This window comes from Nuphar pumila, chromosome 7 (genome assembly GCF_984573655.1).
Source record: "Nuphar pumila chromosome 7, dmNupPumi1.hap1.1, whole genome shotgun sequence".
NCBI classification, from domain to species: domain Eukaryota; kingdom Viridiplantae; phylum Streptophyta; class Magnoliopsida; order Nymphaeales; family Nymphaeaceae; genus Nuphar; species Nuphar pumila.
In genome coordinates, this window is record NC_143255.1 from 113,957,466 (window position 1) to 114,029,554 (window position 72,089).

The 72,089-nt window shown below is 36.5% G+C and overlaps 3 protein-coding genes and 1 long non-coding RNA gene across 5 annotated transcripts in view; 2 read left to right on the forward strand and 2 right to left on the reverse strand.

Moving 5' to 3' along the window:
• Positions 1-74, forward strand: part of LOC149833007 (TraB family protein) — an 18,769-nt gene extending 18,695 nt beyond the window's left edge. For both annotated transcript variants that reach the window (XM_090014837.1, XM_090014838.1), the window contains exon 7: positions 1-74. This exon is cut by the window's left edge and continues 576 nt beyond it. The gene's annotated coding sequence lies outside the window, so the exon portion shown is untranslated.
• A 3,080-nt stretch (positions 75-3,154) lies between these two features.
• LOC149833008 (uncharacterized) lies at positions 3,155-3,577 on the forward strand. The gene is made up of 2 exons (XR_016433142.1): positions 3,155-3,393; positions 3,509-3,577. It is a non-coding gene; the product is annotated as an uncharacterized LOC149833008 (long non-coding RNA).
• A 2,490-nt stretch (positions 3,578-6,067) lies between these two features.
• LOC149833009 (Protein kinase superfamily protein) lies at positions 6,068-34,358 on the reverse strand. The gene is made up of 9 exons (XM_090014839.1): positions 34,203-34,358; positions 33,973-34,126; positions 32,247-32,337; positions 32,052-32,126; positions 31,900-31,988; positions 31,462-31,580; positions 31,079-31,219; positions 6,583-6,659; positions 6,068-6,250 (listed from the first exon to the last, which is right to left on the reverse strand). The coding sequence occupies exons 1-9, from the start codon at positions 34,303-34,305 to the stop codon at positions 6,104-6,106; spliced, it is 996 nt and encodes a 331-aa protein (XP_089870965.1). The 5' UTR covers positions 34,306-34,358; the 3' UTR covers positions 6,068-6,103.
• Positions 34,359-36,661: 2,303 nt separating this feature from the next.
• Positions 36,662-40,815, reverse strand: LOC149833010 (RING-H2 finger protein ATL67-like). The gene is made up of 3 exons (XM_090012677.1): positions 40,327-40,815; positions 38,749-38,846; positions 36,662-37,063 (listed from the first exon to the last, which is right to left on the reverse strand). Exons 1-3 carry the CDS (start codon positions 40,480-40,482, stop codon positions 36,814-36,816), a joined length of 504 nt encoding a protein of 167 aa, XP_089868803.1. The 5' UTR covers positions 40,483-40,815; the 3' UTR covers positions 36,662-36,813.
• Between the last annotated feature and the right edge of the window lie 31,274 nt (positions 40,816-72,089).

Genomic DNA, 72,089 nt, shown 5'->3' on the forward strand with positions numbered 1-72,089 from the left:
ATTAAAGCTTGTCAGCTGATTACACTTCAATGACACATTGTATTATCACATATCGATTGAATTTGATTGCTGGAGCAGTAAAGTTGCACTGTTTGAATCCTGTCTGGGGTACTTCCCCTGCTTGCCTATCAAATAATGACAGCAGCAGCAACAAGAACATTTTTTTCTTCACAGTTGTGAAAATTTTATCTTTCTACTAATTTTGTCTGTATCTCAATTAAAGTATGCGAATTCGTGTTGAAGAATAATAAACTCCAACCTAAGTGGATCTAATAATCTCGGCTTGGATCAGAAGGTCTATGATGAATCTGATCCTATTAGTGTGATACCCTTGTCTAATATAGGCTTATACAGAAGAGGGTTTGCTCATGGTCATCTTCTTAGGATTTGGACATCTTTCTTTTTTGATTTTTTTTTTGATAGCTAGGCCAAGGGAAAACCCCTCTATCACTGACCGCACATTGGCAGGCCTCCGGTTGGTAAAACTCTTGAGCTCCTCTCTGACCCACTGGGAGTACATGCATCTTTAACCTTGTGGCAAAAGATACCCCTCCATGGGGTTTCAAACTTGTATCGTCCTGTCAACCTGGTGATATCCACAAGTTACCCCTACCAGATGTTCTGAGCCCTTGTGGACGACTTCTTTTGAAACTTAGTATGAAGTCTTTTAAGAGAGTTATCCAGTTTGATGGAGCAGATGCCCCGATCCAGCAGGTATGAGAAAGATGTATCCGCAATGCCTCTGCTGTTCTGATATATGGCACTCCACCTGTGGCGTCTCCTGGACTGAGCAAACAGGTTCTTAAGACCTCATTTTCGTTGTCTTTTCAAAAAAATTATAGTCGCATGTTTTTTTGTTTGTTTTCGAGTTTGAATATGTAGTTTGTTTATTCATTAAAAAAGGCCTGAATTGAATTGGTTTTATTGTTTATTTATTAAAAAAAAATTAGACAGAGAAAGTTGGGGTTAGGCCATAGTGACAAAAGTTTAAAACGGCAAAATCTCGGTAGTCAAAAAACTCGGGAGATTTTGAAATTTTTTATAAATCTCGCATTTTTTGGCAAAATCTCGGCAATAAAAAATAAATGAAAATATATAAAAATAATATTTTTTATAGGAAAATATAAATAAAACACATTTAAAAATAAAAAACTTGTGATAAATATCTGCTAAAATGGTAAATATCACGATATTTGTGACCGATTGAAAATCTCTCAAGAAATTGCCTTTTTAAACTTTCAGGCAATTTCTCGCGATATTATCGAGAGATTTTTATATATCTTGCGATATTTGTTACAGAGGGTTAGGCAGACTCCTACCAGTTATATAACCATATACCATTGAAATTCGAACTTGCAATGTCCCAACACAAGGTGACGTGCACTAACTGCTCCTGCCAGACAAGCGGTGCCCCCCCTCCCCCCAAACAATTGAAAAAAACCCCGAATTAAATGCATATTTTTTACTAAAAAAGTATCCACTACCCTCTAAGTTCTAAACCCCTTAGTTAAAACTTCAAACTCATAGGGGAAGGTTGTTTTGACTTTTAACCTTTTAACCAAATATGACCTCATGGTCGTGTTCAGCATAATCAAAATAGTAAGAATTGACTCTTGCATTGTATTTTTAGCGTACAAGAATGATTTTTGAGAGCTGAAGACCCATTGCATAATCGGCCGTTGATTTTTTCAACTCTCAAAAAATCTGACATAAACGTAAAGAAAACATGTCTTGCAAGGACTAGGGGGGGGGGGGGGGGGGGGAATTGAAAGGACATGTTATTTCTAATCATAATCATGGCAATTCTCCTCCTCAATTGTCTGCATTTTATACACATTTTTACTCAAATACTTTTAGTCGATATGAGGTTTTCATGAAGTTGGCATTATATTAGTGATTCTTACTTTACCAGCATGCCTTAAAATAGCAGTATCCACAAATGCAGTGCTAGCAACTTATAGCCGAACCTATATAGGACATTTTCTTGTGATGTGCAGGTAGATGGAGCTTTTGCTACATTTAAACTGAAGCGACCAGTAGATTATCCGCGACTCACTTCAAACAAAAACTTTCTTTTCAATGGTTGATTACCACCTAATCTTTTATGTATACTTTTAGATGGCTCTGACTGGCAAGTATAACTGCAGTAGTGTATTGATAATTGAGTTAAACAGCTGAGCTATCAGATTATTAGTGTCAACTACTTTACCATCAGCTATTACTATATGAACTTATGAACTGAGTTGAGTGTTTTGGTTTTTAAAATATATATTATCGTGTAATCATCAATTATTGGACGTACACACATGTATAAGGGGAAAAAAAGTGGCATATGCAGCTTCATTGCATTTGCTCGATTCTTTTTTTTTATTTGGAGTAGCCAGTTGTTCATAACTTGTTTTTCCAAATTTGAGTGTTAGAACTCTGCCATATAAATTTCTGGAGAGGAGGAAACCCCCATCACTGTTATTACAATATTGTTATAATATATTAAAATTTTCATAACTTGGTAGCCAATAATATTGCCATTCATATATCTCAATATTTTAAATTTATGGGAGATAATCCATCTAACTAGAATTCGTGTATATAATTGTTATATAAAAAATCAAGGGTAAAAGCATGTGGAACATAGAGGTTTTTGAGGGCAGTGATCTCTTGTCTCTCATGAAGTGACATGAGATAAATGCAGTCACAAGCTTGAGAATATAACCAGGTGGCTTAAACCATTTGGCACAGTCTATCAACCAGTGAAGTGAATAGCATAAAGTTTAAGATGTCTTCTATTAAGATCAACGGTTCCCTTTTCTCCATTGAGAGATTCTCTACACTCCATCTATAAATAATCCAATCCATCAGCATCCCAGCCTTTGCAGGTGGCAAAGTATTGTTGGGAAATTTGTTTGCGATCGTAACTTTCTCTAATGTTCATTTTAATTATTATAGTTGCCATCTTCAGGTGAATTCTGCGTTTAATGGGAAGCCTAAGATGCTTTGAAGATCACTTCAGCATATGTGTTACCTGCTCAGATAGAAAATGCGCTTGAAAATCTGGGCCTTCCTGTAACGGTAAGTCCATATCATGTATCATCTTTTCCCATTTGTGAAATATTGTTAGCACTTTATGACGCTTGCTGACTGCAATACAGTCACGGCCAGAAGAGCTTACACTGAATGATTTCGTTGGGTTGCACAATCTTCTGTTCAAAGAGGAGAATTGACGGGACCTGTTTATGCATTTGTATTTTGATTGTGAATCATTCGTGATAACTGAAGAATGGGGGCACCAGATTTTGATGATCATTCAGCAAGAGATACACCTCCTTAATCAACGGATATTGCAATGCAAGCCATGATTACAGTGAAGCATCAAAGAGACGAGACCTGACTAAGGTGAAACATTGATATTCAGTGCAAGTATTTTTGTCTTTTTCTTTTTCTTTTTCTTTTTACCACCTTCAAAAGAAAAAGTAGTCGTTTTCTCCGACCAGATTCACATGATTTTCAGGATACACTTTGGAATGACTGTTGGAGCTATTTGCTGTATCCTGGACATATCTTTTGGAGATAACGAAAACTTTGAAGAGAAGAGTAGGTTAACCTGCCTTTTTGTTATGACTCTTGGGATGAAATAGAAATGTGGTTAGGAGCCATCCTACTGAGTTCAATGCCACAAATCTTGTCCTCAGGAAAATTGTGGTTTGAAAATTCTATTTTTTCTTGGAAATATCTTGGTAAAAGATCAGCATATACAAAATATATATGTAATTGTAAATTATAAATAGTATAAAATTTATTACAAAATCATTTTTATATCATGTTAATCACGATAAATAGTGATATTTCAAAATAGGAGATATTTTGAATATCACATTTTTAAAAATACCATGATTAAAGTTGTGATATTTCCAAACTATCGGTATATTTGTGACAGAGACTGAGTGAACCCACTTAATGTCTTATTATTATTATTACTTGGAGAAACCCCCTCAGGAACAGAGATCTAGTGACGCTGGCTCTGCCTGCCGAAATTACTATCGCTATCCTGGCAGCGTAAAAACTCGGAGGGCTTACCCCTCAACCCCAGGGAGTCACCACTTCGGCTTGCGCAAGGGGTGATGCCCATGGGATTTGAACCTAGACCGCCTGTCTAGTGGCCTAAGCCCCATCCCGCTACGCCAAACCCCTTGGGTCTCACTGAATGCCTTGTTGATGGCTGGAGACGAGGTCTGACAGAATATCAGTGGCAGCCTGCTAGGTGCAAATGGGCAATTTAACCATGAGTATCGGTTGGATATTCTTGGTGGTTTCCTGTATCAGGCAGGTACCTTACTTTGTCACAGCCATCAAGGCAAGCAGCACATCTTTTACGTGAGAATTTTTTGTTGTCATTTTCACACTTGTTTGTTCGCCTAATGCATTTGTGGATTCTTGGGTCTAAATTGGCAGATTGCTTATATTAGGTGTTGTGACCAGTGAGCGCGAGGAACAATGAATTGTTTTACAATGTAACTAAATGAACTAAAAAATTTGTACCTTTCAAGTGTTAAAGACTGTTAGATGGGCACCCTTATTTAGCTAGCCCATCCACAATATCATCACATTCATAGAAGTTGAGGGATGTGTGCGTGGTCTAGATGAGTGATGATCTGCTGGGTCTTCTGCATGCCATTACAGCAGAAAGGAGAGATGTTCCCAAGAAAAATGTGTGTCTGACTCGGACGCAAGCTACTTCAAGACATTTACACCATCATCCAGAAGTGTGCTGTACCACCAGTGTCAGACTTGTAGAACTTGACAGTGATTCAGAAAGAGAACAAGCTTAGCCGCTCTCTGAAGACTACCATCACACGCATTGCAGTATCTGACTTGTAAGATCAATTGCAAGTGATTTTGATGAACTGCAGGTAGCTCTCAACAGGGAATATTGGTCCCCACGATCTTCAATTCCATCCATCAACCATCACTTGCTCTAAAATAAAGACGTAAGAAAGATCCAGTTATTCTCCAATCTAAATAGTCTTCCAAATAATCCAAGAAATTCTTGTGAAGGCAGGTACTCAACAGCCGCATGCGCCAGAGTTTGGATAACAAGCCTAAAGTGGAACTGGTATGTAGACTATTCTATGTTGTCTGGCTGACATGAAACAGTCTGAAGTTGAATGTTCTCTAACCCAGTAGAAGCTTTGTTTTGCATAATCATTTTCTCGTTGACATGGAGCAAATTCGTCTCCACATCAAGAAATTCCAAGACTTTTTTTTCACCCATAGCAGCTGGTCGCCTGGTCATCTGAGGATACTTCACCTGAGTTAGTAGTTTAAAATTCTAGACACGACACAGGATCAAACACATGAGAAGTTTGCACTGTTCCATTCAATTAGTGTTCTGGGAGCACCAAATCTTCGCATTCCCACACAAACTGACCATCTCCCAAAAGTTCATTCCCAGACAGGTGCACAGATGAACCTAAAATTTTTGGTTTAACGATCACCTGATGGTCCTTCCACAAAATACATTGGAACATTATAGTTTATTGAGTCATTGACGCTATGTCCATTCATCTTGGGATGGATGGTCACTGCAGAGTTTCTGTAAACAGTGGTTGCTGCATAACCTCTGAAGTCTTTCACTGAAGAATGGCAAGGGTTTCTCCTTTCTTTATGCCTTTTCCCTTTCTGGTATTCAATATAGCAACTAGCACTAGCTTGAAGATGAGAAGGGCCTAGGAGTGTTGATCTTAAATACCGTCACAATTTTTTTTGTTTTAAATGTAACAGATTCTCATTCTAGCTTTATCCTTGTATCTTCTAAGTGGAAAACTGGAAATAATCATACCACCCATAAAACTTCACATCCCAAAAAAAAAAAATCATACATTCTCTCTCTCTTATATCATCATCATCATCCGTGTGTGTGTGTGTGTGTGTGTGTGTGTGTGTGTGACCTGAACATTTAAATGTAAAGGCCAACAGTGCAGATCATGGGTTCATCCAAGACAAACCCAGAAGTGTTCCCATCATCATTTTTCTGCTAAACAATACCATGAATGAAAGGACATGGAGGGCATTAGAAAAATCAGATACTCAGATAACAACACAAGATTTATGCTTTCAACATACGCAAGTAATTATCGATTATAGACATGGAGGATGATCGATACCCTGAACCAAAGAGATTGTAGTGGTTCAAGTAATGATACAACATATACAGATCCCTTCTCTCCGCATAGCCTGGCTGTCTTGGCATTACCTGCACAAGAACATTTACCATCCCCAAAAAAGACAAGTCACTGAAAGTGGATCATAAAACCTGACAAACCAATGCTTGTTTCCCAAGAAATGGTTGTCTAATTTTGGTCTTCAGCAGTAGTTGCTAAATGACCATTATATCGTGAAAATAAACTTAACTCACTCTTTGGGAACAAATGCAATGAGACACATGTACAGAATTTTTTTTTTTTGAAAGGCAAGCTGGGGTTAGGCAAAGCCCCCACCAGTTACACAACATACCATTGGGTTTTGAAATAGTTCCTACCAAACAAGCAGAGCCCCTGTTGATAAGCACATGTACAGAATTAGTACCTCAAAATAGGCGTTGTAGAAGGAACTCCCAAATCCTGCGCACCATGACATTCCAAATTCTGCCTCATTATGGCCGTCTACACAACAAACAAATAACACAAGTGAACGCGTCAGCACAGGTTTTGATTGAATACTGATGCAAAATTAGAGAGAAATATGTGATGCCAAAGAGATAGAGAAGATTGATATAACTAGTGTAACATCTTAGGCAAGTTACCCTTCGAAGGATGCCCTAGAACTGTTATCTGGAAACTGATACTCAGCTAAACTAGTCAAGGAATATTTCGAAGTGGCAATATGAGCAAAGAATAGCTCTCTCTTAGAAACAGGAAATCGATTACTAAATACCATGTGTTTCAGCGGCCTTACGATTGAGAATGGGAAATGTCTTGTATCACTGAAATCTTTAAATCTCCAGCATTAGTGGTTTGGATGGAAAAAAGGTAAGGAGAAATAAAACCTTGAATGCTTCAGATATGGTTTGTTGAAGAAATAAGTTTCTAGAAACTGAACAAGTATTGAAATTTTGTTATCTAAATGACATTAAATCAATTTTTTGAGAAAAAAGAACTATACACTGTAATGGAATTTTTGCAGGAGATGGATCAAGTCCATGATTTTTGACATTGAACTTTTGATCATTAACAGATGATCTCAACATGGTTTTGACCATCAGATATGATGCATTTGTTTCCATCACCAAGGATTATAGAATTCTAGATTATGTTCTACATGAGACATGCGTTGAGATTTTGTCTAAATACAGGTTTTACTCCCCCTTGCAGATAAGGTAGCTTCCTACTGTTGTCCTGCCTTTCAGATGATTCATTTCAAGGATATGAAAGATGGATTAGGAAAAGACAGTTCATAAAATAAAGCATTCATCCACAACTTAGGAAAAAAATACAGATAAGGGCCTTTACATCTGAAGCTGACTGTCCAGAGACCATCCAACAATTTCTTTGCTAGCTCAATAAGTAAGCAATGAAACCCTTTTCTTTTCTTTTCTTTTGCGAAAATAAGTAAAATTTTCTTCATCTTTTTAATTGTTACCAACTGTGTCATAAGTTTTAACTATCTGGCTCTCACTGGCCATCTGCAAGTGATTAACAGACTGCTCCTTGAGATAAACCATGAGTGATGACCTAGTGTGTCAGTTGAGTGAACATCTTGAAGAATAGGTCTGATCACAGACATTGAACATTCATTAGGAAAATATCAAATCTTATAATGGGTAAATACTGTTAGAATTTCATCTGCACCTGTATCAAGAGAGAAAACAGAGAAAGAGAGGGAGAGAGACGAGAAGAGAAAACCAAAAGGGGCCTCTGCGGCTGTCACGATTTCTGTATCTCAGAAATCGTGACCTAATGCATTGTATAAAGACACTTAAGTGTACATGGGTCGGGTCGTTTTTTATACAATATCCGAACCCAACCCAGAAAAAGAAATACATTTAAATTTTAATGAACTTGGGTCTGGTATAGGATCCAGACCCGAAACACTATACACCTTTTTCACCCCCCCTCAAGTTGATCATGGTTATGAACCATGCACAACTTGCCTTTTAGCGTCCAAAAACGATCCTTTGTTAATCCTTTCGTAAATAGGTCCGCAACTTGTTGTTCAGTATTGACGAACTCAGGCTCAATCTCTTTTTCTTCAACTTTCTGTCTCACAAAGTGTTGGTCAATCTCAATGTGTTTAGCACGACTGTGATGTACTGGATTGAATGACATGTTAATAGCACTTTGGTTGTCACATAGCAACGTAGTGTGGGAGATCTTTTCTCCTACTTCAGTCAGTAGATGTCTGATCCATGTGACTTCGGCAGTGGCAGAAGCCATAGATCTATATTCAGCCTCAGTACTTGATCTAACGATAGTTTTTTGTTTTCTACTGTTCCAAGAGACTAAATTTCTTCCAACGAAGACACAATATCCTGATGTAGATCTTCGTTCATCAGGATCCCCAGCCCAGTCTGCATCACAATATACAGTGAGTCCATGTTCATCTTTGCCATATGACTGTGGTGAGTATGTCAATCCATCCCCAATAGTCCCTTTCAGATATCTAAGGATCCTCTTGACAACTTCCATATGTCCAATACGTGGCGCATGCATAAATTGAGATACTTGATTGACTGAATAAACAATATCTGGTCTAGTGAAGGTCAGATATTGTAACATTCCTATTATGCTTTGATACCTAGTGGGATCATCACACAAGTCTCCACCATGGGCACTAAGTTTTTGATGCAGCACACTCGAAGTTCCCAGAGGTTTGCAGTCTTTCATACCTGCCTTGCGGAGAACATCTACGGTGTACTTGTGCTGTGTGAGTGTCAAGCCATGAGTTTGATTATCAACTTCTACACCAAGAAAATAGCGTAGAGTTCCAAGATCTTTCATTTTGAACCTCTGACCTAGTAAGTCTTTCACTTCTTGGATGTGAACCACAGAGTTTCCTGTGATAACAATATCATCAACATAAATTAATAACAGAGTGGTCACAGTCTGGCTTCTAAAAAAGAACAATGAGTGGTCCAGCATGAAACGTGAAAATCCATGTTTCTGAATCTCTAGTGAGAAGCTATCAAACCAAGAGCGAGATGCTTGTTTCAGACCATAGATAGCTCTCTTTAACCTGCACACATGGGTTTTAAAATTTTGTTCTTGATATCCAGGGGGGTGCTCCATATACACTTCCTCCTTCAAGTCCCCATGCAAGAAGGCATTCTTTACATCAAGCTGACTCAACTTCCACCCATGTTCAACACCCAGAGAGATAATAATCTGAATTGTTTCCATTCTTACAACCGAACTAAAAGTCTCATCATAGTCTTGCCCTGCTTCTTGAGTGGATCCTTTTGCTACGAGCCTTGCCTTGTATCGCTCAATAGTTCCATCTGGCTTGTACTTTATCTTGTAGACCCATTTACATCCAACAACATTTTTGTCAGGCGGTCTGGAAATGATTTCCCAAGTTCCACATTCATGCAAAGCTTGCATTTCATCATTCATAGCTTCTACCCACTTGGTAGAAGTGGCTGCCTGGTAGTACATAGTGGGTTCATCTTCTTTATTGAGAGCAGTTAAAAACAATTGAAGATCCAAGGAGAAGTTGTTATAGCTGACCCACCTGTCAATGGGATGTCGTATGCAGCTTGATTTTCTGATCTCAGGAGTGTGAGAAGGGGTCGGATTGCTGACTGAAGCATGATCTGAATGGCTTGATGTCATCGGTCTCTGTCTGGAATAGACAATGCCTTTGTATCTGTCAGGTATTTTTTCTGAATTCTGTGACCCCGACGTCTCAGTGTTTTCAGACATCTCTTCTTCTTGCTGCACGCAATCTGGTGAACATGCTTCGCTGGAGCTAGCAAAAAGTTCTGAACTCAACCAAGGATAGTAAACTTTAGTTGGTATATTGGTTGCATCAGCTTTGTCATCGAAATTTTGCTCATCAAAGACAACATTTCTTGAGATTCTGATACGTTTGTTGGTAGGATCATAGCACCTATATCCTTTATAGTCATCTGTGCATCCCACAAACCTACACTTCTGGGCCTTGTCTTGAAACTTGTTTCTCAGGGACCGATCAACATGTACATAGCAAACACATCCAAAAACACGCAGATCATGATAACTAGGATGAGCTCCAAAGAGACAGTGATAAGGAGACTTGTTTTCCAGAATGACCATTGGCAATCTATTTATCACATGCACGACAGAATGAAAGGCGTTTGTCCATAGGTTGGTGGGAAGATTGCTGTCATGAAGCATACTCATAACACTTTCAACGATATGTCTATGTTTTCGTTCAGCAATCCCATTTTGTTGAGGAGTGTAAGGGCAGGACACCCTTCTTCCTATTCCGTTATCTCGAAGAAAAGAAATAAAATCATGGGATGAAAATTCCCCACCTCCATCGCATTGGAAAAACTGAATGGACTCAGAAAATTGGTTTTTGATCAAGGAAAAGAAATTTTGAAACAAAGAGAAGACTTCTGACTTATTTTTTATGAAATATATCCAAGTGTATCGAGAATAGCTATCAACAAAGATTAGATAATATCTGCTTCTAGACCCAGAGAAAATTGGGGCGGGTCCCCACACATCAGAACAAATGATCTCAAAAGGTTTTGAAGCTCTCTTATTAATTGAATGGAAAGGCAATACATGACTCTTGCACAAAAGGCAACTGGAACATTCATGACTACTCTCATTCCCTTTAAGACTTTCTTTTGGAATGAGATTATTAGAAACAAGTTTCTCAATAAAATGACTCCCACAATGTCCTAACCTACTATGCCATAAGGATGGCTTATTGCATTCAGAGATACTAAAAACACTAGCAGAAGAGGAGGAACATGACTCTGATGAAGGCTTTGAAATCAGGTGAGAAGGGCGAACATCACGACATGGAGCTTCTTTAAAGACATATATGTTGCCTCGTCTCTTTCCTTCAGCGAATGTTTCCCTCGTGCGTAGGTCCTTGACCTGCACAGAGAAGGGAGTGAATTCAACTGAAGCATTATTATCATCAATAAGTTTAGAGACAGAGACAATATTTTTCTTAATGTCAGGGGCATGAAGAACGTCAGAAAGAGTAAGAGTGGAATGTGACATGGGGATAACAGTTTTTCCAACATGGGAAACAGGATGGTGGGATCCATCTCCAGTGACAATCTTACTTTTTCCAAAATAAGGAATAAGATTAGAAATTTTACCTGCATCGCCTGTTACATGAGTCGCTGCCCCGGAATCGACAAACCAACTGCCTTCATCAGTCTGCTTCAATTTTAACTCTGACAAGGCAGATATCAGCAAATCTTTAATCTTTCCATTGTCTCTGGTATTTGTGAACTTTCTCTTGATTTCTATGTGTGGACTCTTTCCTTTATTCTCTGGATTATGCCAACAATTCGCCTTGATATGTCCCTTTTTGTTACAAAGGAAGCAAGTAGGGATGGATCTTGTTCCCTGCGCATGAGTAAACGTGTTTGGAGTGGGAAGCAAACCACGCCCTCCGTGTCCACTTCGCCCTTGTCCTCCTCGTCCTCGTCCTCTACCATAGGTCACTCCTGTAGCAAAAACTTCTTGAGAATTTGAATGATTATGAGTTTCTTCAGAGAATCCCTTTAGAGTCATTTCATATTGGATCAATTTTGCTCGTAGCTCATCAAAGGTAGGAAGAACAGGGAGACACAATAGTGAAGTGACTATCATGTTGTAGTCAGATCCCAATCCACTTAGGGTTTGTTGCACCATGTCACTGTCACTAACGGCACACCTTATAACTGCAAGTTGATCTGTGATGGTCTTCATCTTGTTCAAATATTCCATGATGGTCATGAAATCTTTCCTTAACAATTGAAATTCTCTTTTTAAAAAAACTACTCTTGCTTGAGAAACCTGCGAATACGTCTGAACCAGTCGTTCCCAGAGTTGTAGAGTTGTACAATTGTCAGGAATGGCAAGAAGGATCTCTTGAGACAGGGTGGATGTGATGTATCCAACAACTGACTGGTCTTTTCTTTCCCAAATGAGGAATTCAGCATTTTTAACATACACGATTGAACTCGCCCCTTTGTCATCTTTTTCTTCTCTCAGGCTAAATTCTGGTGGAACTGAAGTGGTTCCATCCAGGTGACCTAAGAGGCCTTGACTCCTTATGAAAGGAATAGTCTGCCTCTTCCAGATCAAGAAATTTGAGGTATTCAACTTCTCAGAAACAAGTTGGTTGAGAAAACTTGAAGAAAGATTTGATTGAGGGTGGTAGGGATCCATAGAGAATAAGAATCAACAGATAGAGAATAAGAATCAACAGACAAAAAATTCAACCTTCTCCCAACACCTTTTTTTTTTTGCTTTCAGAGAATCGTGGACTGTTAAAATCAGAAAATGAAGAAACTTGGGCCTTTCTGTGCACCAAAAAGGGGCTTGCGCGAAAAGAAAATCACACGTTAAGAAACCCCTCCTTTGATTGTTTCAGCAAAGGGAAATCAAGAATGATAATGTGTAGCAGAGCACAAGAAATCAAAGGGAAGCACTATAACAGAGAGATTTTGGAAAAGACAGAATGAAAAGGGAATCAAACGATTAATAGGAACAAATTTAATATCTCACGTGAATCAGTTCACGAATTCACGTGAAGAGACGTTAACCCACGATCTGGGAGAAGACCGATGCTTCACGTGAACCAGTTCACGTGAAATGCAGTCAATCCACGATCTGGATTCACGTGAATAGAGGGCCCGTGAATCACAGATTCACAAAAATGTAACTCACGTGAGGTGTGAGTACACAGGAAGATTCAGAAAGGGGGAAAGAAAAGAGGCGAAGGAGAAAGAAGAACAAAAAGAAAATGTGAAGCGAAAAACCTTAAATTTTTTTATCGTTGTCACGAGCCAGAGTACCTCAAGAGAGAAAACAGAGAAAGAGAGGGAGAGAGACGAGAAGAGAAAACCAAAAGGGGCCTCGGCTGTCACGATTTTTGTATCTCAGAAATCGTGACCTAATGCATTATATAAAGGCACTTAAGTGTACATGGGTCGGGTCGGGTCGAGTCTTATACAATATCCGAACCCAACCCAAAAAAAGAAATACATTTAAATTTTACACTAATACATAAAAATGGAATGAACTCGGGTCTGGTATAGGATCCAAACCCAAAACACTATACACCTTTTTCAAATACAGTCCTTAGTTGTCAAAGGCGCTAGGCGTGAGCCCCTAAAAAAATTAGGCGGGGCCTAGGTGGTACCCCAAATAAAAAGAATTAAAAAAATACACAAAATATGTAAACAAACAGCTAAAATTAATAACAAACATGTATACAACATAAAATCAATCAATAATAAGCAATAGACAAAACATAACATGTCATCGAACACAGTAAAACAATTATATTAAATAATCTGCTTAAATTTATAATATATGTTTATGATATGTTAAAATATATAATTATATATATTTACACAAAACACACACACACACACACACATATATATATATATATGTGTGTGTATGTGTGCAACTGCGCATCAACATATGTGTCTGTTAAAATGTATTGAATCCTATTGATAAGATATTGTATAATATATATATATATATATAGTTCTCTATACATATGTGAATATATATATATATATATATATATTCTTTTTGTATGTAAACTGAAATACCCATCAGGGTGTTAAAATGTAAACAACACATATATAATAATAATAATATTATAACATTATTATTATATATTTTTGTATTTATACTTTTTTATTTTTTTGTAATTTTTCTTTTTGTTTTTGGTATCTAGTTCTATTAGAACTAGATACATCTAGTTTGGTCAAGTTCCGGTTGGAACTTGACCAACTTTCTAGCTGTTGGAACTAGTCCAACGGCTAGAATTCTAGCTGTTGGAAGTTCCAACAGCTAGAAAGGGAGAGCTCCTTATGAGCTCTCCTTAATACTCTTGAATAAATAGGGTTGCATCCCCTGTGTAAATTATTTTTCTAAATGCTTTTTAAGCATTTTGCTCTCATAAATAAAGTGTTGTTTATTTCTATGTTTTTCCATTTATACCCTTTTATGGGTCATGTCTAAAGTATCTTTTAGATACTTCCTTTTGAGTAGATTTAAGTGCATTCGTGGAGCCTACCATTTCATTACATGGTATCAAAGCTACGGAACTCTAAGATCTTGAAAAACTTCCATCTCGATTTCCGTGCCTCTTGTGTAAAGGTGTGTTATTACCTTGTTCTTACAAAAAGTGTTTCGTCGCTTGCAAAGGAGCGTTTCATCACTTGCCAAAAGAGTGTTTTATCACTCTTCTATCGACTACAAGAGGATCCATTTGGAGAAAAGGACTTGAGCAACAACATTGTATTGTATCCCTTTCTCCCTTTTTCTCTATTTTCCTTTTTTTTCTTCTCCTTACTATCTTCTTCACACCCTTGTAAATGATGGATGACCATGATAAGGTCACCATCATCATACCTATGAAGTTGAATGATACTAATTATGTGATGTGGACTTCAATTATGATGCACCACATACGGGGAAAAGGCTTATGGAGAATAGTGGATGGTTCTGATTCGAAACTTAAACTATCTCTTACCAAAAAAGAGAGTGATAAGGAAGTCCCTTTAACAGAAGAGGAGAAGACTAAGGCTCTAGCCTCTTATGAAAAGAAATGGAAAGAGTGGAGGATGGGGCATGCAAAGATAATGTCATGGCTTATTAATAGCGTAGACATTAAAAAATGTTCTAGCCTCGCTAAATTTGAACATGCCGATAAGGCATGGGAATACCTCAAAAATATGTATTCTCTTAAAGATATTGCCCATGTGTGCAATCTTCAAGAAAAAGTTTGGACATTAACTCAAAATAACAAAATTATTCATGAATATTATAATTAGTTGTCCAAACTTTGGGAAGAGTTGGCCATTCTAGAGCCAAAATGGCATTGCGCCGAAGATATCGAGCTTCGTCAAAAACAACTCGATATGGAACACTTTTACTAATTTGTAAATGGATTAAGGCCGAAATTTGAATCCACCAAATTGGCTCTACTTCATCGTGGTAAAATCCCTACTATTGTGGATACTATGGAGGAAAATCGTCTTAGAAAGAGTACTCCAAAAGTTGATGATGATTCAGTTCTAGTTGTGTCTAGACCAGAGAATCATACTCGCACTTATAGGCCGCCTCATTTTGGGAGACAGAGTGATGAGTTTGACAAAAGAAAAGTTATTTGTCACCACTGTAATGAACCGAGGCACTATAGGCCTCAATGTCCGAAGCTAAAAAGGAGAGACGAAAAGAGGGTTGCATCTGTTGAAACCGAGCCAAAAGATCAAGATGCACCTGTTTCCATAGCTCAACTGATAGAGATTTTTCAACCTCTTCTCAAAGGGGTATCATCTTCGATTGAAGCATCAACTGGAGCGGCAATTGCATCTGTATCCGGTCCAGGTAACTTCCCTTGGCTCTTAAATTCTGGTGCTTCATTTCATATGACCCCAAATGCAAAATGTTTATCCGAATGTCTTAAAAATAACTCAAGTATATCAAAAGTCTTTACAACAGATGGAACATCTCTTGAAATAAAAGGAATAGGATGTTTTGAAAGTTTTCAAAAATCAAAAACTTTTTGTATTCCAGAAGTTAGATATATTCCAAAATTAAATTTGAATCTTTTATCTGTTTCACAAATTTCTGATTATGGATATAATATATCATTCTCTTCTGATGGTTGCTGGATACAAGATCACCAGTCAGGGAAGTTGATTGGGGAAGGCCATAAAGGAGGACTATATTACATGGACTTTTTGGAACTACCAAAGAATGTATTTTGTTTAAATGTTCAGAAATTAGAAACAGAATTATGGCACAAAAGACTTGGCCATCCTCATATGTCAAAAATTCAATACTTCCCAAGTTTGGAAAAATTTTGTAAATCTGAAAATTTTGTTTGTAAAGACTGTATTCTTGGTGAAATGAAAAGATTACCTTTTTCTAGTAGAACCTGTGTCTCTATAAAATCTCTTGAGTTAATACATTCGGACATTTGGGGACCCGCACCAGTTATCTCTAAAGGTGGTTATGCGTATTATGTCATCTTTGTTGATAACTTTTCTAGACACTTGGATTTATTTTCTTAAACATATATCTGAAGTTTTTGCTCACTTTCAAATACTTCATAAAATGTCACAAACAAATTTCAAAGTAATATTTCCATTTTTCGCACCGATTCAGAGGGAGAATTTATGTCTGGAGAATTTAAAAACTATCTTAATCTATATAGAATTACTCATCAACGATCATGCCTACACACCCCTCAACAAAATGGTCTTGCGGAACACAAGCATCGCCACATTATGGAAACCACTCGGACTTTGCTAATTGCAAGTCAAGTTCCACAAAATGGTCTTGGAGGTGCAAGAAGTAGCAGAAGGTTTCTCTTTCCCCCACTGAAGTTGAATATATAGCCATGGCAACCACCACAATGGAAGTTGTTTGGCTCAGGCGACTGCTCGCTGATATGGGAGCTGAAGCAACACAGGCCTCACGAATGTGTTGTGATAACAAGAGTGTAATCTACATCGCACGCAATCGGACTTTCCATGAGCGCACCAAACACATTGAGATGGATTGTCACTATGTCAGAGAGGAGTACTTGCATGGAACCATTGATCTGTCATATGTGACGTCAAAATACCAATTAACAAACTTCTTCACCAAGCCTCTCGTGGCTCCCAGATTTCACTTCCTCTTAAACAAACTTTCACTCATTGTACCATAAGTTTGAAAGGGAGTGTTAAAATGTAAACAACACATATATAATAATAATAATAATATATTATTATTATATATTTTTGTATTTATACTTTTTTATTTTTTTGTAATTTTTCTTTTTGTTTTTGGTATCTAGTTTTATTAGAACTAGATACATCTAGTTTTGTCAAGTTCCGATTGGAACTTGACCAACTTTCTAACTGTTGGAACTAGTCCAACGGCTAGAATTCTAGCTGTTGGAACTAGTCCAAAGGCTAGAATTCTAGTTGTTGGAAGTTCCAACAGCTAGAAAGGGAGAGTTCCTTATGAGCTCTCCTTAATACTCTTGTATAAATAGGGGTGCATCCCCCGTGTAAATTATTCCTCTAAATGCTTTTTAAGCATTTTGCTCTCATAAATAAAGTGTTATTTATTTTTATGCTTTTCCATTTATACCCTTTTATGGGTCTTGTCTAAAGTATCTTTTAGATACTTCCTTTTGAGTAGATTCAAGTGCATTCGTGGAGCCTACCATTTCATTATACAGGGGTATTTCAATCATTTCCTCTGAAGTAATAGATGCAGTCCAGTAGGGACCGCATTGTTTTACTTTTTTATTTTTATTTATTTTTGCTATCAGTCAAAAGACTGTTGGGGCAATCCAACATCCAGCTGGACTGCCTCCCATGACCCCTCTTTTGTAAGCCCTTCCTATCTTTTGTGCTTATAAATAGGGGATTTCTCCATTGTAAAGGCAATGCTCTTCTAAAGCATTCTCACTCACTTTATGAGTATATTATGAATAAAATGTTATTTATTTTATTATCTCTTTTGTGTTTTTATGCATGGTATTGCCCTTAGTAGCTGATTGAAGTGCCTATGTTGGCACCTTATATTATCCCATGGTGGACTTGTGCATGTGCACGTTGTCTTTATGTTATCGTAAGTCCTTTGTGACTTGCTTTTATTTTTTCGCTTTTATTTTTTCGCATATTTCTTGACATGGTATCAGAGCAAGGTATCATTGATCTTGGTATCTTGTTCGAGTTTGTGCTTCGAAAGAAAATTTTGGATTAATATATATGGCTTGGACTCAAAGCTCTCGGATTTTGGTATGTATCTCTTGTTTAATTAAAAAAAAGGTATTTATAATATATATTTTCTTTCTTTTCTTTTCAAAATTAGTTTAAAATATTATGGTTATTTCTTGAGTATGTAAAATGTGTTTTTTGAATCAATTAGAATTATAGTTTTGTGAAATGCCTTTTAATGAAATATTATTTTAATGGCTCTTGTGTTTGCTTCTTTTGATATTAACCCATAAGTAGTCTATTCTTGAGCTCCTTATGGTAAGTTTTCCATGTTATTACTTTTAATACAAAAATATATAATTTTATGATCTCGTGTACGTATATATCTATGTCACAAGGATTTGGCCAGCTGGGTGCCGCACCCGCGTCGAATGCACGTGCGGGTGCAGAACCCGGTGCGGTCAAACCGACCCTAGATGCGGTTGATGCACCTAGGGTCATAAATGTCCAATTTTTGGACTTTAAAAAAATGCCGGATGAAATGGGCTGGGAGGGGGATTAAGGCAAAAACTTTTTTCCCTCTCCTCCCGACACTGCGACGCTCTTCTCCATCTCCCGACCCCGAAGTTGCGCCTCTCCGTCTCCAACCCAAATTCTTGTTAACATATATATATATATATATACCAAAATACCCATCAAGGGCATTTCGATCTTTTCACTGTAATAGGCGTCAGCCCATTAGGGTATGACAACCTGTTTTTTCTTTTTGGTTTTGTAGTTGTTATTTTTGCTTTTTTTTTACTTTTTGGAGCAGCTCCAAAGTGACTGTTGGAGCTGCTCCCAACGGTCATAAATTAAATATGACCGTTGGGAGCAGCCCAACAGCCACTTTGGGTTGCTTCCTTTAAAGCTCTTGTATTATAAATAGGCCACATGAGGCCTTGTATTTCTTAACTCATTTTATGAGTGTCTCTATGCAATAACAAATTTATTTGACCCTTGTGTGGGTGGTTTGATGATTCAATCAAGTATTTGACCCTTGTATTCCACATGAGGCCTTGTTTTTTATTTCATTAGTGTTACTGTTGTTAAAACTTAAAAATTATATATATAATTATATATATACCCTCCCGCACACCCACAACTATGTGACATAGATATATATATATTTTTATTTTAGGTTTCGTGGACACCATTATGATTATTGGTGACTTGATGCAAATGTCAAAGGATGTTCTTTGAATTCTATTTGGTGCTTTGATTGAGATACTCATTAGGAATTTTTAAATTCGTGTATGTTTTATATCTTGAATCATCATGATTTTAAGTTCATTAGTCATGCCATGGCTGTTTTGTATGATCTCATGAGATTGCTCTATCGGCATATCTTGATATTTATGTGTTGTGGACATATGTCTATGGATATTTTATGTACCATTAATAATTATTTGTCATCTCAAAATTGTTTTTGGTATTTTATGTTGAAAAAATAGACTTTTTGGATATTATTTTATGGTCTCAAATTAAATTGAAATTAGAGTTTTATCTTAAAAATCTCTTTGTTAAGTGAGCTATTGTTTTATTGGCTCTTGCATAAGCATGATAACTCAAAATATATTTTGGGTATGCTAGTATCTTATGTAAAATTATGGTGTTCATAAGCATATCTTATGTGTTCCTACATAATTTTTGTGGCTTTAAAGTTATTAGATTATTGCATATAAATGATTTTTGATCTTTTTGTAAGTATCCATGATTAATTGTACTTGTGTATACATTTGCTTTTTCGTATAGATCTTTAAAATCTCTATATATGTTTTTGTCATCTTTAATGTTGTATGTCATTGTCGTTTTATAGTAGACTTACTTATAGTGACCATGCATTTAATTGCATATGATTGTATCATTGAATATCTTGTTATGCACAAGATTGCACTATACTCATTCTAAAGTTTTCATGTCCTTTATTGGATTTTGATTTGAAACTGTCTTTTTAAATCGGTTCTTTTTTTATGAACTCACCTAATTTGAAAATTGATTTTCGTGAGTATGTACTGCCTCTAATGTCATTTGGATTGTCCATCACTGAATTTTATATAATGCATCATATGTTTTTAGCCTTGTTATTGGGTCAGGGTTAGTCGTTGAGGTGAGTTATGTGTGCACCTAATGTCATCTTATCAATCTAGATTCTCAAGTTTACAAGTGATGTGCTGTCATTTGCTTTGGGTTTAATTGATGGTTGATTGGCTTATGAACTCATTATTGTTGAAAAATTTGAGTTAGCCGTTGGGGTGAGTTGTGATCTTATGTCATATTGTCAGTATAGGCAGATGATTGGCCTTAGTTTCTATGAGTGTGTTTTTAACACTCATTTGTTTATATGGTCATTGGATGTTTGATATCATGTGATGGTAGTTATATTTTTGAAACCATGGAGTTGCGAAATATTGTTAAAATTATATTAGTTTGTTTCTCATTATAAGCTCTCTTACCTCTTGTGTTCCATGTCTCGTATCTAAGTATCATTATATGTAGACAAGGGATGTTTATACTTTTGTGTATACTTAGCTCATAAGTGGCATTGAGATAATACTCTTGTTCTAGTAGTTGATACCAGAGTTGCCAGTTGAGGAAGCGGGAGCGGGAAGCGATACGGGAAGCAGGAGCGGGAAGCGATACGGGAAGCGGGAAGCGAGGCACTTTTAAAAATGTAGGAAGCGGGGAAGCGTGGGACCACTTGGAAGAAAATTACGAACCGTCTCGGAAGCGACCTAGGAAGCGAACCAGAAGCGAGGGGGAAGCGAAAAAATGAAATAAATGGAGAAGCGAGGGGAAAGCATGGGGGAAGCGCGCTTCCCATAAAAGGGAAGTGCGCTTCCCAAAAAAGGGAGACGCTTCCCCACGCATTTCGAAAGCGCGACATTTCGCACTTCCGAAGCTCGTATTGGGGAAGCGCGCTTCCCCAATACCCTAGGCGCTTACGGTAACTCAGGTTGATACACTCTTTTTTAGTGTCATTATATATAGACACGAGATGTTTATTCACACCTTCGTATGTATTCTTAGCACATAAGTGGCATTAAGATATTGTTCTTATTCTAGTAGCTGATAGAACCTTTTTTAGTGTCATTATATGTAGACAAGAGATGTTTGTTCACACCTTCGTGTGTGTTTTTAGCTCATTATTGGCATTGTGATTATACTCTTGATCTAGTTGTTGATACACTTGATTTTTTAATGTCATTATATATAGATAAGAGTTGTTCCATGGTTGGCATTGTGATTATGCGCTTATTCTAGTCGTTGATACACTTGTTTTGAGTGTCGTTGTATATAGACAAGAGATGTTTATACACACCTTTGTGTGTCTTTGGCCCTTTAGTGTCATTATGTCTATGCTCTTGTTATAGTCGCTGATACATTTGATTTTTGAGGTTTGGAGGTCTAGTGAGGTGATTGTTCGTGGTGGTCGAACTATTGTAGAGATTTGCAAAATATCATTTCTTGATATTTGTGAGATTTTTAAATTTCTTCATATCTTTCCTCTTGTGTTTTTCGTTATAAGCTCTCTTACCTCTTGTATTTCCTCCTCTTATGCCTCATATCTAAGTATCATTATATGTAGACAAGAGATGTTTGTTCACACATTTGTGTGTGTTCTTAGCCCATAAGTGGCATTGAGATATTGCTCTTGTTCTACTAGTTGATACACCCTTTTTTAATGTCATTATATGTAGACAAGATATGTTTGTTCACACTTTTGTATATGTTTTTAGCCCATTGTTGGCATTGTAATTATACACTTGATCTAGTCACTGATACACTTAATTTTTTAATGTCATTATATTTAGACAAGAGTTGTTCCATCGTTGGCATTGTGATTATGCTTTTACTCTAGTCGTTGATACAGTTATTTTAAGTATCATTATACATAGACAAGAGATGTTTATACACATCTTCGTATGTCTTTGGCCCTTTAGTAAAATTATGTCTATGCTCTTATTCTACTCGCTGATACACTTGATTTTTTAGGTTTGAATTGAAGGTCTAGTGAGGTGATTGCCTGTGGTGGTCAAACTATTATTGAGATTTGCAAAATATCATTTCTTGATATTTGTGTAATTTTTAAATCTCTTCATATCTTTCGCAAATTGGTGTTGATTTTCATATATCATTCTTTTTGTTGTGTGGGATTTTTAAAATCTCTCTATAGAATTTCTACTTTTTCTACTTGTATGAAAAAATATTTATTCATAAAATTGTATGCATCTTATGTGCATTTCATTAATAATATATATATATATATATATATATGTTGAGACTAAGAGGTTTTTAGTTAAAAGTTTTTCTAAACTAGAGGTTATTTGAATTTTAATGTTAATGAGGGACTTGAGTGTAATTTCTTTCTTTGGACTCTCTCTATTTAATATAGAGATTAGCCCTAATCTAAGGTATCGAGTTCTCTCATTTCTATACAATCGTCTCTCTCTCTCTCTCTGTTTCTGTGTTTGTTTTCAGATCTTCTACATGGTATCAGAGTGGTAGATCTTGAGAGCATGATCAATCTACACCAACGAAACAAAAAAAACCAATAAAACAGAAAGGGTTGGAAACAGGTGTGTTGCTCTTCTTCTTTTTTATCTGATGACAGATCTGTGACACAATGATTGTGTGTCATTAAGATCTGGATATGACAAGTTTTTTTTTGGTTGCTCGAAAAAAAAAAACGAAATTTTCTGGCTGTCGTGATTTATATGGGAGCAGCTCTCGTGATTTCAATGCTTCTGTGTGCGCATGTTATCGTGGATCGTGAATCTGGGTGCCGAGGGCTCCTTAAAATATATTTGGGTGTTTGATTTCAGACGTGATTCCCTGCTGTGTCATGAAATTTTTTTTTCAGCCGTAACATGCTGTCGTTGGTCGTGAATCTGGGTGTCGAGTTCTTCTCAGATCTTATTTGGTTGTTCATTTTCAAAATATGAATATCAGCAGTCGTGATTCCTGTTGTGTCGTGAATTTTTTTTTTCAGTCGTAACATGAGTGTTGTGAAAACAGAATGTTAATATCACTTTTTGTTCGTGGAAGCAGCGTGAATTTTTTTTTCAGTCGTAACATGAGTGTTGTGAAAAACAGAATGTTAATATCAATTTTTTGTTCGTGGAAGCAGCAAGTGTGATTCCCTGTTGTGTGGAAACATATGTTGTTTGTGTGAAGCCTTTAATTAGTACAGTTGTTGGTCGTAGTATTGGCTGATGTGTGATTGTACCACACACTATTGTCTGGGTCACTTGTCGCCTGTCAAGATTTCATTTCTGGTGTGGCAGCCTGTGTAGTCGTGGACTTGCCTGACGTGTGATTATAACACACGCTGCTCACGTGAGTAAGTCTAATTTTTTTTTGCAGCTGAAATAAGATTCAATATTCAGTATGGGTGAAACTTCGAAATGTGATTCCAAAATTGAACATATTGGGGAGTATAAGGCTTTTGCAAATCCCTTCTCGTATGGTTTCTCTGTAAGGTTGAATGAAACTAACTATGCCAGGTGGTCCAGAACTTTTATGATGTCGGTATCTGGACATCGTAGGAAACATATTTTGTTGGAAGATGAACCTAATGAAAAGGTTGGAAAATACGTTACTTGGGACGAAGATAATGACATAGTTATGTCACGGATCATGAATAGTGTCGAACCCCATATTGCAGATGGTTTAATTTACTATCATCCAGCCAAACAGATGTGGGATAATCTTCGAGATACGTACTCACAAGAGACTAATGTGAGTCGTATCATGCAAGTCGAACAGGAGATATATAATTTGCAACAGGGAGATCAGACCTTGGCTCAGTACTATGCCTCCGTCAAAGCTGCGTTTGAAAGACTCAATGCTCACAGGCCTCTTTGTTGTTCGAAGCAAAAGGATCATCAAGAACAGACTATGGTTGCTCGGTTTCTTACAGGTTTATCTTCAGAATTCTCTGTTGCAAAAGTCCAAATGTTGACTGGATCATATGTCCCTACTCTTGCTGATGCATACAATCGTCTGAGTAGACTTGCGATTTCTCTTCCACAATCTCAGCCTGTAACCCAGTCATCTGCTCTAGTTGTCTCGTCTGGTTATGGGCATGTTAATATTCAGAATATCAAAGGACGAGGTCGTGGGCGTGGTATAGGAGGCAGAGGAAAACTTCGATGTACATTCTGTGAAAAATCTGGACATTTAAAAGATCGTTGCTGGGATAAGCATGGTCGGCCAACCTCTTCTTCATCCAAGTCATATGCTCCAAAAGCAAATGTTACTACACTAGAGGCAACAAATGTACATGATAATATCTCTACAAGTGACAGTATCACCCTCAGTCGAGCAGAATATAATGAGATGATAGCTCTTCGACCTTCGAGTTCCACCCCGCCTGTAGCCGGTGTTGCCTACTCAACAGGGAATCATCTTCATCTAAATGATAGTAAGTGGATTATTGACTGTGGTACATCCAGACACTTGTGTGGAAATTCGCTTGTCTTTTCAGATCTAAAGGATATTATTGTTCATCGAGGAGTCTCATTAGCCGATGGAAGTTCCTCACTGGTTGTCGGTCAGGGAAATATTTCTATATCCTCCACCTTACAGTTGAAAAATGTTCTTCATGCTCCTAATTTTCCTCAAAGTTTACTCTTTGTTAGTTGCTTTACAAAAGAACTAAACTGTAGAGTAATATTTGATCCGATGGGTTGTCTCTTTCAGGATTTGCTGACGAGGAAGAAGATTGGTGGAGGCTATGAAGAAAATGGAGTCTACTACCTACATCATCCAGTGGGTAATGTTTATGCTGCAGTGGAACATTCCAGTCATGTTCAGTGGGATCATCGTCTTGGTCATCCTTCATTGTCAAAGCTTTGTGTTGTCTTCCCTCAAATTCCTTCAACTACATCCTTTTAGTGTGAAGCATGTCAGTTGGGCAAGCATCATCGAAGTTCGTTCCCTTCGAGTCAGAGTCAGTCTAGTTATAAAGTTTTTGAACTTCTTCATTCAGATGTATGGGGTCCTAATAAGATTCCTACTAGGACTCAGTGTCGATATTATCTTGTTATTGTTGATGATTTCTCTAAGTTGTCATGGGTGTTTTTAATAAAAGAACGATCTGAAGTTCCAAGTATTATTAAATCCCTAATTCTTGAAATAAAAACACAGTTTGAATCTGTTGTCAAGATTGTTCGCACTGATAATGCTCTTGATTTTAAATCGAAAGTTCTGTTACAATTTTACCAAGATCATGGCATTCAACCCCAAACTACTTGTGCTTATTCATCTCAACAAAATGGGGTGGCTGAGCGAAAACACTGGCACCTGCTTGATGTTGCTCGGACCTTTATATTGGGGTGATGTGATTACCACTGCTTGTTATCTGATCAACCGCATGCCTTCATCTTCTGTGGGTGATCAAATTCCATTACATATCCTAAAACCTAATGCCCCACTCTTCTCTTTCTCGCCAAAAATATTTGGATGTGTTTGTTTTGTACACAAACTTGGCCCTGACCGTGATAAATTAGCTACTCAAGCTACAAAATGCATATTTATAGGTTATCCCAAAAATCAAAAGGGATATCGATGTTATGATCCTATTTCTCGCCGAGAGTATGTCAGTGTGGATGTATCTTTCTTGGAATCCACTCCATATTACTCTAGTACCGGTTCCCCGCTGCAGGTTGATCCAGCTGAGTCTTTTTCATTACCTATACCTCATTTTCCTTTGGAATTTGTGCCCTCATTACCTAACCAAACTTCATCCTCTTTAAGATTTAATAATCCTCCATTGGTATATGTGCGTAGAGCTCCACCTCCGCAAGTGCCTTCATCTTCTTCTTCCCCTGAGGTAAGTACTACTGACAATAGTGATCTTTATGATGATGATAACAGGCCTATTGCTCTATGCAAGGGGACACGACAATGTACCTTATATCACATATCTCATTTTGTCTCCGATGCCAGAATTGGAAATCAGATAAAAACTTTTATTTCAGCCTTATCTGCTGAAACTATTCCTCTGAACTATCAACAGGCAGAGCTTGATAACCGCCGGAAGCTGGCTATGCAAGAAGAAATTGATGCTTTATTATCTCAGGATACATGTGATCTAGTTGATTCCCCAGCAGATGCTGACATTGTTGGATGCAAATGGGTATATACAATATCTGATGGTTCTATTGAAAGGTACAAGGCCAGATTAGTAGCAAAAGGGTATACTCAGACATATGGTATTGATTTCTTTGAAACCTTTTCTTCTGTTGCACGGATGGTTGAAACAAAGTCCTCGTGCATGGTTTCAAAAGTTGTTTGAAGTGATGTCACGCTTTGGCTTTAATAGGTCAGCGGTAGATCCTACACTATTTATCAAGAAAACTAACTAGCATAGTTGTTATGGTGGTATATGTGGATGACATCATTCTTACAGGAGACAATGTGAAAGATATTGAAGTCACAAAGGCTCATCTTCAAAAACACTTTGTTACAAAAGACCTTGGTTCACTTAGATATTTCCTGGGTATAGAAGTTGCTAGGAGCCATGAAGGGATGGTTTTGTCTCATCGGAAGTATGTTCTTGACTTATTAAAGGAAACGGGAATGTTGGGAGCTAAACCAGCAAATATTCCCATGGACCATAAAGTTCAGTTGTTTGAAGAAGGGTCAAAACCGGTTGATAGCAAAAGCTATCGCTCCCTAGTAGGGAAGCTACTGTATGTAACTGTGACCAGGCCAGATATTGCTTTAGCAGTAAGCAAAGTCAGTCAGTTTATGGACAAACCAACTGAGGTACACTGGAATGCAGCTATAATGATTCTCAGATATCTAAAATCTTCTCCTGGAAAGGGGTTATTGTTCAGGAAAGGTGAAACTCTGGAGATAGTGGCCTATTCTGATGCTGACTATGCAGGATTTGTAGTGGATAGAAAATCTACCACAGGATTTTGTGTGTTTCTGGGAGACAACTTGATTTCTTGGAGAAAAAACAAAATGTGGTTTCTAGGTCGAGTGCAGAATCAGAATATCGGGCTATGGCCCAAACAGCTGTTGAATTGATGTGGGTTCATATTGTTCTTCATGATCTTCAGGTGAAGGTTTCCTCTCCTATGACCATGATGTGTGATAACAAGGCTGCCACATATATAGCGAACAATCCTGTCTTTCAAGAGAGAACAAAGCACATTGAGGTTGATTGCCACTATGTAAGAGATATGGTTCAAGCAGGTCATATCACTACCAAATATCTAAAGTCGGAAGACCAAGTTGCAGATATGTTTACAAAGCCTCTTGCTAGACCAAATTTCTCAAAATGTTGTGACAAGCTCAGCATGATTGATATCTATGCTCCAGCTTGAGGGGGAGTATTGAGACTAAGAGGTTTTTAGTTAAAAGTTTTTCTAAAGTAGAGGTCATTTGAATTTTAATGTTAATGAGGGACTTGAGTGTAATTTCTTTCTTTGGACTCTCTCTATTTAATATAGAGATTAGCCCTAATCTAAGGTATCGAGTTCTCTCATTTCTATATAGTTCTCTCTCTCTCTCTCTCTCTCTCTCTCTCTCTCTCTCTCTGCCTCAGTTTCTGTGTTTGTTTTCAGATCTTCTACAATATATATATATATATATATATATATATATATATATATATATATATATTAAGATTGATGTTCGGTCCTTTGTGCTCAACCCCATTCTAGGTTGTGTGAATGAACCCTAATGGGTTGTAATTTGTGAGATTGCTTTCTTTCATTGTTATGAGCATTAAATATGCTTTAATTACATGTGGGATATATATGTGTTTCATATTGATTGTATTGTTCACATTGTTGTATGCATAAATTTATTTAACTCATCTTTTCTTAAGGACTCTTTTTTAATGCATGTTATTGTGTTTGCTTAGTATAATTGATGAGTTGTTAATTCATTTAAAGTGCTTTTCTAAAACCTTTTGGGATATTATTTATGCATGATTGGTTATCTCTTTTTGATAATTTGTTTTTAGTGATCAAATTCTCTTATGATCAATATTTACATTTTCTTAAAAACTATGTTGATTTTGGGTTTATGATTGTCCAAATTTGATTTGATAAAAACTTCTTTTTGAGGTATGTTCCTCTTATTTTTCTTAATGATTGTCTAATGTTTCTAAAATCATTGTTACTTTGTTTGAAAATTTTTACTTGAGTGTTATTCTTGCTCAAAATATATATATTTGTTTTAAAACTTTTTAACTACTTCGTTGAGATATCTTCTCTTGTGTGGTTGGAACCTTTGTTTTGCTCTTCTTCTGCAGGTTCTTAAAGATGCCATAGGATGAGAAATAAATTCTATTTTGGACAAATCATAAAGATGGGGATAGCTGATGCAGGCTTCTTGGTGAAGATTTTCATTGAAGACTTGGATCCTTCCTGTTGTCTCTTTTAGTATTTTCAAACTTTCGGTATATCACACCGTAAGTTTGAGGGGGAGTGTTAAAATGTATTGGAACCTATTGCTAAGATATTGGAATAATATATGTGAATAATGAATATATATATATATATATATATATTCTTTTTTGTATATATGATGGGTATTTCAACCCTCTGATGTAATAGGCACAGTCTAGTAGGGACTGCATTGTTGTTGTTTTGCTAACAGTCAAATGACTGTTGGGGCAGCCCTCTTTTGTAAGCCCCTCCTCTCTTTTGTGCTTATAAATAGGGGATTTCCTCTTTGTAAAGGTAATGCTCTTATAAAGCATTCAAACTCACTTTTTGAGTATATTATGAATAAAATGTTAGTTATTTTATTCTCGCTTTTGTGTTTTTATGCATGGTATTGCCCTTAGTGGCTGATTGTAGTACCTATGTTGGCACTTTGTATTATCACATGGTGGTCTTGTGCATGTGCATGTTGTGTTTGTGTTATCGTAAGCCCTTTGTGGCATTTGCTTTTGTTTTTCCACATATTTCTTGACATTGGACTGTGGGTGAATGTGAAGACATATCATATATGAAGTACACAGTCACAAAGATGTATAACTCGGAAATATAACTCACAAAGACACAAACATAACTCAGAAACATCAACCATAAACAGATTATATATAATTTACAGTACATACACAGATATATTTATATATAAATGCGATATATAATATATAATATGCTGAAATACAGTATTAATAATATTGTATTTTAGCATAATATAATATATATATATATGCTGAAATACAGTACTGTCTTTCAGCATATAATACTGTATTATATATGCTGAAATATAGTATAATTAACAGGAAGAAAAAGAAACAAAAAGAAAGAAGGAAAAAATAAAAATGAAAGGAAAAGAAAAAAAATTGTGAACCGAGAAAGAAAGAGAGTAAGAACTAAGAACGAGAGAAGGAGAGAGAGAGCAGAGTGAGAAGGAGATAGGCAGTGAGAACGAGAGAGAGACATTGAGAGAGAGAGAGAGAAACGAAACACTGAGAGAGAGAGACATTGAGAGAGAGAGAGAGAAACGAAACACTGAGAGAGAGAGAGGAGGGCGTACCCGGTACTTCTACTACTTCTTCTTCTTCGTCTTCTTGCCAAAACCCGAGAGAGAGGAGAGACCAAGAGAGTGAAAAGGGGAAAAGGGGAAAAGGGGGCGAATTAGGGCCCCCTTTCCCCCTTTTATATGGGGTTTAAAGTCAACATAACAAAACAAAAAAAAGGACCAACCTACGTTTAAGCTTAGGCGCTAAAATAGGGCTCCACCGCCCAGACCTGACAACTAAGATACAGTCCCATATTCATCATTTTTTATAGTTACTTCCACATGAATTTGTAAAATGATTCTCCATGAAAAAAATCATCACCACTAGCAATCGAAAATTGATCCACAAGCAATTAATGTACTTGTAGGTTCAATTGTAAGACTGATGATTGAAATAATTTTCTTGGATGTACTTGACATGACTAGGCACATTTAGTAGGTTTTATCATTCCAAAAAAGATGGTGTAGTACACTCCCATTCTTTTGTGGTTTGAAAGATGGCATCCTGGAACTTCTCTAGAATGCCATTGCACTCTATTTTCTTTGTGGGTCATATCAATAACCGAGCATATTATCCTCTCCTTAGAAAAGGAAATCCCCTTTGAAATTTTCCCCCCACATTTTTCTCCCATTTCATACTATTCATCCGGCCATCCTCTACACCAACGTTTGGAAAAACAGAGAAAAAATAAGAGATAGCATGAGTGTGTTCCATGTTCCCTCCAAACTCCTATATGTTTCATCATATGCATTTTTTTCTATAAAAATAACAGTATGTTATGCTTTATCTGCACATATTAACACACAAAAAGAAAAAGAAAAAAAAGAGGAGCGAGATACCTTTTTGTGCTCTATTATTTGACTCAATTTATTAACACTTTTTATTTCCTTTAAAGTGGAGGTTGTGGTGGTGGCGACAGCAACAAAATTGAAGACAAAAAGGCAACATATGTTATTAATGTATTCTTTTACAAAAGCACATAAAAAAGAACCAAGGCAAGATAGATGCATTGACTTGAGGATCACATCAACCTTTTCCTTTTTTAGAATGGTCAATCTCAGGGTTTACCATTTTCTAAGTGGAATAGCTTGGTAAAAGATTTAAAACAGAAGAAAGCAGGTTCCACAACAAGAAAGAGCAAACGGCTTAAACCAGGGAAAATCAAGTTCACACAGCAACAAAATTGATGACAAAAAGGCAACATATGTTATTAATGTATTCTTTTACATAATCATGTAAAAAAGAACCAAGGCAAGATAGATGCATTGACTTGAGGATCACATCAACCTTTTTCCATTTTGAGAATGGTCAATTTCAGGGTCCACCATTTTTTAAGTGGCATAGCTTGGTAAAAGATTTAAAACAGAAGAAAGCAGGTTCCACAACAAGAAAGAGCAAATGGCTTAAACCAGGCAAAATCAAGTTGCACATGAGGGCATTTTGCTGAGGGAAACTGCAAATACCAAAAGTCAGCACCACCAATTTATTAATAAGAGCCCAAAACACATCTGGTATCACAATACAATAAAGATGCTTATTGCTGTTGACCGCAATAATTCGCATAGGAGGCTTGGAAATTAATTGCATAATTTCATCAAGTATAATGATTGTTAAAGACAATAACTGGCGAGGAAAAAATCATCACTTACAGTAGCAAGCTGGATCCAGTATAACAGGATCACCATTCTTGTCAGAGCTGACATTTCCACTCCACAGATCTCCATGAAGCAAACATGGCTCAATTACAGCATTTTCAAACAGTTTGTGCATACTCTTTATCAGCCTTTTCCCTGCCATATTGCAAGAGAGTAAATCCACTCCTCACATAGGTTGTCTTTTTTGTAGAAAAAAATTCAAATAAAAAATACATAAACTAGTTTTAAAAGGCATGGATTGCACCATGTAGAAAAAATGAGTTCCAAAAGACAGTGCCCTAACAGAATTGATGTATTTCTTTCACAATTTGACTAGAATGTATGTATGCTTGTTTGCAAAGAACTAATGCTACTCAATTATCTCCAATGATAAGCACCTTTCTCATAGATGGTGGAATCCCCATATTGTTGTTGGGCTAAGTTTAACTGGTAGTCCAACCTATGCTCAGCAAAAAATTGGACCCAATCTGAGGACCAAGTGTTTATCTGAGGTGTACTGCAGCAAAAACAAATGAATGCATATATAATACTTTCAGGATAACAAATAAAAAATTCCCATTAGATGCCAAAGACCACAGGAGTGAATAAAAGTACTTTTGTAAGATTTACATCTAGATTTCCTGCATATAAGTAAGAATTTTTCATCTGAACCTTGTGCATAAAATAAAGAATTACAGTCAAGGAATACTATTTTATAAATATATAGGAATGTAAGCATCTGTTTATCTTCTAGAAGGCCCCACGAGAATAGCCAATAACTTGAACTGAACCACCTTTAATATCAACATTAATAGTGTAGCAGATTGGAATTGCACCTGCCAATGGTATTGTTAACAGGAAATCCAAAACCCTTATCAGGCTTGCCAGCTTTATGCATTTCAGCAAGCTTCCTTCCTAGCATTGCCTGAGCACTGAAAAAGGTTAAAATGGATACATATCAGTCGTCCAAGGATCAAAAGAATATTACCTGATTTCCTCTAGATGAGCCAAATTCAATAAATTCCATAATGATGTAGGATCCCCCTTGTGGTAGTGATCCAACCTCCATAACATCAAAAGAAAATACAGTTATTAATACACCGCCTGCAGGCAACTATTAAAATAATAGGATTCCGGAAATAGAAATATATGTAATGTAAAAATTGATTATAGAATTCCCCACCTTAAAAGGACGAGGCACACGAATAGAGTCGGTGTCGTACATTGCACTAAGACCTAAAGCCTCCCCTTCAAACATTGATGGTCCAATGCTCCTGGTATACATACACAGTAGCAGCAATTTCTGTTAGATACAACTTATGAGAAAATCCACATCGACATGTGTCTACATGTGCTATTCTTCATTGTTAAACATCAACAAACTTTTCATCGAAATATCAATGGAAGCTTAGTTGAAAAAAGGGGAACAAAAGAAGAAAAAGATACAGCAATACAGTAAAGTAAACGAAGATAATTCTTCTTATGAGCAGGTCTTTGAATAGAGATTTATGCACAAAGGCCAAATTTGAAAAGAAAAAGAGAAGAAAGAAGACAATCTATTCATGGTGAAGCTAGAGTAACTAATACAGGTAAGAATTCATAGAGTGTTATGCTATACACAAATCTACAAAAGTCAAAAGTGAATTTCATGGTGGAGAACCCTTTAATACAGATGACCAAAGTAGGAGTATCAGAAACAAAAAAAATTTAATAACAAGAGGAAGAAAAGCTTAATAACAAAAGGCAGTCGTTAAGCACTTTAGAGTGATAGATCCAATGAAGGACATTTCTGTGTCGCTATTGGTACTTAAGAATATGCAGATGAAAGGGAATATATCTGGCATAGCTGAATACGTCCAAAAGAGGACATCAATACAAGCTCTGCCTACTAAAAAAGGCTACAGAATGTATGCAGAATTCATTAATCTATACCTTCTAGTCTATGACTTGAACCCCAACTAACGCTCTCAGGTGTCCAAACCATCAATATCCAAGAATCTACAAGAATAGCCAAAACTGTAACCAACTGAACAAGATTATTCCCTCTCAAACTAGACTATAGGTTCCATAAACGCACGTCACAAAATATTTTGGTTCTTGCAAGTGTATTTCGTAAAAAGTTCGGGTCCTTTCAGACCCGCAAAAGAAGAGGGGAGGGTGCACGCAGGGGTGAAGGCCTGATGTTTCTTAGACAAGGCAACAAAAGATTCACTTGTGAACGGGCATAAACGACTATAGTCCATACGACGTCCAACAACTCCAATCTTGCAAAAACATGAAGTTTGCCTAATTCTGCTGACTGACAGAACTACCAATTAATGAAGTTGGACTAGCAGAGGGCAGGATCCCCAACCCCTCGGTGCTCTTTTTGGAGGATATGCTTGCTACACAAAACATAAATAAAACAAACAACTCATGACTTTGAAGAGAATAACGGGAATGGAAAAACCAAATTCACAAAGTTGAACTCAGGAGGCATCATGAAAAGGGAGAATATACAACCAAGATGATAAGGGAGCAAGTTCAATGTTACATTGTACTCCACAGTGCAATATCTCAACGTATCCCAGTTTTCTGGATAAGTGTGTGCATCCAATGAACACTTAAGGATCAAATTAGCATCCCATCATCCACCCCAAATGCTGAATTTGCATATTTTCTTAACAATCACCTGATCCACCTATTCCTCTCCATGCCCATATCCAAACCTACAACTATTAAGCACCAACCACCCAAACCCTCTTAAAAATGATGAAGAAAACCATGCAGATCGGCCCAAGCCTTGAATATGATGATGACCCTCAAAAATAATACCTTAATAATTACTCAAAAACGCCAAAGAAGTACTTCAACTCCTCAGAACCAAACAACCATCTACACGCAAATATGTAACCATGTCAAGAACTCACCTGTTGGTCTTGACAAAGAAGGACCCAGCGTCGGTATCGTATCGATTAGCAAGATTGATGCACCCGCCACCCACAGAACTGATCTTCGTGATCTTCGTTGCTTTCCCTTCTGTAAGGATCCATTCTCGAATTGGGTCGTTGCTGGAACCCACCGCTGCCATCTCAATCCGTCATAGCATCAATCTGGAAAAGATGGTTCATGAAGATGATGAATGAAGGAGGAAGCTTACTTGCTACTGGTTTGCAGACAACGGTGGTTGGTCTCGTCCGAACGGAGAGAGGAGGGAGAGAGAAGCACGATGAGGAAGAAGAGAGCAGCCCCGCGTGTCCCATCCTCTTGTGTCCTCACCGCCTCTCGCCTTAACGTTTTATCCCCCCACCCCCAACAAAATGGTGACCGTTTGTAAATGTCGGTGCATATTCCATACTACCCATGTCCTAAAAGCCACCTAACCCGGACGATAAATTTATATGTTTGATAAGTTCGGTTTGTTTGTGCCTTCCCTAAGTCTAAATGGTTTGGTATGCACGTTAGATATTACAGTAAATTGTATATTCTTTTTTAGGCCCAAAACAAGAAAGAAAATAAATTGTAAAGTTTATGTTTGGAATGAAAGAAATGTAGGATCGGAAAAGTTCTTTTTTTTTTCAGATAACCATGAAAAGCCACCTTGTTTTTTTAGTTTATTAGTACAAAATCCTTGGTCTCACTTGCCCACCATAGAGTACGCCCAGCTTCAGCCTCCCGATAAAATACACACTTTGTCAGTTTTTAACTCACGGCTTTCCATCAACTTGGTGACATTCACGAGTCGTCCTTAACATATAAACGCTCTAGGGAATTAAAGATAAGGCTTGACAATGATTGAGAATCAATTAATATTTGGTTTACACCAATGTTGTCAGTATCGGTAGCGGCCCTGAATCGTTTGGCCATCGATTCAGTTGTATCGGCCCTTACCGATATTCAAGTGAATCGTTCTGTATCAGCCAAAAAGTAATAAAAAAATATTGTGTCAATCATAACATGACCGTGTTAAAACTATTAAAATATTAATTTTTAGTATTTTTTATATTTATTTAAAAATAGCCTATTCAAGAGTGAAGCATATCGATTTTCTGCCGATACTACTGATAACATTGGTTTATACAATGCAATGGAGAGCACTTGGAAAATGACATCTTGGTATGGATGCATGTTAATAAAGTCAGTCATGAAGTCCTTTTTTTTGCCTAGTTATCAAATTGGCCCTCCAATTTCTTCATCTTGTTAAGTTCAAATAGACACCCTCGTTTTGTACAAGTAGGAGGTTCACTTTCTTTCTTTCTTCTTTTTTTCTCTCAAAATCAAACTATGAGCTGCTCCCAGAGGGATTCGAACCCATGACCCAGCAGATAAGAAGTGCAACTCTAACAAGTTCAGCAATCCTATTAGATCCTCGATACTAGTATTTATATTTTGATGTATTTGAGCAGTGAGGCATCGCAATCAAGTGGTAATGGAACACTTTGAAGTTTGAACTTTGAACAGCATCGACTTTGAGTGGTTATCGCAGAGATAATCGACTTTTATCGGGGGAAAAGAAAAACGACGTTGCTTTGGCTACCTTGACATCGAAACGGAGCTGCAGAATAAGCATCGCCACTGGGGTCACATTTCTTGATATTTGTGAATACTTGGACTATTTAGGAACTCTCTTTGAAGCCATTGATTTATAGCTGCTAGCCTGCTACTATCAACTGTCTCACACTTCAATAATTTGGTTGAGTGGGCGTTCTTATGAATGCTTTAATCAACTCACAAGCGACACGGCCTTCGATAATCAACTGTTGGTACATCTCAAGCCTCCCATACACGTGATTCCCGAATGGTGGTGAATTAGCCATAGATCAGACTAACCTTAAAGAGAGTTTCATAACTTAAAGCAGTCCCTCATCATAAATTGTTGTCTCCTTGATCATGTATCATGTCTCATTATGGTTAGGTAATATTGTCTCAAAAATTGTCCATGGTCTATTCATGCCCATGTCCATAACTGAGTTTAAAAGCTTTTCTATTTTCCTGCTGCTTCAATCATATCCCTTTTTATGCTGTATGTGCAGAAAACAACCTCATTTTGGATTGGCTTTTCTATAGATAACCAAGATCATATTTTGTTCCTGAACAAGATCATCTGAAGTCTTTTACTTCATGTCTTCAACTTACCAATACAACATCTTCAACTTCATTCTTAATTTGTTGGGTTGCAAGCATTGGAGGAGTCTATGCCATCACAGAGAACATATCAAGTCTTTATAGCTATATTTTAAACTTGTCTTGATAACCATATGATGATAAGTTCTGTAAAATTGCACTGTTTTAAAAGTCCAGAAATTTTAGCAGTGATTACATGTCATCCCAGAAACTTCCAAGGTCTTCCTCTTCCAAAAGTGTGACAAAACGGGATTTTTCTATGGAGTTCTCTTTAGAATAAATCAGCATTTCTGTATTTTCATAAATTGTTTAAATTTTCAGTTTCCAGATTAACAAAACCAAAACTTGCAAAGCTCTACAAAATGTACAGAATTCATGTTTAAATTGACAAATGCAAAGGTGAACGACTTTTAGTTCTTTCATCCACATTCACAATCCCAAACACCGAATTGAAACCAATCAACCCCAGGGACAAGAGACATGAGTAAAATGTACAGTAGAACTCATCGTTCCTTCATCAAAATAACCTCCATCTCCAGTAAAATGTATAATTCTTACATCATAATTGGAGCACGCCCAGCTCCCAGTAGTGCTATTACATTCCCTTCCTCTAGTCCTAAAACAATACCAGCACATTATTGCTAGTATCATTCATCCTGCTCCAAGCTCCTTGCAAGGGTAGTTGTGTGTGGACCCCCTGTTTGGATGGTCATATCCAATGTAGGACACGTTGATTGTTGCACATCATAAGCATCCTGCAGTGATAAACGGCAGATGGGGCAAGTTGACTGCTTCAGCAGCCATGCGTCTATGCAAACTACATGAAATGCATGGCTGCACTTTGGCATCACCCTCAAAATGTCTTTCTCTTGGTACTCTCCTAAACAGATTGAGCACCTGATGGAGGGAACCACAATATTTAAAATAAACAGATGCAAGATAAGTGTTCAAGTTCCGATGTCATTTTAATTCACTTTTCTAGTTGTTGTTTTTTTGTTTTGTTTATTTTTGGGTCATTTACAAAACAGTACCTAATCATTTTTCATAATTTAAATTCAGACCCCAAATTTTTTCTAATTCAAGAACGTACGTCATTGATTTTATGGTTAACCAAAACAGTACTTGCGGTTAGTTCCATACACGGCAGTTCCTTTTTCCACACATTCTTGATTTTACCTTAATAAAAGTCAAATTACCCTTTGATATTTTCCTCTTTTTCCTTCTCCTTTTCTTTTTCTAATTTTCAGTATTCACTTCTATGTTCACATGTAGCCCATCATCACTACATTTCACAAACCTCCATCTTACCACCAAGGTTACTCTAGACTTATGGCAGGCACAATCTCAACCCATCTTAAACCTTCTCTCTCTCTCTCTCTCTCTCTCTCTCTCTCTCTCTCTCTCTCTCTCTCTCTCTCTCTCTATCAAGCAAGAATCAACTTTTGAGGACCCTGTGTGGCATCCCTTCAGATTTTCAACTCAAATATGTTGGGAAGCAGCTGAATAAATTTTGGTACTCAAGGGTCTTCCTTTTATTCAAGTTGGTTAGACACATGAAGCCCAGTCGATTTAGGCTGATTCCTAACCTTGATACAAACCATGAACATCAAAGAATTTGTGCGAGTGTCCAAATCAAACTCCAACTTTTCTAAAGCAGGAAAAGTACTTTTGAATAACATGACTGAATGTTCTTCATTCAACATACACACGCCCAACCTACTTACCAGTACAAAACTAGACCCGTCAAAAAATCTGATACAATAGCAGCTAGCAGGTTAACATGATTCCACCCATACCGGACTTAATTTGTGTCCTTTTGTCAGGTATAGGATTGGGTCTACTGAGTGTTTAGAGAGAGAGAGAGAGAGTAAAATGTGTAAAGAGAAGGAAATTTAATGAAGGTAAAATTGATTTGGTTTGATTTTTTTAATTATTAACCATAGTTAAAGGATGGATAGTTGGCATGACTATGTATTTAGACAACTGAAGATAAACGTAGTATCTGTAATTTGTAAATAATCCTTATTTTTTAAAACTAAGCTGGCTACTAACTTTGAACTCTGAAAAGAACAAGCAGATTGGAATGAAAATTTCCATTTCAACAATCAATCAATTCTTCTTCTTGTTAATGGGGGAGCTTTAAATTCAGTCATGACTTGTTCACTTCTCTTACTGATCCTGCATGAGGAAATGCGGATGATTGTGAAGATATGATTTTGTTTTTTATTATCAGTCAATATGCAGCATTTGTGAACTCCTAATCATGTTTGTTCATTCATGAGGGGTATATATATCCTTCACTAATGCCCAAAAAAGAAAAAGAAAGAAACCTTTTACAGTGAGCTGGAGTGTGAATGTGTGTGAGGATGTATAGCCACATGTGCGCAAGTGACGAGAAGACAATAAAGCATTGAGTTTGACCACTATTACCAAATTGAAATGAGCCAAATTAGACAACCATATCAAGTTTGTGCTCTTCAACAAATGGCAGCCAGAGAGACTTTCAATGCTTGATTTTGCGAAATTGTAGAAGGTCCAGAAAGCGGGGCCTGAAGAGAGTGTTTTCACAAAAAGACACTTACTGGGCATCTTCTTCAGAAGAGAAATCGTCACTGTTGAACTTTGTCATAGGAAACTTTGCAACAATAATTTGTTCCAATCCATGAATAGTATGTGCTCCCTGTTATCAAGGTTTTGAGAGACCATCCATTTAGAAGAAGATAGCAACAATACAATTTTCCAATGAATAATAGAGAATTCATAGTTTTGCACATGGCAACTAAATTCAGTCGTGTGAATGCCATAAGTCAACCAGAAAGACCAAACCGTAAAAAATAAAGGGTTTGTGGCAAAGGCAATAGGGGATGAAATGAATTCTTGTAGGGGCTAAGCACAAACAATTTTGTGGAATATGGAACAGGGAAGAACTGTTTTGCAACCTGAAATTTTATAATTTTAGATAGTTCCTTTCAACCAACCATAAGATGATAAGAATAACTTTGCTACAAAGCTTCTTGAAATCCCCATATTGATGCATGCTAACAGTGATTAAAACAAAATATTTCATTACAGATATCAACCAAGCTAATGTGAAAGTTGGCACTCCTCACAGAGAGTGCTCCTTTATATGCATATGTGCACAGATATATGCAGGTAGCATTAAATGGACACACTCATTTATGTAAATGTATCCATGCATACATTCATTGGCATGTGTTAGAGCATAACATGTGCGTCAGTGCGTGCACATTTTCATGTATGTGTGTGTGTGTGTGTGCAGAATATGCTTATGTATGTCCATTTGCATGCTTGCATGTGTGTATGCATCCACATGATCGTACAGCCATTTCCCCTGTACATCCATCTACCCTGTTGATTTTTCATGTTAACAGTAATGAAGTTACTGAATGAGTGCTAATTTGAAACCTTCAATTACATCATACTTCCACATCCCTAAACCCAACATGATAGTTCATGAGAAGCAGCTACTTTAAGATCCATATTAACAATACACAAAGTACTCATTGCTGCCTAAATTCCACTAAATGCTAAGGTTAACCAACGGTGTAGCACCAAATAAAAAATGCTATACTGTTCTGCACATTCCCATAAAAATTTGTCAATTTTGGCATCCTTCCAAAAGAATAGAGCGAACGCTTCTGCATCTATGTTTATCAAATAATTGCACATTTCTACATTGTGATCATGTTTGTGACCAAAGTCATCCCTTGTTGGTATGTGTTCCTGTTTGTGCAGAAAAAGTATTATACAAGCTTTGCAACAAACTCACACATTAAGCACTTCTGCCCACAGTGAATTTAGAAAGTTCTCGCATAAAAAATCAGCTTCAGCAAACTTGAAGAATTTGATGGAGGGAGTAAAATACTAAAATTTCCATTCTATCAATATGGTCCATTCCTTTCTTGAATACAAGAAATGGTTATCATCTCACGGACTGGAATCAATTTTTCCATAAATATAGAATGAAATTAAAAGAAAAAGCAAAGATCAGAACCGTGCTTAACAAAAGAAGAGTTGGGCAGGAGACCAACATGTGTATTGCTACTGTTCACGCCAAATTCTACATCATGTAATCCATTAGAAATAAATTTAACAAAAACAAACCAAACTAAAACGAATTATTCAAGAAGCAGGATTACCAACTCTACATGCAGCTGCAATTGCAAATCTTCCCGCTGCTCCCTTCTCGACGCGGCCCTCACGCAGACCAGCCTGGCGCACACAAACGTGAAGAACACAAAGCTAATCCCGAAACCCATAATAATCATAGCCAAATTCAGTCCAGAAACAAACATGGCTACCCAGAAAACGATTAGATCCCATTCATTCCTTCTGAAACCCAGATGGGTATTTTTCAGGCTAACGAATCAAAAACCATATATGGGAAAGTCTGGCACCATGAAAAGGAAAAGGAATAAGACAAAATCTGTTCTTGCCTTGGGCTTGAGGTTTTGTGCCAATCATTCGAGGGGTCGTCAGATAGGGAGCCGCGAAGAGATTTCGGTCAATTAAGAAAGAAGCCGTTGTTTTCGTTGCGGGTGGGTTGGAATCTGAGGCTTGCTTCTTTATGCTTCTGAATGTCAAACGGATTCGTATCTGAAGGAGGGAGGATCAGGTGCATTGTGATTGCACACTTTTAGTGTGCCTCTGCACCTGATCGCCCTCCATCATTTCTTGATCTCCACAACTGACAAGCTATCTCCAAGATGGAGGGTGGTCAGGTGCAGCGGCACACTAAAAGTGTGTGAAATCACATTGCATCTAATTTTTTTCTACCTGAAGCAAGCTTGCCTGCTTTTTATGATTCTGATGTCGGGCCTTGTGCTTCTGCTCCCAACATGTTCCGTGCACCGCCTGCAACTCCAATGATTCTGCAGCCCCATCGAATCTCTCTCTCTCTCTCGGCCTGTCAATGGTTCCGGTATGACCCGATTCACCCTGGATCAGATCCGATAGGAACTCGGAACTCAGTTCTGTAATATTGGGTTCGGTCCGGACACCTGTTCGGATCAAACCTACATAGTCTGACTTGTATATTGGCAAGTATGGTTTATGAAATTTGATACTGGAGCTGATTAATACCCTTTTTTATCTAAATGTAAATCATATAAAAATATTTTTTGGAGCCTGATTTATGATATTCACATCCAGATATGGGTGTGGTTTCACACAGATGGTTAGATCCAAATCCGAACTTAAAGTCAACACCTTATAATCGGATTCATGGTTGGACCCAAATGATAAATCCAACTTTTTAAAATTTGAACAAAAATGACTCTAAACTGTCACTAGCTTTTGACCAACGATTAAGAACCTTCAAAACCACCCAATAGTCAGAAAGACTCATAAAGACCTTTAAATACTCTCAAATGGGCGAGTAAAACCCGAAAGTCAAAACTGGTAGGTTGGCTCGGTCAAAATAGTCAAAGGTAGGCACAAGTTAGTTAAAACGAATTTAGTAGCACCACTACGAGCGAGAACGCTACATTGCGCCTCAAGCACCCTATGCATGGTCAGTACATTATTTCTTTTGCATTGTGTAGCAACATCTGCAAGTCACCCTAAGACACAAAGGTTTTTCAAAGTGTAACTAAATAAGAAAAACACTCAAAAAAATTTCTCCCTAAACAATTTTTAAAAGAATTTAAGAGAGAATTAAATAAAGCAAAAACTATATTAAGAACATGTGATTATACACCTTATAATAGAAAATTATCTATTTTGAAACTTTTTCAACACCTTCTTGGCAATGTTTTTTATGTTGTTGATATTTATGCATGGATTAGATTGAGCTATAAGAAAAAAAGATTCAAAAGAACGGTTGTTGATGATGCATTTCATTTGATGATTAGATTGAAATCCAAGAAAAAAACTTCAAAAATACTATCGTTGATGAGGCATTTCAAAAGAACTTGATGATATGTGAAGAGAGAGATACAAAGACGAAGTCCATATTTTTCTCATTACCAACAAATTAGAGAAAATTCTTTCTCATGCTACATAAGCAAATGAAAAAAAAAATAGTTAAAAAAAATTAAAGAATTTTAAGCTTAACTGCCTAACCTATCACAAAATTATGTTTAACCGCTTGTCTTTCAAAACTTTTTGAATGGGTGACCAGCATCTTGCTCATACGACCGCTTGAAGCTATTTTTTTTTTGTCATTTGACTCATTGACTTACTAAAATGATATTTTAATCATTTTTTTTCAAATACACTTTTTCACTTTTTGTTGTTGTATTATAGTTTAGACTAAGTAACTTTATTAAGTCCAGCTAGCTCTTTAAATTACACTTTAACCATTTCTCTTTTTTTTTTAATGATTTCTTATGGTTGTAATATAGATGAGGTTAGATTAGTAACTTTATAAAAAAAAAGTGACAATTAAAATTAATTTAGTAACTTTAGCAAGGGCAGTTAATCATAATTTTGTCATAGGCGTAAAACTTTAAAATAATATATCATATTAAAACTTTGATAGGCAAAATTTTCTTTTCCTATGAGAGTTTTTCTTTGGTCCAAACGATAAGACCACCAGGAAAAGAAGCTTTTGGTAATTGGTACAGTTCACACTTCCAAAGTGAGCCATGTTATCAAACAGGTTGGGTCTACCCAACGGCCGTTTCCTCTTTGGAAATAAAAGGTGAGCCATAAAGGGTGGGGGAACTTTTAAGGTTTTAAGAGGATGGGGTAATTATGATCTTATTAGGAATGTACATCCGACCTGGATCCGAATTTGATTAGTTGGATTCGGTAGCAAAATTCTGATCTGATTAGAAATTGGGTTGGGGTTTGGTATTGAGTTTTTCATTGAAATCTGACATGAATCCAACTAAAACCCAAACCCAATTAAGTGTAAATATTAGGTTTTAATCTAGTAGGATCTGGATTAGGTTTTTACTTTTTTCATCTGACTCTGATCCCATCGACATCCCTAGATCTTATAAGGTTAAGGTTTGCTACAATTGTCTGCACGGGAAAACGACTTAGCAAATTGGGCAGAACCCCCTTGTTTGTTTGTTTTTTTTTCACATCCAACACCATAGATGTGATCTACATGTTTTATTTAGTGGGAATCGGTTTTTAGATCATCGGAATCTGACCTATATACAGGTTTTCTTAGCGATCCAAAAATCAACAGCTACTAAAGCATCGATTTTCCTAGCTAATAAAAACACATGAAAAAAACGTGATCTAAGAGCCGATTCCTATTAAATCGAGCATGCTAAACATATCTTTGAGGTTAAATTGTGTCAAAACAACTGCCATTGTACTAACGGGGTCCTGTGCCAAGCTGAAGGCTCAGGTTCGATTCCCTCTGCCACATAGGGCTTAAGAGATATCTGGTAGGGTCGGCCTAACCCCAGCTTGCCTTTCAAAAAAAGAAAGGTGTCTTTCCACCTCAGCCTATTCACATCCTCCATTAATACAATGGGATTATGATTAGGGGTGGCAATCGGGTCGGGTTGGCGGGTCAGGTTGGTGTGTTGGCGTGTCAGCATACCTCAACCCGAACCGTTTATTAAACGGGTCGGCTGTGGCAAACACTAACCCGACCCATTTAATAAACGGGTAACCCGACATGACCCGCCAACCCGTTTAATAAATGGGTTGGGTCGGGAAAACGGGTTGGCGGGTAGCGGGCGGGTTGGTGGGTCGGGTTGGTGGGCGGGTTTGGCGGGTTGGTAGGTTGGCGGACGGGTTAGCGGGTTGACCCGCCCACCTAACCTGTTTATTAAACGGGTCAGCCGGGTTGGCGGGTTGGCATACCCCCAACCCGAACCCGCCTAAGAGGTGGGTTGGCGGGTCGTCTCAGGTTTTGCCACCCCTAATTATGATGGACGAATTCACTATCAACACGAGTTCCAGATTGGTGGTTTTGGGTGGTTTGATCCATATTGGCTCACATCTATGTTCTGTCCTCTTCCTAGCTAGTCATATGAGCCTTGTTCCATTGAGCATCTAGCTCGTTGCTGGTGATGGTGGGTCTAGTGGTGCAGGAGATGTATGATATCCTACAATTAGACAATTGATCAGTTACTCATGAAGGGAGATTCAATCCAATAAGATAACGAAACTTGATTTAACAAATATCATGTAGCTTGTTTTTTGACAAATCTTGGCATGGGAAAATCTATCAATATTTAGAAAATTTTGGGTTTTTAAAAGAGTGTTTGAATATCACTTCAACATTATTAATTTGCTATGTTGCTAATGAACTTTTGTTGTTGTGCAAGTGCTAAACAAATGTTAAGGACTGAGGACAGGTTTGAGAGAAAAACTACACGATTTTTAAAGAAATTGCAATCGTCCAGTATGTTTATCGCATTTTAGCTCAAACCTTTTTAGTTTCAAAATGCAACTTTTTTTTTTACAGAGAAGGCTGGGGTTAGGTAGACCCCTACCAGTTATACAATCATATATACCAATGGGATTCGAAAGCACAAGGTGACGTGCACTAACTGCTCCTGCCAGACAAGCAGAGCCTCTAGGATCAGAGACCTAGCCGCGTTGGCTCTCCAAATTCTGTGGGCTTACCCCTTGACCCATAGACTTGTTACGCTTCGGCTTACACACTCTTTTAAAACCAAATTTTTGAAATATTGTGAGATTTTCTGATGCCAATATTTGTCCAAAAAATAAGGTACATGATATCACTTCAACATTATTAATTTGCTATGTTGCTAATGGACTTTTGCTGTTGTGTAAGTGCTCAACAACTGTGAACTCTCTCTCTCTCTCTCTCTCTCTCTCTCTCTCTCTCTCTCTCTCTCTCTTGCCAATTTTGTCAAGTGCTTTTGGTTTGATTACTCTAATTAATGTTAAATGCATTTTTATCTGTATTTTATTTATTGCTCAAACCTTTTTAGTTTCAAAATGCAACTTACATGAAGAGCCCACAGGATCTTAACCCTTGCCTCCAGGGTGTCCCCACGCTTCTGCTTACACAAAAAGGTGACACCCACGAGATTTGAACCTAGACCATCTGCCTAGCGGCTTAGGCCCCATCCCACTAAGCCAAATCACGTAATGATTCCCTTAAAGTTTAATATAAAACATACAGTGCTACTTATAGGCAATACTATGAAAACATAATGCTACCTGCAAAAAAATGCTCTTAACCTTTTAGCTTAAAAGCTACAACTAAATTTAATAAGGGTAGAGTGTGGTAGTATATTTTCAGTTCTAGCTCGTTATATTAGTGAAAATGTAAATGCCTGACGTTTCTGCCGATTAATCAAATCTTTTGTTCAACAAACAACAACAACAACTACGCCTTCATCCCAAAACAATTGGGGTCAGCGATATGAACCAAAAAAGAAATTCATTTTGGGTCTTCCACATGAATCCTTTTCCTCCAATCGTGATTAATCACATCTTTTGTTATTGCCGATTAATCACGATTTGCCAAAGAACTCATATGCTGAGGTTGTCGCATTCCTTCACCGATTAATCATGATTTGCCGATGAAAGCACTCTTTAAGGAATTGCCGGGGATGAGTTTGGCTTCTGTGAGAGGACTTGCATTAATTTAATTTATAAGAAGCAATATTTTCACTTTTCTGGGGATGTTTTCACTAAAAACCATCTTCGGTTCAATATCTTTTTCGGGGGCTATGATTTTTTTTTTTTTAAAGGCAAGCTAGGGTTAGGCAGACCCTTACTAGTTATACAACTATACCATTGGGTTTTGAACCTGCAACGTTCCAACACTAAGGTAACGTGCACTAGCTGCTTCTACCAGACAAGCAGAGCCCATGCTTGATACGAGGAGGCAAAGCAGTCCCGTTCCACCCCTTTATAAAGGGTACGATGGTGTGCCCAAGTGGCATTTGTTCCCTACTGTTAAGGTACCTTCTCCTTGGGGTGCTAACAGATCGGGTTTGGTCGGATTTTTTATCTAAATCCATTACTTAATTTTTGGATATGGATCATTAATTAAAGTGGAATTCCAAAATGCATTTGGATGAGATTCAGAATTGAAAAATTAGACAAATTTTAATTCAGATTCAATTTAGATCAGTGTCTTATATTAAAATTTATTTTTGGATTCAGACCTAATCTGAATTGTTTGCATATTTTACATGTATCACCATATATATTTCGAAATTGGATTCAATCTTAGATCGTTAATTATTAATCAGATAACACAAATTTTGGATTCGAACTCAGATCAAACAGGATCTGACCTCTATCCGATCCATTTCCAACCCTAGCCCCTCTCTCTATATCAACTGTACATGGTCCATACTCTAATATCCATGATATAATTTAGAATGTTTAGGCTGCCAGTTCACACTTTTACCATTATCATATGCTATGAACAATTTCATGATACATGCCTAATTATGGTTTCTGTATACTGCAAATGCACAATAGAACTGAATAAATAATTGATGATTCTCTCTTAAGTGGCCATTGAACTCTATGAAAGGTTTTCTTTGATTTCCTGAGCTACCAATCTTTAGAAAGGGTTGACCTTATTTTTTGCACTAAAATCTATTATGAACATTTCATGGCTAGAGTCCTCCAGGACCTAGCCTTGTCTACTGCGGCCTTGGGACCTGACTCGAGCCAGAAGAGGCCCGTTGAATATTTGACTGTCTCTATCCGTGAGAAGGAGTTGATTGTCTATATCTCCTAGTGACATATTAGGGAGGAGCATAAGTGGAACCATATGTCCCGAGTTCTTTGGCTAAAAGATGGTGATAGGATTATGCCTTCTTCTGCACATATGCCTCTAACAAGAACAGGATCAATAAGCTCGAGTTCATACTGATCGAAGGAGTGATGAATATGATCAAGGGCGCCAACCTTCTTAAGGTTGTGACTTCTTACGTTGCTCGCCTTTTGAGTGTGATGAGCTCTCGGGTTGGGAGCATTTCAGCTACGCTATACGGTAGCCTTAGCTTGGCGCATGCATCTGAGTTGGACACCCCTTTTCAGATGTCAAAAATATTTGCGGCCATTAGAAGTCTTTCATGTCTAAAGTAGATTGCAGACATTGACTGTAACACCTCAAAATTTTATCAGAAATTTTGAAAAAAAAAAAATGTTAATGCCAACACAAGAGAATAGTATATTTGAAAACAGATGCAACTTTGGGCTGATTACAATAACACAACTATACACACCACTAAGTTTAAAGAACTTAATTAAATGAATTAATGCAAACCAATATTCAATTAAATTCAAAGTTTACATGTCTTAATAAAATCAAACTACTTAAAAATAACCTAAAAATAAGTTGAATTCCTCGTAAAAGTAGAATGATGATGATCCGTTTGACGCTATCGAGCAACCCATCATCACAACAACTCATGCATTATCTTAAAAATGTTAAAGTATGAGGCATTAATCCACAACCCCAATAAGATACACCAACCCACATAAACATGAAAATAATCCAAACACAAAAGATAATCATTGATACATTTTCAAATAAACAACTAAAATATATAACACAATGTATCAAGTTAAGCACAATTTACACATTCACAATAAATCATATTTGCAGTCAAATTTCAAGACAATTATCTTACAATACATAAATTTGAAAGTAAACAACCAATTCATCTTAACCCTACAATCATGCACAGACTGTAGTAATGTCAATAATTCAATACTTAAAGTTTTGTTTCTTTTTTCTCGCCCTAAAAGGTGATTCAACAAATCCAATGGGGTGCTTGTTATGCCATGTAATTTATTAGCCCCATTTATTAGAAGAATCTACCAACTCCCTTCAGAGTTTTTTACTGAAGCAGTTTGTGACCGAGAGAACTTTCAGTGGTCCATACAAAAATAAATTTTACTCTGCAAAGATTCAGAACATACTACCTAGTCCACATGATAGTTCGGCCCCCATACAATCGGCGACTCAGGATCAACGAAGACGCCTAGCTCTCGAAAAAGAAAAAATAGTCGATCGGTCGAGTGTACCACCACTCTCTCTAATATGGTCCTGGGTTTGAATGGGTTACTAGGAGTTATTTAAGTTTAGGCTCATAAATTAATTTTAATAGCTCTTAGCACATCAGTTCATTAATCAACGCTCTACTTTGGGAAGATTCTATAACACAAGGATGTTTTTAATCCATTCAAACTGCTCACAGTTCAAACCTCATCTCTGGGTAACTTTGACCATGTCCTCGTTGAGGCAATTATGTGTTTATGTACATGTATGTCTAGTCTTTTCATTCTTTGGTGCAAGCACCCGTAGTTCCCACCGAACCCAAGCTCATTCATGAGCCTTGTTCATGCTCATACCACATATTCATTATCACCATGCATACACCATATTACATGCTCACGTAATTACATAAAGGTTTCATACATAATTCATTCATGATTATGCTCATTCAACAAAATCACATGTGCATTCATTTCTTTCTCAATGATCATGCCTCATGATGCATAATAACATTATCATATATAACATATGAATTGTTAACAATCATGATTCAGCATAAAAACATTCAGTTAGCATGCATATCAAATGACAAATCACGTTTTAAGCATTAGTCATCATGTTTAGTAATGTAGGAAACAACTAGGCATTAACACATATAACTCAAGAAATTTGTATTCTTGTTTATTGGTTTTTGAAAAAATTCATCAAAAATCACAGAGAATAGTTTTAACCTCTAAAATTTAACTGGAGTTGACCTACAGGTCAGGAACACAATCCAAGAAACAAAACTTCAAAATCATTTATAACAAAATTTTAAAAAATTTGCAATCGAACCTTGTTTTGAAAAATTATAGGACAAACTTTGTAAACTGCAAAAATTTTCCCAACTTTGTAAATTTTTTTAGATTTACTATGAACTATTTTGACAAAATCCTTTTATAGAATCTTTTTTATATATTGGCTTCTACTTAAATTTTTTACAATTTGTTTTAAGTCATTTTGAATAGATTTCTACAATTTTCAAAATAACAGGTTGAAGCAGTGCTACAACTAGAACAAAAACATTATGCTCTATTACAACAATCATTTAACCCTCAGTACTAACTTAAACAGGACCAAATAAGATTCTAAAATCAAGCTTTAAATGTGTAGATCATTCCATTATTTTTATTTTTATTTTTATTTTTATTTTTATTTTTATTTTTATTTTTATTTTTATTTTTATTTTTTCAGATTCATAATCTGGGAGAAACAAATTTCTTTTTAAAACTAGTCAAATTGAAAATGGGAACAACATAACAATGATTTGTAATATTCATAATCCACCTAATAACTAAGATTAAGAAACCACAAATACATGATTGACTATAAATAGAGATGTTTAATCACATTGATGATATATCACAATAATTATTAAAGCTTTATTAGGAAAATAAAAATTGAAATAACCAAATGCATCATTCTGAAATCATGGTTCTTTCATGTGCCTGCACTGAAGGCATGCACCTGTGTCAAGAGGACATGGTTTTCCCTGATGGTAAAGGTGACACTTGGGGCACGATGCACCCTGATTTTGATGTTGTAGCTTGCCTTTCTTGGCAGGTAGTGTAAACCTCTTCTCATCGAATTGCTTCTTTTGGCTACCCGTGTATTGCCCAGACTACTTCTCTTGAGACTTTTGTCTTTCTACCCAATCATCATCTAGGAGAGTGGTCACCTCAATGGCCTCATTTAGTGATCTTAACCCACATGTATAGACCTTGGCCCTCATACCCGACTTTAATCCACAGGCGAACTTCATGACTCAATCCTAGTCCCTCGTTTACAGATTGGGGCAAAATCGTTACAAACTATGAAATCTCGTGATGTACTCCACCAAAGTACCAGTCTACTTTAGGTTAGGAACTCTTGCATCTTCTTATCTCTCACATGCTTTGAAAAGTATGTGGCATTGAACACCTCTTGAAACTGCACGCATGCCACTGGTTTGTCCTGAAACCAGATTGTAATGCCTCAAAATCTTAAAAATTTTAAACGATTTTTTTTAAATGCAAACACAACAAAATAGTATATTTGAAAACTGATGCAACTTTGGGTGGGTTATAATAGCACAATTACACACCATTGGGTTTAAAGAACTTAATTAAAGAAAAATAATTCAAATCAATACTCAATTAAATTCAGAATTTGCATGTCTTAACAAAACTCAACTTAATTAAAAATAACCCAAAAAGAAGTTGGATTCTCTTAAAAAAGTAGAATGATGATGATCTGTCTGGCACCACCGAGCAATCCACTATCACACTAGCTCATGCATTATATGGAAAATATTACAGTAGGCATTAATCCACAACCCCAGTAGGATACACCAACCCACATAAACATAGATATAATCTAAACACAAGAGATAAGCATTGGTACATTATCAGATAAACAACTAAAACATACAACACAGTATATCAAGTTATGCACAACTTACACATTCACAATCAATCATGCTTGTAGTCAAATTTCAAGACAATTATTTTATAATACATAAATTTGAAAGTAAACAAACAAATTATTTTAAACCCTGCAATCATGCACAGACTGTAGTAAAATCAGTGATTCAATACTTAATGTTTTGTTTCTCTTTTCTCACTCTAAAGGGTACATATTAAGGGTTCTTAGCTCTGATTTAACAAATTCAATGGGTGTCTGTTATACCATGTAATTTATTAGCCCAATTGATTAGAAGAATCCGTCAATTATCTTTTGAGCTTTCCACTGAAGTGGTCTCTGATTGAGAGAATTTTTAGTGGTCCATATAGAATTGATTCCTACTCTAAAGAGATTCGAGATATATCACCTAGGTCACACGGTAGTCCCATCCCTCTACAACTAGCATTGGGGACCAACGGAGACGCCTAGCTCTAAAAAAAAATAACGGTTGGCCGATCGAGTGTACCACCACCCTCTCAAAGGTAGTTCTAGATTTGAATGGGTTACTAAGAGCTATTTAAGTTCAGGCTCATAGATTAATTTTAAATGCTCTTAGCACATTAGTTCATTAACCCAAGCTCTACTCTAGGGAGACTTCATAACACAAGGTTGTTTTTAACCCATTCAAATTGCTCATAGTTTGAACCTCATTTCTGGGTAACTTTGAGCATAACCTCCTTGAGGCAATTATGTGCATATATGTCTAGTCTTTTCATTCTGTTGTTCTCCACAAGCACCCATGGGTTTCACTGAACCCAAGCTCACTCATGAGCGATGTTCATGCTCATACCAAATATTCATTATTATCATGCATACACCATATTACATATTCACATTCTTACACAAAAGTTGCATACATAATTCACTCATGATTATGCTCATTCAACAAAATCACATGTGCATTCATTTCTTTCTCAATAATCATGTCTCATGATGCATAATACACATTATATGTCATATGAATTTTTAATATTCATGATTCAACATGAAGAACATTCAGTTAACATGCATATAACATCATAAATCAGGTTTTAAGCATAACTCATCATGTTTAGTAATATAGGAAACAACTAGGCATTAATATATATAATTCATGAAATTTGTATCCTTGTTTATCAGATTTTTGAAAAAACACCAAAACTCAAAAAGAATAGTTTTGACCTCCAAAATTTAACTGGGGTTTTCTTAACATCAGAAGCACAACCCAAAAAATAAAATATAAAATTCATTAATAACAGAATTATAAAATTTTTGTAACCGAACCTTGTTCTGGAAAATTATAAGACAAATTCTGTAATCTGCAAAAAAAAAAAAATCAACTTAGAGAATTTCCTGGGATTTATGGTGAACTCTTTTGACAAATTTTTTTTTTACAGAATCTTCTTCTATGTATTAGCTTCCACTAAAATTTTTCACAATTTGTTTTAAATCGTTTTGAATAGGTTTCTATAATTTTCAAAATGACAGGTTGAAGCAGTGCTGCAATCGTGACAAAAAAACTATGCTCTATTACAACAATCATTTCACCCTTAATGCTGACTCAAACGGGACCAAATAAGATTCTATAATCAAGCCTCAGAGGTGTAGATCATTCCAATATTTTTATTTTTATTTTTATTTTTATTTTTATTTTTTTAATTCATAATCTAGGAGAAACATATTTGTTTTCGAAACTGGTCAGATTGAAAACGGGAACAACATAACAATAATTTGCAATATCCATATCCACTCAATAACTAAGATTAAAAAGCTATAAATACATGATTAACAATAAATTCAGATGTTTAATTACATTGATAATACATCACAATTTTTATTAAAGCTTTGTTAAGGAAACAAAAATCAAAATAACCAAATGCATCATTCTGAAATCATGGTTTTTTCATGTAATCATTCAGAAAGCATAGGCTTAACCAACAAACAATTTATAATTCAATCAAAGCACGATCATCATTATTTTACAAAGGTATTAACATGGTGATTTACCTTTCTAACATAAATCTAACTCATTAACTTGTTGATTTGAATCTAATTTAACCATAAGACATAAAACCTTACATCAATTTTACCTAAATCTCTTTACAAACATTTTATTTAATTTAAACAAAGATTCATGTCCAAATAAATTTCTTGCATCATATAAACTCCTCATTCGTACATTAAATATCCTGAAAATACTTGAGATCCAACACTCAATCATATATTTAATCCACTTCAAAACTGATTTTTGCTTAAAGGCTTCAAAACTTGTTTTTTTGTCAAACTGATTTTCAAAAATCAAATATGGTGACATGATTTCACCAAAACCAAATCCATCTATTTTAGTTGTTCTAAGGTCTGATCCACTCTTGGTTCAGTTCTTGGAATAACTCCTATGCATATCTCTTGCATTTAGATCAACTCATGCATACGTGTTTGATGCACCTACCTCGTATGTATTTTTGAATCGGTGAAACTCTTTGTCTCCCGTCTTGGACTTGAAAGAACACCTCCAAGCTTCAAGTGTTCTCCTCCTAGGTGCAACCTCAATGGTTGTTGGACCAGCCCCTTGTTAAAGAAGGAAGGAGACAAGAAAAAAAAGAATGAAAAGAAGAAGACGAAGATTTGAGAAGAGAGAGAGAGAGACTGAGAGCATAAAAAAGAGGGATGAGATTTGAAAATAAGAAAGAGAGAGGGTAGGACATCCCCCCTTCTTTCTTGAGTTTCCAAAAACTCATTTCCTACTTCAACCTTCTAAAAACTAGTTTTTTTTTGTAAGTTTTGAAAATTCTTTTCTTTATGAGATTTCAAAAGAATTTAAAGTTTTAGAAGAAATATCCAGCCAAGGGGGTGTGGGCCCACCTAGCTAGGGGCGGCATCCCACCCTCTTGGATTAGCTTAATTAATTAATTAGGTTTTAGTGAATTTACTAAATTTCCTAATTTTTAATTTGAATTTTAAATTTATTTTAAATCTTGAATTTCATACCTAATCCAAAACCTAATTTGGATCTAATTCAACATACTAAATCCAAATTCATTTGTAATTAAATTTAAATTCAAATTCAAATTCAAATTCAAATCTAAAATCCATTTAAATTCTAATTTGCATGAATTTAACCTCGAGTCAAATTTGAATATCAGTATAACTGTAGTTAAAATTCTCATTCAAGTGAGATAAACCTTTAAATTAATATATTCAATTAATCCTAATTCCAATGCATAATTAAATGAATAAAAATCATTAAATGAGACATAAATAATATCTTTATTTATTAAAATAATTGTCCAAAAATTTATGGGTATTACATTGATGGTTATCTTGTGGATTTTTTTCTTTGGTTTTGAAAGCTAGTTAACTTGGACTTGTTCTTATTTTTTGTAGATTTTTATTACAATGCCAACTTGCTAAAGGTACTTGGTAGATCTGAGATCATCTTTCTTTCAAAGGTAGTGGAAGCAATGAATATATCATCATTCAGTCTCATCTCCATCTTTGGTGCACCATACCGCTTCCTCATAACTGTCCTAGCGAGAGGGATGTAAGCGATCATGCTGGATATCATTGGCCCTTCTCAGAGGGCTTTCATCAAAAGGAGGAAGGTGCAAAACACTGCATGGTGCTAGCTTCGGAAGCTATCCGCATTATTTCTGCCTCGGGAAGACCGTACTTCATACTAAGGATGAACATTAGTAAGGACTTTGACTCTGTTTCGTGACCTTTTTTTATGCAATCGTTGTGCAACATGGTATTTTGCTTGGAGATTTTGGCTGCTCATGGCGTGGTGGGCGGTTTGGCAGGAGTGAAACTGAGGACCTTCGAGGGCCGGGCCGGGCCGGGCCGGGCCGGGCCGGGCTCCTCTTTGATTGTTTTTCACATGTTGGCCATGAAATGGCCGGCAAGGGACGGGCTGATCTCGACCCATCTTGGTTGCATGCCCTGCTCTTTTTGTAACACTGGAGAGGTCGATAGCTCATCACCCTAAGCTTTATTTCTTGCTTTAATAAAATTGAGTTTACTTCATCCTAAAAAAAAAAATCATCATTTCTGTATTAGATAAACTTTTGATATTTTTTAATATTTTTGTTCTTTAAGTAAATCTTAAAGCAGCAACGACAACTCAAGTTCAGAAGGTAGCCCGAGAATTCCAAAATTGTCCCAAAAATACTCTGGATACTTCTATAATATTAACAGTCTCGGCAGGTTGTTCTTAAAGGCCAACAAATTCCAAAAAATCGTGATATTTTCAAAATTGATGATATTTTGTGTTTCTATCATGATTTGATAGTAACCCAACGAAAAAGCCACAAGGGGTCTGGTACAGTGGTATATGAGGCCTAGGCTGCTAGACCGGCGGTCGAGGTTGCATCAAGGCCACTCTCTGGGCGGTGGGGTGCACCACGGTTTTATGCCGCCGGAGAAGTGACCGTAGTTTGGTAGGCATTGACCAGCATCACTACTTCAAGGATGGTCTCTTCGTTTTTCATGAATGAAAAAAAAAAATGACACACTGTCATATGCCACGATCGGACACGTAGACACGGGTGGTGACACGTACAACTAATATTTTAATATTATTGTAGTATTTTTTCAATAATTTTAAGTATTATTTCAACAAAACCTTATTTTTAAACATTAAAAATATCAAAAAATAGTTTTTTTATTGCTTAAAAAATTCCGTGTTCTCGTGTCCTGTTTAAAAAAAAATCAAACTTGTGCGTTGTAAAGTGTCTCTGTGATATGGAATACACCATTAAGCTCATGAATACAGTATTGACATCTTTTTTAAAGTCTCAGCTGGTTGCGCCATGCATCAAAGTCAGTCGGCCCCAAACATCAAGACCGGCCGGCCAATTACAGGTCAATTCTCAAGGGTGGCAATGACTAAAATGAAGGGCTAATTGTGGACCTTCAGGCTTACATACTCCACTAAATAGTATTTTAATGTTTTTTACACTAAACAAAGCATAAATATAGACACAAATTTGCTTTCAAAGCGGTTGGTGCAGTTAAGACCATCAAAATCAGGGGTATGAATCGATCAGATGCAAGCTAAATCATGTCAGATCTGAACTTGAATCGAAAATACAAACAGTATTAATTTCCAAACCATATCCAATGTAGTATTGAATCCAGATCCAAAATCACATCTGTAATACCATACCCATTTAAAGAAAAAAAGGATTAAAAACAAGCTCTTCATATGAAAAAAAAAGATCAATTGGATCAGATTTGATCTGAATCGAATATAACTAAGAATTCTGATCCAAATCCTATTTGAATCTGAAAACAATCCAATCAAGCAATTCCAAATCAGATTTAAATGCACATTCTGATCTTATATGAAGATTCCTATCTGAAAACAATATCTCGAACTATAATTGGATATCCAAATACACCCAACCCGATTGCATCCTTAATCAAATATGTTCATTTCAAGTTTCCAACAAGCAACCCGAGGGGGTAGCATACTATAATTGTAAACGTTGGATATTCCAAAAATGTGTGAACCTCCATTTTTTTTAGACCGGAGAGGGTAGCGTAGTTGGAACGGGCCTCGACTATTGGACGAGCAGTTGGGGTTAGATTCTTGTGGGCGTTATTCCCCCTTGCGTAAGCCAAAGCCAGTGGCTCCCTGGGGTCAAGGAGTGTGCCCGGATTTACACTCCTCTGGGGTGATTTTAGGGTTCCTATATGAAAAAAAAAAAAGTTTCAGCAAGCAGCACTGTTATTCCATTTCTTTTTTGAACCTCACACAAATAGCGGTATCAGAGGGTTGGGTTTATCCAGACCAGACCCAACCCATACTATAGGGTTCGGGTATGATGATAAATAAGAAGACCTGATTAAGACCCGAGTCCAGACCCAAAGATCCAATTAATACATGGATCCAGGTATAGTTTGTGAAATTTTATATCAGACCCGGGCCCAACCCGAGTTCCAATTAAGACCCGCAATTTTTTCAATGTAAAAATGATAAAAAATAGTATTTTACCGGGTATGGCCCGGGTCTGGTTCATGCAGTTTATATCGGGTCCAGGTATGGTTTCTCTTATGATGAGTCCAATTAAACCCAAGGCCGGGCCAGGTTGACTTCAACTGAATCCGAACCCAACCCAACCCGTTGACGCCCATACACACAATGGAGATAAGATAAGAGTTTCATATTAAAATATAGTTGCTTATACGTTTTAGATTGCGGGCTTCATGGAGAAGAAAACTAAAACATTATTTTGTTAGCAACCTTTTGTTTTTATTCTTTTAATATGATCAATAGAGAAAAGGTCAGATCGGTCGTGGGTGCAGTAGGTCAAATAATGGGCGTAGGGGACCCACGTGCATCGCATTCACTCAACTAATTAATAAAGTGGTGATGAAGGGCCATGAGCCTTAACATCTCAATGACATCGACTTGCCATCATGCAGTTGAAGTTTAACGCCAATCCATTTCCTCCCTTTGCCAATCCATTTCCTCCCTTCTCAGCCAATCAATCCAGCTGCCAGTCAAACTATGTGAACCGTCCAATTCTATTTGAAAGAGTCATCCCAACTTGCAAAGCAAAAATGCACTTGTAATACTTCGATCTGTGACCTTAGGAGTTCGAGTTCGGTTGATATTATTTTTTAGAGAGAAAGAGTAAAAAGTTTACACAGAAAAAATGTGATTAATTTTTTTTTTCATTTTATTCTCATAAATCAACTCTTTCTTGCAATTGTTCATCATTCATAACAAAAAAAAGCAAATACATCTTATTCAATGACAAGAAAATAAAATATACCAAATGCTCTGTTGTAGAAAGATAAATTGTACACGTCCTGATTGGGCTAATGCTTGAAACCTATAATTGTAATTAAACATTAAGGGTGAGTCTACAACTCAGTAATAAATAATTATAAGCAAATAAATAATTAACTTATAATTGTATTTGGCTCTAAGCCCCTAGTCTTAGTTTAATTTTCGAAACACCACACAAGTTTTTATATTTTAATTACCCCCCATTATCATTCTTAAATCCTCTATTATAACAACTATCACTAAGTTGGCTATATCGGTCGTATTTATCTATGAGCGTAGCAACCACATAGAACACCCTAATTCTACATGTTGGTCAGACAATGAATCATACACTCTCAGTGGTCATCAGACCACCAAGCACTGCAGTGAACCACCACAAGGACCCCACTGGTAGCTAGCCAGAGGTCAAGCTCTTAATCTCGGTATGATTCATAGTATATCATAATCATGATGGTTATCAACCATCCCTGGTCCTCCAGAGTCTCAACCTAGTGTGAGTGAAACCCTAAGTCATAACTAAATTTAACCCATTGAACCATATTCTCAAAATCATCATACACTCATTCTCTCAAGAGTGATGTTGTAAACTCTTCACAATGAATCTCATTCTTAAATCTCATGATGACTTTAGGACTCACATTTCTCTTACTAAGCACACAAAGATGTAGGGTCTCTACATCGTTAAATCACCGGTGGCCCACTCTTCGTGGTGGCTGCAATCTGGCCGTGAACCAGGTAGCCCTTGCCACAGGTCGCTACTTTCGAGATTTAAGGGGTTATGCATGCTGATCTCAAAATATTTATTCATACAATATAAATAGACTGTATGAGAATCTAATCTAGCATAATCTTATCACAATACATGATATTAATGAACATTTAGATATGCAATCACAAATACAATCTCTTTCAGTCATGTAGGACACGCCACAACTAACATGGATATCACGACCACATGTATAAAATCAACTCATAATGTCAAGCATGATAATTTTTATGCATGTCATGGTATCACTCGATAGTTATCATGCTACTCATATTAATACACAAAATTATAATAACATGCAACGTAAAATGTTTATTAACTTCTAAAATTACTTATAATATCCCTTGCCTTGAAGGCGAATCTGTGATCTTCCCGAAATTGAGCCTTACAAAGCTCTAACAGTATGATCTAGTTACACAATATGTTGATATTAATGCACAAAACTTCACATGTTATTATCAAATTGTCAAAATACTATTTTCTGAATTTACTGATGAAATTTCAATTTTTGCATCACTAATTTGACTAAAATTAATATACCAATAAATTTTTCTCTTCAATACGAGTCTAACGCACCAAACCTTACTCAATTCTGAGTTCGGGGTGTAAAGTTATGTCTATTTTATCAAAATGGATCTCGGGTACCCAAGAAGGCATTATGGTCATTTCATATTTTAGTACACTTTGATACTATCTTAATATCTGATTTGGATCCAACCCTATCTGCTTGGATCCAGATCCATTACTTACTCAGATCCAAAACTGTTTTATTTGATCCATAATAGTCTAACTAGATCCATACCTGTTTGAATGGATCCATAAATATCTGACTGGACCCAGAACTGTTTGACTGGATTCAGATCTGTCTAACAAGATTCAGATATGTCTGATCAGATCCAGACCCAATTCTAATATGGGTCTAAGACTGATCCAAATAGATCTTGACCAGTCAATCTGGATCCATAACCGATCCAGTTCAAATTGGATCCGCACTAAGAACCCAGATCTAGTCAGACCCGAACCAGTTCAGTTTGACTCTGGTTGATCCAAACCGGTTCGGCTAAGACCTGAATCGGTCTAAACTAGTTCCCCGTGAATCGATTTGGTCTGATCTGGGTTGGTTTGAACCGGTTCAAGTCAAACTCGTTCATTCCATATAAACTGGTTTGGCTAGACCCGGTTTGGCATGAACCAGTTCGACCCGAACCGGTTCATCCAACACACACATTTTTTTTAAATTGGCCAGTCTCGGTCTAGGTGCAACCCTGACCGACTTAGTCTCTTTTTTTTCTTTTTTTTTTCATCATTTTCTTTAAATGCGACTCGGTCTGGGCGTGGCCCAGACCGACCCGTTTCGGTCTAGGTCGCACCCAAACCGACCTGATCTGGATTAAAAAGAGTGGAAGGGGCAGAGCCCCTTTCGTTTCTCAGGTGCAAAGGGGTCGGCCCTGCCGACCCTCTCCTCTGCTCCCATCTGGGCACGGGCTGGCCGTCGGGGCCGGTCGACCCTCTCTCTCTCTCTCATTTTTTTTCTTTCTTTCTATTTTTTGCAGCTTCGCCGACAACCATGGCTATGCCCCCCCCCCCCCCCCCTTGCTCAGAACAGAAAAGAAGAACGAAGAAGAAGACGAAGGGTTTTACCTCGCCATCGTCGTCGCCATCCTCGATAAGGCTTCTTTTTTTTTTCTTCACTCTGTCTCAATCTCTCTCTCACTCTCTTTTTCTCTGCTCTCTCCTCCTACTCGAATATGGGGGAGGGCACACCGTGAGGTCTATTTATAGCCCTCACGGTGGGGTGAGGATAACCCTCCCCCCCCCCCCCCCCCCCCACACACACACACACCCCTCCCCCCCGTCGCAGATCGGGGAAAGGGGGTTCTCTGATTTTTGGGGAACTGCCTTTCCCCTTCTTTTTTTTTTATCTCCTCCAGTGATTTACAATTCTACCCCCTTTGAAAGAAGATTCATCATGAATCTTACTTCGAAACAATTATAGAAATTACTCACAAATGTCAGATTCACGCTCTCAAGTAGCCTTCTTATTGTTGTGATTACTCCATCTAACCAATACCAGAGATAGTTCTTTGTTTCTTAGTTTTTGTACCTTGGTATCCAAAATCTCTATAGGCTTTTCTCTCATGCTTAAGTCATCTTGTATATCCAATACATGCTCAACTGTATCCAATATGTGGGAGGGATCCGACACATACTTCCGCAATATGGAAACATGAAACACATGAATTTGATATAAGGAGGGAGGTAAGGCTAAACAGTATGTCGTTTGACCAATTCTCGCGAGTATCTCAAAGGGTCAAATATATATGGGATTCAACTTTCTCCTTCAACTGAAACACATCACTCTTAAACGGAGATATCTTCAAAAATACGTGGTCACCTTGCTCAAATTCTAACTCACGATCCCTTTGGTCTGCATAACTCTTTTGTCAATTTTGCATTATAGGAAGACGCTCTCGGATGAATCTCACATGTCTGCCATCCACTGCATCATCTTAGGCCCTAACAATCTTCTTTCTCCAACCTCATCCCAACGCAATGGAGTTCGACATCGTCGACCATACAGTGCCTCAAATGAAACAATGCCTATACTTGCTTGAAAGTTGTTGTTGTAGGCAAACTCCATCAATGATATAATATCATTCCACGAGTCGTTATACTCCAAACTACATGCCTGGAGCAAGTCCTTTAGGGTCTGAATGGTTCGCTCTGACTGCCCATCTGACTAAGGGTGAAAGGCTATGCTCATTTTTAACTGTGTCTCTATTGCTTCTTGAAAACTTTGTCAAAATCGCGATGTGAATTTGGAGTCTCTATCTGAAACAATCGAATCAGGTACTCCATGGAGTCTGACGATCTCTCTGATAAATAATTGAACCAATTGGTCACAAGATTGAGTTGTCTTACAGTCCAAAAAGTGAGCTGACTTAGTAAGTTTGTCAACAATCACCCACACTGAATTCATCCCATTTTTCGTCCTTGGAAACCCTGAAACGAAATCCATCGAGATATCCATCTATTTTTACTCAGGTATGGGAAGTGATTGCAAAAGACCACCTGGTCGTTGATGCTCAATCTTCACCTGCTGACATACTAGACACTTGCTAACAAACTCAACAATGTCTCTCTTTATACCACTTCACCAAAATGTATCTTTCAGATCTCGATACATTTTAGTGCTACTAGGATGGATGGCATATCTAGAGTGGTGTACATCCTTCAATAATTGATTTTTAAGCTGGTTGTCCTTAGGAATGCATGGTCTCTGGCGAAATCTAAGGAGTCCTTAACCATCAATTTTGAATTCTGACTCCACATTTTCCGAAATTTTCTTTCTTATTTGGGTCAATTTTGGGTTTAAGGGTTGCTTTTCCCTAATTTTCTCCCATAATTCTGATCTCATGGTGGTTTGCACGAATAGCAACCGACCTGGTAAGCATTGAGCTTCTGCCTTTTGATGAGCTATCGAGAAAAATAACTCTCAATCTGCGAGTCTCGTTAGTGCTCCTGTCTTTCTGCTAAGGGCGTCAGCCACTACATTCGTCTTTTCTGGATGATATTTCAGCTCAAAATCATGATCTTTTAGAAATTTCAACAATCTCCTTTGCTTCAAGTTCAAATCTCTCTGCGAAAACAAATACTTAAGGCTTTGATGATCGATAAAGACCTCAAATTGCTCGCCCTAGAGGTAGTGCCTCCATATCTTGAGGGCGAATACTACTGCTGCTAACTCCAAATCATGCGTCGGATAGTTGACTTCATGAGTTTTGAGTTGGCGAGATGTTTATGCTATCACCTTACCATGTTGCATCAGAACGCAACCCAATCCTTTGTGAGAGGCATCACTATAAATAGTGAAACCTTCAGATCCAGAAGGTAAGACCAACACTAAAGAAGTGGTCAAACACTTCTTTATCTTCTGAAAACTCTGCTCACACTTATCGTTTCATTCAAACTTTACGTCCTTCTTCATGAGCTTTATCATAGGAGCCGCCAACAAAGAAAACCCTTCCATAAAACATCGGTAGTACCCAGCCTATCCCAAGAAACTATGAATCTCGGTAGGATTCTTGGGTCTAGACCAATTGGTGACTGCTTTAATTTTTGTCGAGTCTACCATAATTTCATCTTTAGAAACAATATGTCCAAGGAAGGATACTTGTTCCAACCAAAAAGCACACTTAGAGAATTTGGCATAAAATTGGTGTTCTCTTAATGTCTGGAGAACTATTCTCAGGTGTTCTTCATGTTGTTCCCTCATGGTGGAATATATGAGGATGTCATCGATAAATACCACCACGAACTTATCCAAAAAGGGTCTGAAGACCCTATTCATCATATTCATGAAGGCAGCTGGTGCGTTAGTCAGACCAAAAGGCATGATGATGTCTTCTTTTAAATCGTAATTTTGAAAAGATTTTTAAATGAAAAACATGTGAAAACCAGACATCAAATAATAAAAAAAACCGGTTCTCACTAGTGGATGAGACCGGGTCGAACTCAGGGAACGGGAATATATCGTATTCAAGCACACAAATCTAAACTAATCTTTATTGCCGAATTATTGAAATATAAAATGTTCAGAAAAGTAAAAACAACTAGCTATTACAACAAATGAATACCCTTCGCAGAGGGCGTAAAGTGCAATATTTACAAACCCAATTAAATTCCTAAATCTAAACTAAAAAGTAAAAAGACTTTATTCTTCGTACTTCGTGTCACGTAATCGCTTCCGCTCCACTCCTGTGCTATCCTGCACAATTCAAAGGAACACGAGCAATACCAGAGATAAAAGGAAAACTATACTAAACTAACTAAATGCTAAAAATACAAAAGAAATTAAGCAAGAAATCTAAATAACAAAATGCACTTGATTTCTAATTAAATCTAACTAACTAATTACCAACTAAGTACAAATGCTAATTATCTTATTTAACTAACAACTAACTAATGCTCAATTAACTAATGTCTAACAGGAAAGTAAACTACTTACTAAAACAAAAGAGAAACTTCATGTAATGAAATAAAGGCAAAACAAGAAATGAATATAAAGCAACAAGAAAATAATTGTGAATAAGAAATTTAGTGTATTGAAAACAGAAAATACATGAAACTAAAAAAGGAAAAAAAACTGGTAATCAGAATGTAAGAACAAAGAGGAAATTAGAGAAAACGAACAGAAAAAAAAAACAGGAAATTATATTTGCAATTACTACAGACTATACTAAAAAAACACAGATGCAGATCTATATTAACAATAAAAAACAAGAATTAAGGAGATTAAAACAAATGCTTTGAAATTAAAACATGAAATGCAACAAACAGAAAATCAATTAAAATGCTAAAAACAACAATAAGAAATCAGTAAAATGCAAAACAGGGAAAAGATGAATCAATTAGACAATTAAAAACATAAAATGAAAAAAAAACAAACTTTGGAAATGAACAAAACAGCAAAACAAGATTGAAACACAAACAGGAAAAACATCAAGTCATTAAAAAAAATATGAAATCCAGGAAGAAATGCAACAAATGAAAACAGGAAATAAAAAAAATGAAAATAGGAAAAAAACTTACGCAACTTACCTGTTAACTAATGAATTAACAAAATTGCAAATGAAATCTAAAGAAAAACTTAACAAAATAACAGATCGGCTGATGAAAAACAAAAACTAAAACACATATATCGATTTTATTTCTTTCTTTTTTGTTGTTCAGTTTTTCTTTTATTTTTTTTTATTTTTTTACTTTTACAGAAATAGCAACCAGCAACTAGAAGAATCACTGAAGAAGATCAATCGGAAGAAGAAGAAGATGACTCAGCACTCACCGTGAACCTGAGGGATTAGAGAAGTTGGCCTCCACCGTCAACACCGTCGGACTGAACATCTCCACCGGACTGAGGAAGAAGATAAAGAGGGAGAAGAGAAAGGCAAGGGAAAAGAGAGAGAGGGAAGAAAGGGAAGGGGAAATCCGGTGGAAGAAGGGGGAAAAGAGAGTGAACAGAGGGGAAAGAAGAAGGACTTGGCGTAAATGGGGAGACGCCCCCCTTCTCGTTTTTTCTGGGTTTTAAAAACAAGCAAACCGGTTTTGAACCGGTTTGCTGTTTGTTTTAACAAAATCCAAACCGGCTGGAACCGGTTTCCTTATTATAGTTTTAGTTTTCAGAAATGCAAACCGGTTCAAGCCGGTTTGTGTTATTTTTTTTTTCAGTTATTTTTCAATTTTCAAAAATTACAAACCATGTAATGGTTTGTTTTTATTAGTATTTTTTTTTCATTTTCAAAAATCAAGAAAACAGTATAAATCGGTTTATTATGAAAATTTTCAAAAACAAAACTATTTATTTATAAAGAAACTTCAAAAACTAATCTAACTATATATTTTTTTCTTTTCTAAAAAAAAACAAACACTTAAAATGAATATAAAACTATTTTCTCTATTTTTTTATTTTTTTATTTTAATTTTTAATTGCAAACTTAAACTAAACTACTTATGAATATAACAAAAACTAAAATATGTATAAAAATGTAAAAATAAAACTATTTTTCATGCATTTTCTATTTTTAAATCATTTTAGCACATTTACTCGAAAACTAACATAAAATTGGGTTTTTGAAACATTATTTCATAAAATCATGCATATTTAAATGTTAATAAACCCTGAATTATATGCATGATCAAATACCTCCATGCTTATGTTTTGCTAGTCCTCGAGCAAACTAGAAAAATGCAAGAAATCAAACTATCACTTAACTCACTTTCGTAGGAATCACGGTTGCATTTAGCTCATGCAACAAGCCCTTTCAACCCCTGGGTTACCCCAGTGGACGAGTAAGGTCTTGTGAGGGTTTGCAGTGATGTTACCCACAAACATCTTTGTCATGTATGCATAATATTACACATCCTCATAAGCAGTAGGTAATTAAAGACTTTATTTTCACAAATATTTCCTGTTATTTCAAAATCAAAATATAATTAGAGTTTTTTATGTACCACCACAGAAAAAGAATTTCTTTCACTTTTCTAAATATCACAGTTATTTATGTTTTATTCTTAGAAAATCCAATAAAAACATATTATTATTTACTTATCCTCACTCATATGTTTTCCGCACAGGTTTTCTCAATCACACTTCTAAGCATTGAACTTTTCTTTCTTTTTAAGCTCTTTCCTCTCTTTTTTTCTTTTCACGCTTTTTCTTTTTGCGCACTTATTTTTCTCTTATAGCTTGCGTGTGGTCTGCTTTTATGCCTTGTGCAATGTCAATATCTTCTATACTTTTTCAATACATACCAAAAGATATCAACTAAGACATAAAAGTGACTTCCTTCATTCACCTTTATAACTTGAGAATCAAACATTTCAACTTGTATCTGTTCTCAGTTACTTAGGATCACGAAGTTTTCCACTCTCCTTTTCGAAAATGGAATTAAAAGTTTCAACTTACATCTAAGTTCCATCTACTAAGGATTGTGTAATTATCCAAACAACCTAACACATGCTATATATATTTTTTTTCTTTTAAGCTCATTTTTTACACTTTTGTTTATTTGCTTAGTTTTTCAAAAAATAGAACTGTGCATATTCATATTTATGATTCAAAATAAATTCTAACATGTATCTATCATCATTTCTTTGAAATCCGCATAAACAACCATAATTTTTAGATCTATGTCAGAAAAAAATTTCGTGGGGCTTAAAAATCCTCTAAAAACATTAGATTTGAAATAACATTCATATAAGTTCAAACTCTTTCCTTAAAAATCTATTTTTCATGAGATATGTGTAAACATGTGCAAGAACGTAAACAGAAATATCAAGGTGTGCATTCTACACCCTCCCCCATGCTTGAATGACACTGTCCCAGTGGCACTCCCCCATGCTTGAATGAAACTAAGTGAGTGCACATGAGAGAATAAAATGAAGGAAAGAGTAGAATGAATTAAAAATACACGTTCTATGAATGGAATGAATGTATGACAAAACATGAAACTCATAGAAAAGATAGAAAACGAAAAATAAAACCAAATGAAATCTACAAATCCTAACAACAAATGTAAAATTGTACAGAATATGGGTTGCCTCCCATAAAGCGCTAAGTTTCACGTCCCCAGCCAGACGGATCCCTGGAAAAACCTTCATCGTCCATGAGATCAATGGACATGAAGTCAGACTCAACCGGGCTCTATGAAAAAAAGAGTGTCATCTGTGACACTACGCACTGTGTTTCCATCCCTTCTACCTCCAAATGTAGTATCTTGACTCTCTTGACATGAAGAACTGAGATTAGTCTCATGTGAGAGACTGGTCAGGAAATGAGAATCTAGGACCAACCGAGTATCAATGAATGCTACTTCAGACAAGTGGTGAATATGATCAGGATTGACTTGATCAAGCACCTTCTGCATATGTACCTCTTGCTTACTAAAAATTGGTGATCCTACAGGCTGAGAAAATGGGGCTTTATATGATGAAAATGTATGCTGTGAGTAAGGCCCCTTCTGTTGAGGTATCATGGAGATCGACTCGTCAATAGAAATGATATGGGGTTCATGAGTCGATTCCTGAATAGGGTGACACGCCTTCCCATACTGACGGGATGCAACAGATTTGACTTGCTCATGATGTGAAGTAGTGGGTTGCAAGTCAAATAACATGGAATCCTCTCCCTTAGATGTGACAACAGACTGACTATGAAGGTTCCCCTGACTTTGTCTACTCAATGTCTGAGCTAACTGTCCCATTTGAGTTTCTAGCTTGGCTATTGACTGCGTATGGGAACAAAGAGTGGCCTTGATATCAGAAAAGGCTTCTAGCATCTTCTCTTGAAATGATGAACTTGGAATGGGCTCCTGAGGAGAAGGTAGACAATACTGGGGATGAACCTGTGAAAATATAGGATGCGAGTAACCTTGTGAAGGGTTACTGGGTCTATACTGTGTCTAAGAGGGCTGATGGGACGGGGAAATAAACTGGTTTCGCCAACCTGAGTTATATGAGGATGTAAATGAATCAGGCATGGGTTTAGCAAAACCTTGGGCAGCATTCACTTGCTCCTGAACGAATTCAGGATATAATGGCGCTGCCGGACAATCCGCAACACAGTGTGCAGGGCTAGCACATAGCTTGCACACTCTTTCTACTGGATTTCTCGAGGAATTGGCTAGGAATTGATCTAACTTCCTAGTCAATTGGTCAACCTTGGTACGCAATTCTAACTCGGACCCAACTTCGGAAATCCCAACTTTCCTAGGACCACTAGGCAGAGATGTAGTCCTATCGAACCGTGAAGACAAATTATGATGCATCGTGTTTTCACTCAAGGTCTCAAATAGAGACCACGTCTCATCTTCACTCTTGAGCATAAAAGTGCCCCCACAAGAAGAATCAACCATTTGACGATGCTTTTCAGTAAGCCCGTCATAAAAATACTGCACCAACTGCCAACGAGGCACCTGATGATGGGGACACTTGCGGAGAAGATCTTTCAATCTCTCCCAAGACTCGTGAAATTGTTCTCCCTCAATTTGAGAAAAACTGGTTATAGCTTTACGAAACTGGTTCGTCTTACCAATTGGGAAATATTTTTTTAAAAATTCTCTTTGCATTCCTTCCCAAGTAGTAATACGAACCGTCTCAAGAGATTTTAGCCAGTGCTTGGCTTTATCTTTGAGAGAAAACGGAAACAAAGTCAACCTCATAGCATCGTCTCCAAAATTATTGATTCGCACAGTCGAGCAAATCTCAAGGAATTCGTCGAGATGGCGATATGGGTCCTCATTACTAAGGCCATAAAACGAGGGTAACATTTGAATCACACTGGCCTTAATCTCAAAATGACTCGCTCCTACATCAGGTCTCGTGATGCAGAAGGTGGGAGTATACGTATTTGGCATGAAGTACTCCCTCAAAGGACGGATTAAATGATGATCGTCAGCCATTGCGTACACCTTGGAGTAGACCGGTGTAGCACATGTCCTAACTTTGGGTTTTCTACCTAACTAACGCACTAAGCGGCCAAACCACGCAAACCACAAAGCGAGTGAACTAAAAACAACAAAAACTAAACAAACACCATGCAGTTACACATAACAGAGATTATGCATTAAAAATATGAAATCTATGTGTACGGTACCAATCGTACACAGTCACCTCTAAGGGGATCCTAATAGGTGGGCTGTGCAGAAAAGTAAGCTTGTCTCTATGATATGCACATACGTGGTTTTAAACCTAAATGCACACAAACACTAGGCAATAAAGCGAATACTAATATTACGCCGTTCCCCGGCAACGGCGCCAAAAATTTGATGTCTTCTTTTAAATCGTTGTAATTTTGAAAAGATTTTTAAATGAAAAACATGTGAAAACCAGACATCAAATAATAAAAAAACCGGTTCTCACTAGTGGATGAGACCGGGTCGAACTCAGGGAACGGGAATATATCGTATTCAAGCACACAAATCTAAACTAATCTTTATTGCCGAATTATTGAAATATAAAATGTTCAGAAAAGTAAAAACAACTAGCTATTACAACAAATGAATACCCTTCGCAGAGGGCGTAAAGTGCAATATTTACAAACCCAATTAAATTCCTAAATCTAAACTAAAAAGTAAAAAGACTTTATTCTTCGTACTTCGTGTCACGTAATCGCTTCCGCTCCACTCCTGTGCTATCCTGCACAATTCAAAGGAACACGAGCAGTACCAGAGATAAAAGGAAAACTATACTAAACTAACTAAATGCTAAAAATACAAAAGAAATTAAGCAAGAAATCTAAATAACAAAATGCACTTGATTTCTAATTAAATCTAACTAACTAATTACCAACTAAGTACAAATGCTAATTATCTTATTTAACTAACAACTAACTAATGCTCAATTAACTAATGTCTAACAGGAAAGTAAACTACTTACTAAAACAAAAGAGAAACTTCATGTAATGAAATAAAGGCAAAACAAGAAATGAATATAAAGCAACAAGAAAATAATTGTGAATAAGAAATTTAGTGTATTGAAAACAGAAAATACATGAAACTAAAAAAGGAAAAAAAACTGGTAATCAGAATGTAAGAACAAAGAGGAAATTAGAGAAAACGAACAGAAAAAAAAAACAGGAAATTATATTTGCAATTACTACAGACTATACTAAAAAAACACAGATGCAGATCTATATTAACAATAAAAAACAAGAATTAAGGAGATTAAAACAAATGCTTTGAAATTAAAACATGAAATGCAACAAACAGAAAATCAATTAAAATGCTAAAAACAACAATAAGAAATCAGTAAAATGCAAAACAGGGAAAAGATGAATCAATTAGACAATTAAAAACATAAAATGAAAAAAAAACAAACTCTGGAAATGAACAAAACAACAAAACAAGATTGAAACACAAACAGGAAAAACATCAAGTCATTAAAAAAAATATGAAATCCAGGAAGAAATGCAACAAATGAAAACAGGAAATAAAAAAAATGAAAATAGGAAAAAAACTTACGCAACTTACCTGTTAACTAATGAATTAACAAAATTGCAATGAAATCTAAAGAAAAACTTAACAAAATAACAGATCGGATGATGAAAAACAAAAACTAAAACACATCTATCGATTTTATTTCTTTCTTTTTTGTTGTTCAGTTTTTCTTTTATTTTTTATTTTTATTTTTTTACTTTTACAGAAATAGCAACCAGCAACTAGAAGAATCACTGAAGAAGATCAATCGGAAGAAGAAGAAGAAGAAGAAGAAGAAGAAGAAGAAGAAGAAGAAGATGACTCAGCACTCACCGTGAACCTGAGGAATTAGAGAAGTTGGCCTCCACCGTCAATGCCGTCGGACTAAACATCTCCACTGGACTGAGGAAGAAGATAAAGAGGGAGAAGAGAAAGGCAAGGGAAAGAGAGAGAGAGGGAAGAAAGGGAAGGGGAAATCCGGTGGAAGAAGGGGGAAAAGAGAGTGAACAGAGGGGAAAGAAGAAGGACTTGGCGTAAATGGGGAGACGCCCCCCTTCTCGTTTTTTCTGGGTTTTAAAAACAAGCAAACCGGTTTGCTGTTTGTTTTAACAAAATCCAAACCGGCTGGAACCGGTTTCCTTATTATAGTTTTAGTTTTCAGAAATGCAAAACGGTTCAAGCCGGTTTGTGTTATTTTTTTTTTTAGTTATTTTTCAATTTTCAAAAATTACAAACCATGTAATGGTTTGTTTTTATTAGTATTTTTTTTTTCATTTTCAAAAATCAAGAAAACCGTATAAATCGGTTTATTATGAAAATTTTCAAAAACAAAACTATTTATTTATAAAGAAACTTCAAAAACTAATCTAACTATATATTTTTTTCTTTTCTAAAAAAAAATAAACACTTAAAATGAATATAAAACTATTTTCTCTATTTTTTTATTTTTATTTTTAATTGCAAACTAAAACTAAACTACTTATGAATATAACAAAAACTAAAATATGTATAAAAATGTAAAAATAAAACTATTTTTCATGCATTTTCTATTTTTAAATCATTTTAGCACATTTACTCGAAAACTAACATAAAATTTGGTTTTTGAAACATTATTTCATAAAATCATGCATATTTAAATGTTAATAAACCCTGAATTATATGCATGATCACATGACCAAGAATTCATAATGGTCATATCTTGATCTAAATGTCGTATTAGCCACATCTTCTTTCTTGATCCTCAGCTGATGATAACTCGATCTCAAATCCAACTTCAAGAAGCATGCAACCCCTTGCAGTTGATCAAACAGATCATCAATTATTGACAATAGATATTTATTTTTTATGGTCACTGCATTCAGTTGTCGATAGTCTATACACATGCGCAGTGATCCATCTTTCTTCTTAACGAACAGAATTGAAGCACCCCAAGGAGATATTGACGGTCGAATAAAACTTTTCTCTAATAATTTTTGCAGTTGCTGCTTGATCTCCTTAAATTTTGCAAGTCTCATTCGATAGGAAGCCTTCAAAATGGGCGTTGTTCCCGAAACTAGATCAATTTGAAATTCAATCTCACGATCAAGAGGGAGACCTTGAAGGTCTTTCAGAAAAACTTCAGCATATTCTTGAACTATGTCCACGTCAGATATAGTGAGGTCTTTTATCTCTTCAATCTTCATGTGGCCAGGAATCCCATGCATCCCTTTTGAATATATATTGGCCTTTAGACAAGATATGATTGTTGGTTTCAATAGTTTTTATAACACTCTGATATGAAAAAGTTGGAGTCTGGGGTTTTTGACAACTGATAATCTTCTTTCTACAATCAATGGTGACATGATAGTCCGACAACCAATCCATGCCAAGAACGACATCTATATCCTTGAAATCGAGTTGTAGTAAGTTCATAGGCAACTCATGATGTTCTATTTTCACTATACAATCATTATATACCGTGACCATTACGATAGACTCGCCTACAGGTGTTTCTATCAAGTAAGAAACACTCAATCGAGAAGGTGCCACTGGCAATCGTTTTCCAAATGCTGAAGAAGTGAAATTATGTGTGGCTCCTGAGTCGAATAATACATGAGTAAGAACATCAAAAATAGGAAGTGTACCTTCAACCACTTCTGAGCTGACAAGAGCTTCTTGGAGGGCTACTGTGTAAGCACAACCTGGAACTGCGAGCTTCGGCTTCGGTGGAGCGTTGCTTCTCCGATCAGGTTGTGGACAATCATTGGCATAATGACCCATCTGCTGGCAGTTGAAACATCTCATGTTTCTCAAGTCACATTTACCCTCGTGCCTCTGGAGACCACAAGTCCTGCAAGCGTTGTTCGACTGGGCTGGCTTCTGGATCTTCTGTCGCTTGGCTTGTTGATTGCTCACATACTTGACTTGCTTACCCTGGTTTTGACAAGGGGTTTGTCCTCTGTACTGCCTCTTGTTGTCTCGCTGGAATCTTCCTCTAGCCTGAAACTTTCTCCGAG

Excerpts from the sequence above, each read along its gene's own strand:
- LOC149833009 (XM_090014839.1), bottom strand. The coding sequence starts at position 34,305 with ATGGGACACGCGGGGCTGCTCTCTTCTTCCTCATCGTGCTTCTCTCTC. Across the intron at positions 34,127-34,202 it reads TGTCTGCAAACCAGTAGCAA|CGGTGGGTTCCAGCAACGAC; the intron begins GTAAGCTTCCTC and ends TTGAGATGGCAG. Across the intron at positions 31,220-31,461 it reads TTCCACCATCTATGAGAAAG|GGAAAAGGCTGATAAAGAGT; the intron begins GTGCTTATCATT and ends GCAATATGGCAG.
- LOC149833010 (XM_090012677.1), bottom strand. The coding sequence starts at position 40,482 with ATGTTTGTTTCTGGACTGAATTTGGCTATGATTATTATGGGTTTCGGG. Across the intron at positions 38,847-40,326 it reads TGCAGCTGCATGTAGAGTTG|GGAGCACATACTATTCATGG; the intron begins GTAATCCTGCTT and ends CCTTGATAACAG. Across the intron at positions 37,064-38,748 it reads TCTTCTGAAGAAGATGCCCA|GTGCTCAATCTGTTTAGGAG; the intron begins GTAAGTGTCTTT and ends TCCCTCCATCAG.